Source organism: Miscanthus floridulus, chromosome 14, assembly GCF_019320115.1.
Source record: "Miscanthus floridulus cultivar M001 chromosome 14, ASM1932011v1, whole genome shotgun sequence".
NCBI lineage: Eukaryota > Viridiplantae > Streptophyta > Magnoliopsida > Poales > Poaceae > Miscanthus > Miscanthus floridulus.
The window spans coordinates 9,134,215-9,197,771 of record NC_089593.1 but is presented as its reverse complement, the minus strand read 5'-3'; the positions used below and the strand labels follow the sequence as shown (position 1 = coordinate 9,197,771).

At 48.0% G+C, this 63,557-nt stretch overlaps 5 protein-coding genes, 2 long non-coding RNA genes and 5 pseudogenes across 8 annotated transcripts; 6 read left to right on the top strand and 6 right to left on the bottom strand.

Moving 5' to 3' along the window:
* Nucleotides 1–916: 916 nt before the first annotated feature.
* On the bottom strand, nucleotides 917–3,604 carry LOC136505943 (pentatricopeptide repeat-containing protein At3g09040, mitochondrial-like). The gene has a single exon (XM_066501069.1). It carries the CDS (start codon nucleotides 3,559–3,561, stop codon nucleotides 1,129–1,131), a length of 2,433 nt encoding a protein of 810 aa, XP_066357166.1. The 5' UTR covers nucleotides 3,562–3,604; the 3' UTR covers nucleotides 917–1,128.
* A 13,837-nt stretch (nucleotides 3,605–17,441) lies between these two features.
* Nucleotides 17,442–19,224, top strand: LOC136502596 (uncharacterized). The gene has a single exon (XM_066497845.1). The coding sequence runs from the start codon at nucleotides 17,500–17,502 to the stop codon at nucleotides 19,222–19,224; it is 1,725 nt and encodes a 574-aa protein (XP_066353942.1). The 5' UTR covers nucleotides 17,442–17,499.
* A 2,817-nt stretch (nucleotides 19,225–22,041) lies between these two features.
* LOC136502663 (uncharacterized) lies at nucleotides 22,042–23,589 on the top strand. Its single transcript, XM_066497908.1, has one exon. It carries the CDS (start codon nucleotides 22,042–22,044, stop codon nucleotides 23,587–23,589), a length of 1,548 nt encoding a protein of 515 aa, XP_066354005.1.
* A 1,663-nt stretch (nucleotides 23,590–25,252) lies between these two features.
* LOC136506134 (putative pentatricopeptide repeat-containing protein At3g08820) lies at nucleotides 25,253–27,397 on the top strand (annotated as a pseudogene).
* A 109-nt stretch (nucleotides 27,398–27,506) lies between these two features.
* Nucleotides 27,507–28,816, bottom strand: LOC136502994 (probable inactive receptor kinase RLK902; annotated as a pseudogene).
* Nucleotides 28,817–29,894: 1,078 nt separating this feature from the next.
* On the bottom strand, nucleotides 29,895–33,161 carry LOC136504305 (uncharacterized). 2 transcript variants are annotated; one of them, XR_010770847.1, is made up of 4 exons: nucleotides 32,685–33,161; nucleotides 31,811–31,866; nucleotides 30,271–30,381; nucleotides 29,895–30,147 (listed from the first exon to the last, which is right to left on the bottom strand). It is a non-coding gene; the product is annotated as an uncharacterized lncRNA (long non-coding RNA). The 2 variants fall into 2 exon arrangements; XR_010770846.1 differs by having other exon boundaries at nucleotides 29,895–30,381.
* A 3,023-nt stretch (nucleotides 33,162–36,184) lies between these two features.
* On the top strand, nucleotides 36,185–39,404 carry LOC136504283 (probable aldo-keto reductase 2; annotated as a pseudogene).
* A 1,955-nt stretch (nucleotides 39,405–41,359) lies between these two features.
* Nucleotides 41,360–45,084, bottom strand: LOC136504282 (probable staphylococcal-like nuclease CAN2). The gene is made up of 9 exons (XM_066499151.1): nucleotides 44,739–45,084; nucleotides 43,921–43,976; nucleotides 43,469–43,583; nucleotides 42,838–42,954; nucleotides 42,566–42,753; nucleotides 42,228–42,284; nucleotides 41,984–42,143; nucleotides 41,825–41,893; nucleotides 41,360–41,608 (listed from the first exon to the last, which is right to left on the bottom strand). Exons 1-9 carry the CDS (start codon nucleotides 44,949–44,951, stop codon nucleotides 41,498–41,500), a joined length of 1,086 nt encoding a protein of 361 aa, XP_066355248.1. The 5' UTR covers nucleotides 44,952–45,084; the 3' UTR covers nucleotides 41,360–41,497.
* Nucleotides 45,085–46,646: 1,562 nt separating this feature from the next.
* On the bottom strand, nucleotides 46,647–54,112 carry LOC136502993 (cation/H(+) antiporter 15-like; annotated as a pseudogene).
* A 2,737-nt stretch (nucleotides 54,113–56,849) lies between these two features.
* Nucleotides 56,850–58,094, bottom strand: LOC136502992 (cation transporter HKT2;4-like; annotated as a pseudogene).
* Nucleotides 58,095–58,197: 103 nt separating this feature from the next.
* On the top strand, nucleotides 58,198–59,364 carry LOC136504303 (uncharacterized). The gene is made up of 3 exons (XR_010770844.1): nucleotides 58,198–58,371; nucleotides 58,449–58,550; nucleotides 59,177–59,364. It is a non-coding gene; the product is annotated as an uncharacterized lncRNA (long non-coding RNA).
* Nucleotides 59,365–59,621: 257 nt separating this feature from the next.
* Nucleotides 59,622–60,945, top strand: LOC136502991 (methionine--tRNA ligase, chloroplastic/mitochondrial-like). Its single transcript, XM_066498218.1, has 5 exons — nucleotides 59,622–59,667; nucleotides 59,781–59,857; nucleotides 60,032–60,212; nucleotides 60,433–60,491; nucleotides 60,805–60,945. Exons 1-5 carry the CDS (start codon nucleotides 59,622–59,624, stop codon nucleotides 60,943–60,945), a joined length of 504 nt encoding a protein of 167 aa, XP_066354315.1.
* The last annotated feature ends 2,612 nt before the right edge of the window (nucleotides 60,946–63,557 follow it).

Sequence of the window (63,557 nt, the reverse complement as noted above, 5' to 3'; positions counted from 1 at the left end):
TTTAGATGCTCTATAAAGACTTGAGTAGTTGAGTTAACACTGTCGGTCAGTTTAACTAGTTCTGCACTAGTGCCTGAGGGCGGAGGCATGATTGGCACAAGGAGTCAAGGATAATACCCATAGCAGCAAAGCCAACAACCAACAGTTTTGCACTAAAGGGTTTGACAAAATCAATGACAGAAATTGATAGAAACTATACTTTCAGACCTGCAAGCTACAATGCAAAAATTGATACAACCAAGGAACCTCATGGAAACCGTAATGTAAGAAGCACCTCACAGGGGTGAATTGGAGCAACCTAACTAGGAACCTAATTTTGAACAGCAAACTGTCTGAAACAGGAAGTCCAGAATGTAGGAGATACATTCATTGCTGGAGGCAAATGAGTCCACAGGAGATGTATGAGCACAAAACAAACTGTGGCCAATTGTAAGGGCCTTCCAATGTTAATAGTGTATTGACAGTTTGACACACGAATAAACTGGGCTTTAATTTCCAGTTTGGAGAGGGTCCTGCCATCCTGGGGTAAATAGATGCGAGCATGTGAACTGAGGTAGCTAGTTAGTGAAGATGTTTGGGGAATTTTCTGGAATCACACACTATCTCCTGAGTCTGATGAGTACATATATACATACACATATGGGCCTCTTGGGCCTAATCCAATAACTTACAACAAATACACAGCCCAACAGTTAGTTTGTGTAAGCCATCATTAGCCAATTGTATTCCTGATGTTATGTCAGTTTTTGCTGTGGTATGAGTGAGCGGTTCAGTTGCATGATCTGGTCGCTAGATGGTTGCTTATAATGTCCTTATTAGCTACCCATTAGTTGAAGTTCTCTCATCTCAAATTACGAATGCACACAAAACAGACACAACATCCTTTGCGCATTTGCAAGGACTGTACACCAAATGCCCAAACAACAGCTGATCTAACCTAATTTCAGTGTGCCTGTCTGTTATCAAGATGCTTGGAAAAATGTATTCACTATTCACATTCACTGCAATACAAAAGGCTGCTGCCCCTAACGTGGTTCCCTACATGCAACATCTCTGAATAGCTGCCCCTAAACCTAAAGTATTTCAACTACAACCCCTGGTACCCTATAGCAAAACATCTCTGAATGGCTAAATCTCAACACTGCTGTAACCTTGCGCCTTCTGCACTTGATTCTGAGCCATCTTCCTCCTGGTGTCCTCTGCAGACTGCCAATCTCCATCTTCAGCATAGACATGCGACAGCGACACATATGCGCCATCACTGTTTGGCACCATTCTCAGGATCTGTTCTGCTGCAAGCAGACTGAGTTCTTTGTTCCCATGGATCCGGCAACCGTTCATCAGTGACCTCCATACTGCAGGCCACGGTTGGAACGACATTGCCTCGATAACGCCTTTGGCTTCTTCGAGGAGCCCTTTTCGCGCTAGGAGGTCAATTAGGCATGCGTAATCGGCCCTTGTCGGATTCATGCCGTGCGCAGACAGCATGGAGCTGAACAGAAGCTTCCCCTGCTCGACTAGCCCAAGATGGCTGCAAGCTGAGATGACAGCAACGAACGTAGCTGGTGTTGGTGCCAATTGAAGCTGTGTCATATCTTGGTAGAGGCTGAGGACTTCATGGATCAGACCATGGTTGGCATAAGCTGTCAGCATGGTGTTGTACAGTATGGCGTCCTTGGTCACCGATGAAACTGCAGTGAAAGCACTTTTGGCAGCAGTTATATCACCGCATTTTGCATAGGCATCAACCAAGGCACTGGACACACAGAAGTGCTTGCTGTGCCCTGTCCTGACAACGAGCGAATGGATGCATCTGCACTGCCTAATCAACGCAGCGTTTGCACAGGCATTCAGGACGGTACCGAGGATGAACTCATCAGGCTTCTCTGGGCAGTCAGCTCTGAACAGGTTGAAAACAAAAAGGGCCTCTTTATCCAAGTCATGCTTCACGAATGCAGAGATGGTGACTCCCCATGACACTAAATCCATCTTGCCAGCGTCCTTGATGATTTTCAGTGGATCTAGAACTGAGCCAAGGGCTACTTTTGCTTTGATAAGTGAGGTCGACACGAACTGGCATGAAGCAAACCCCTGTTTCAGAACACTCGCGTGGATTTGCTCTTGGTTCCTTGCATCATGATCTTGTTGGAAGGCAGACAGAACAGCTGGAAAGGTGAACTCATCCGGTCTTGCTCCGAAGCAAACCAAGCTGCGGAAGAGCCTCATCGCATCTTCAGAACAGCCGTGCAGACCGTAGCCTGCAATCATCTCGTTCCATGTCACAACATTTCTGACACTGAGATTACAGAAGAAGCCATAAGCACAGCTGAGCAGCCCACACTGTGAGAGCATGTTGATGACTGCATTCACTACAAGAACATTGTCAGTGTAGCCATGGCGGTAGGCAAGTCCAAAGATCTGAAGACCGAGGGAGGCGCTCTCTTTAGCACCACTCAGCCTCAGCATGACAGAGAACGTAACTTGATTAGGTTTGCAGCCGTACCGTGACATGTCGACAAAGCAGTCCGCAGCTGCTCTCTCGTCCTCATCGTGTGTGAGGCCTGATATCATTATGTTCCAAGAAACAGTATCCTTGCACCGAATCTTACCAAAGATATCAACGGCAACTTCCTTCTGTCCTGCTTTGAAATACATATCCATGAGCGTGTTCATCACTGAGGTGTTGGACTGAATCACACTGTGGATGACAAGACCGTGAACCTGCCGCCCAAAATTCAAGTCGCAGGTGATCAAGGAAGCCTTCACAGCCGAAATGTAGGTGAACATGTCAGCTGTCATTCCAGAACGATGCATCAGAGCCACTGTCCTCATCGCATCATACCCACGGCCATTGGCGACGTAGCCCTCCAGCATCGCGTTCCAGCATGCGATGTCTCTGGAACCGGAAGCTATGCCTGCGAACACTCGCTCCACAGCAGCAACACGCCCGTGCTTGGCGTACACCAGCATCAGCGAGCTCCCCACGTACGGATTGCCATCCAGTCCAGCTTTGACGGCGAAGCCGTGAAGGGAGAGGGCGAGCTTCACATCAGCCACCACCACGGACTGGCAGCAAGCGCCGAGCGCGCTAGCCAGAGCAAACTCGTTGGGGCAGAACCCGCTCCTGACCATGGAGGAGAAGAGCGCGAGCCCCAGGTCAGGCGCGCCGCCGCGCGCCGCGGCGGACACCATGGCCGTCCAGGTGACGAGGTTGCGGCGCGGCGTTTCGTCGAACACGTCCAGCGCGCTGGCGAGAAGCCCGCGTCTGGCGTAGCAGATGAGGAGGTGGTTCGCGGTGAACGTGTCGGCGGACACGCCGAGCTTTATGGCGGACGCGTGGAGCCGCGTGCCAGTGGGCATTGACGGTGGCGCGGCGGCGGCGAGGGCGTCCGCGATGGCGAAGGGGTCCGTGGCGGCGGGAGCAACGGCCGCAGCGCGGCTGCCGCTGCCGCTGCCGAGTGCGAAGAAAGCGGTGGAGGCAATGGCGGGTTGGGGGAAGATCCATGCTGATGCTCCTGTACTTGCAGGTGGCATCAAGGAGGAAGCTTTTGCACGGAGCATCGTCCCCTGCCACTGGCACTAGTTGTGGTGGCGCCTGGCACCGCCGTGTATAAAATGTGAGGGAACGAGATAACCTCGTGGGTCTCTCGGCTGCGTGTTAATATAGGTGAGGAACCGCCCCTTACGTGTTTTATAAGATTAGATTACAATGAGTCAAGGTTGTTGCAACTAACCGGCTATACATGCTCTAACTTAACAACAACATGCTAACAACCTTGAGGATACACCATGTGTCTAGATACGCCTAGATACAAGGTAGCAACACAAGCCGAGTCAATCTACATCTTTAACACTTCCCCTCAATCTTAGCCACTAACAAGGCTAAGATTGCTTCTAAATTGCTTCAACTTGACAGCAGGTACTGCTTTGGTGAAACCATCAGCAAGTTGATCAGCAGAATTTATAAATCGAATATCTAGCAACTTGTTTGTCACCCGTTCACGAACAAAATGAAAATCAATCTCTGTATGTTTTGTTCGAGCATGAAAGATAGGGTTTGCTGACAAGTACTTTGCACCAAGGTTGTCGCACCATAATCTTGCTGCTGAAGGATGCTGAATCCGCAACTCTGTCAACAATTTTTGCACCCACATCATCTCAGCAGTTGCATTTGCTAATGTCTTGTACTCGGCCTCAGTGCTGGACCGTGAGACAGTCGCTTGCTTCCTTGCCATCCATGAGATGAGGTTGCCACCCAAGAAGACAGCAAAGCCGCTTGTAGACCGGCGGTCATCCACACACCCCGCCCAATCGGCATCAGAGAATGCACTGACCAGTGTAGAGTTGGAGCGCTTAATCTTGAGTCCAAGCTTAATGGTACCACTCACATACCGCAAGATTCTTTTGACAGCACTCCAATAAACTGTGGTCGGGGCATGAAGATATTGGCACACTTTATTGACAGCAAAGGAGATATCAGGCCGGGTAAGAGTGAGGTACTGCAAAGCACCAACCACACTTCTATACCATGTTGAATCATCAGGACCAAGTGGGTCACCAACAGTAAGGCTAAGCTTCTCTATAGAGGAAAGAGGCGTGTCGACTGCCTTAGCTTTATCCATACCTGAACGGGACAAAACATCAGCTGCATAGCGCCCTTGAGAGAGAACAAGTCCATCCGATACTTGCTTGACCTTAATTCCCAAAAAAATAGTGCAAATTGCCCAAGTCCTTGAGAGCAAAGTCTCGCTGCAGATCCTTGAGAAGCGCCTCGGTCGCTTGAGAAGAGGAGCTAGCAACAATAATATCGTCAACATAGACAAGAACAAACATAATGTATCCACCACGATTATAGAAAAATAGTGAGGTGTCCGCCTTGGATGCCACAAAACTAAGTGATTCCAATCTTTGACACAACCTAGCATACCAAGCTCGTGGAGCCTGTTTTAAACCATAGAGTGCTTTATCAAGTTTGCAAACATATGTAGGATGACTAGAATCTGCATACCCTAGGGGCTGTTGCATGTAGACTTCCTCCTCCAAGAGACCATGGAGGAAAGCATTTTGTACATCGAGTTGTCGAAGTGACCATCCCTTGGACACGGCAATAGAGAGGATAAGTCGAATGGTTGCAGCTTTGACAACTGGACTAAACGTCTCTTCATAGTCTATGCCATATTGTTGCTTGAACCCCTTTGCTACTAACCGTGCCTTGTAACGGTCAACAGTCCCATCTGCCTTGCGCTTGATCTTATAGACCCACTTGCAACCGACAATATTTTTCCCTTTGGAACGTGGTACAAGATGCCACGTTTTATTTTTCATCAATGCTTGGTATTCTGCATCCATAGCCGTGACCCAATGCTTGTGACTGAGTGCCTCATCTACATTTGTTGGTTCACCTGTTGGGACCTTGGCATGCATACACCATCGAACAGTTCCATCAGTACGTGATTTAGGTTTTGAAATACCTTGAGAAAGGCGTGTAGACGGACGCTCAGAAACGGTCTCAGGAGCAGCATCCGCAGTGGATCCCGTGGAGAGTGAAAGCATCTAGGCCCCTAGTTGGGTTTCGGTGATTAATGACAATACAAGATTACTATGACTAACGTGTGTTTTGCAGAGGCAATTGAGTTAAGTCATGGTAATGGAGATCAATTGGGCAATCAAGGATGTCATGCCCCTACAATGGAAATCATTTCGGTTTTCAAAGGATGGACGACAATGTTAAGGATGACTAGTTCTAAGTGTCGATTGGAGTTGGAGAGACACTTAGAGTAGTTTAGGACTTTATTTTTCCTTTGGCCGTACTATTAAGGGGAGTATGGACGGGTAGCTTGACCTAGATGAGTCTAATGAGTTAGGTGTGGTGCACACTTGTTAAAACTAGCACTAGGTAGCTCCACAACAGCCCTATGATCCTTTGGAGCAAACTTCATTCACATATGATCAAGAGTTGGAAGTGAATGGAGGGTCAAATACTGACCGAATGCTGGCCGCAGGGTCCGGTCAGTTCATTTGATCAAGAGACTGCGTTCGGTGCGACCGGACGTTGAGCGGTCAAGTGACCGAACGCTGAGAGGCAGCATCCGGTTGACTCCAGTAAGGTTCCAGAGAAGGGAATCCGTGACTGGACGCGTCCGGTCAATACTGACCGGACCCTGGGGGTTCAGCGTCCGGTCGAGTACAGTAAGCATCTAGTGAGGGAAATATGCGACCGGACACGTCCGGTCAGTGGTGATCGGACCCTGCCAGCGTTCGGTCAACACTTTAACACTGGTGTGCGGGTTGAACTGACCAGAGCGTCCGGTCAACCTGACCGGAGCGTCCGGTCACCCCGCAGAAGCACATAACGGTTCGTTTTTCAAGCTGTCTTATAAATAGAAGCTCCACTCGTGTGTGGAGTCACTTTTGCTCATTCCAACAGCTGAGAAACACATTTGTGAGTGCCAAGAAGAGTAAGGTCCTAGTGAGGTGATTGAGATTTGAGAATCCAAGAGAGTAGCCTCATTAGTGAATCAAGAGTAGCAAAGTGTGCATCCACTGTTCTCATTAGGCTTCGCGTGGTCAAGTGAGAGTTTGTGCTTGTTACTCTTGGTGATCGCCATCACCTAGACGGCTTAGTGATGATTGGGAGCTTGGTGATCACCCGGCGGAGCTTGTGGGTGACCCAACTCAAGTTGTGAGCGGTTGTGGGTGATTCACCGCGACGGAGTGTCGAATAATCAACCTGTAGAGAGCACTTGATCCTTGCGCGGATCAAAGGGGAGCTACACCCTTGCGCGGATGCTCCAACGAGGACTAGTGGGGAGTGGCGACTCTCCAATACCCCGGCAAAACATCGCCGCGTTCCTCTCTCTCTCTCTATTTACTTTGAGCATTTACTTTGAGCATTTACTTCGAGCAATTCAATACTTGTTGTTACATTCATAGAATTGTCATGCTAGAGTAAGTTTAGAACATAGGTTGTAAGTCCTTTGTGTGTTAGATTAATATAAATACTTTTCTAGACACAAGGGGTTAATTGGGCTAACCATAGGCTTTAATTATTGCAAGAAAATTTAGAATTAGCCCAATTCACCCTCTCTCTTGGGCATCTTGATCCTTTCAGAGAGGATCTCGGTCGGTGCAGCTGTCCCCCTGGTGGGATCCGTCTGTGGTTCGACATGTGGTAGTGGAGAGACACGTGGCGCGGAAGAAGTCGCAGACGATCCGAAGCCGCTTCCAGAGGACAGAGAATGCGACGGCGGTTCGTTCTCGAGGCGAGCGCTGACTCCTGCCGGGGAACACATGAAATGGCCCGGTAATATGGTGGTGATACGCTGCGTTTCTTCACCATTTGAGCCGGGATTTTCACCTGCAGATTCTGTAGCATCAAGAGAACTTGAAGATTTGTTAGTGGAGGCAGGAGAAGGCGTATGTTGGTGTAGCGAAGTTACGTTCCCGAGGCTAGTAGATGATGAAGAAAAAAGATCGGGTAAAAGCTCAATCTCTTTGCGGAGTCTTGCACCGGCATTAGGGTGAAGAGATGCAAAAGGGAAAACATGCTCATCAAACACCACATCGCGAGAGATGTACACACGCCCATCCTTGGGATCAAGGCATTTATAGCCTTTGTGAAGGGAACTATAGCCAATGAAGACACACTGCTTGGAATGAAAGGCTAATTTTCGAGAGTTGTAGGGCCTGAGATTCGGCCATACAGCACACCCAAAAGTGCGAAGAAAATTGTAGTCAGGTTTTTATTTGAACAACCTTGCAAAAGGAGATTCATCCTCAATAACCTTAGAGGGCAGTCTATTAATGAGATAGACTGCAGTGGAAATCGCCTCATCCCATAATTTTAGTGGCATAGACGAATGAGCAAGAAGAGTAAGGGCCATTTTGACTATGTGACGGTGTTTGCGCTCAGCAGAGCCGTTTTGTTGGTGAGCATGGGGGCAAGATACTTGGTGAGTGATGCCTACACGCTTGAAAAAGGAGTGCAAAGCTTGATACTCCCCACCCCAATCAGTTTGGATGGTTTGTATCTGGCGGCCAAATTGCCTTTCGACAAGGCTTTGAAATTCATGAAAAATAGAGAAAACTTCAGATTTGTGCCGCAATAAATAAAGCCAAGTAAATTTATATGGTCATCAATGAAACTAACATAGTATGAATATCGTCCAACAGAACTAGGAGCAGGCCCCCATACATCTGAAAAGACTAGGTCCATAGGACTAGCCGACACACTTTTGGACTTGGGATAAGGCAACTGATGACTCTTGCCTTGTTGGCAAGCGTCACACACTCTATCATTATTGGAATCATGAAAAAAAGACAGCCTATGGCGATCTAGGACTTGCTTGACAACGCGTGAAGAAGCATGACCCAAGCGATGATGCCACAGGGACACTGGGGACTTGGAGACGCCAAGAGCTTGTTTATTGGGTGGAGACGATGATGATGATTGCAACGGGTAGAGCCCTCCTCTACATCTGCCTCTGTGGAGGGTTCTCCTTGTCCCCTGTTCCTTAATCAAGAAATGATCCGGATGAAACTCAAGATATACATTATTGTCTTTGGCAAGGCGATTAACGGAACAAAGACTTTTATGCGCTTGAGGAACATGAAGGATATTATTAAGATGGAGAGATCTACTAGGGGAACATAAAATGCTATGACCAACATTAGCGATCTCCATACCTGTGACGTCGACAGCATGAATCTGGTCACCGCCGTGGTACTTGTTGCGCATAGTCAGGCGTTCCAGCTCGCCTGTAATATGATCAGTAGCGCCGGAGTCCATATACCAGTTCGTATCTACACCGTACGAACTGGAGGTAGCAGAGGACGCACTTTTCTGCGGTGGACCGTTGTAGTTGGAGTCGAACCGCTTGAAGCAGCGATGAGCAGGATGCCCCTCCTTGCCACAGATTTGGCAGTAGACGCCTGGCTGGAAGTTGCGGCCATGGCCGCTCCCCCATTGTTGTTGCCACCACGACCACGGCCTCCACTGCCACGGCCAAAACCCCCACGACCACCGCCACGGCCGCGGGAGTTGTTGAAGGAGGAACCGGGGCGGCCGTTCTTGGTGGCAGAGTTGGCGGAGTGGCCACCGGTCGTCGTGTTGAGCCCCTTGCGCTGCTCATGAGCAATGAGTTGCGCATAAAGCTCTGGGATGGTGATGGGTTCCACCCTGGTGGCGATGGACGCGACAACGTTCTCGAAGTCTTCATCGAGGCCGGTGAGGATGTAGGTGGCGAGGTCGTCATTGTCCACCTTCTTGCCCGCCGCAGCCATGTCGTCCGCCAGCCCTTTCATCTTGCCGAAGTACTCGGCGACGGAGGAGGCCCCTTGGATGCCATAGCAAGGGCCGTGCGGGTGGAGATGATCCGGGCGCGGGATTGGCTGGCATGGTGCTCCTGGATCGCCGCCCAAAGCTCGGAGGCGGTGGTGGCCGATGAGACTTGGGAGAACACCTCCTTGGACAGCGACGAGAAGAGGTAGCTGAGGACCTGCTGGTCCTGGGTGACCCACGTCTCGTACGCGGGATTGGGCTGGGGCTCGCCCTTCTTGCCGGAGGTGGCATCGACAGCGCCCTCAATGTACGCCACCGGGGAGCAGCATCAGGGCGGATGTACTTGCCAAACTGCGCGCCTTTGATGGTGGAGGAGACCTGGGTGAACCACATGTTGTAGTTGCCGCGGGTTAGCTTCTCAGAAACTGGAGGGAGGAAGCCGAAGGTGAAGGCCGGTGAGCCGGCGGTGGCAGCGCTGGAAGTGGCCATTTGGATCTACTCCGTGAGGAAAAAAACGCTCGATACCATATAAAATGTGAGGGAACGAGATAACCTTCTGGGTCTCTCGGCTACGTGTTAATATAGGTGAGGAACCGCCCCTCACGTGGCTTACAAGATTAGATTACAATGAGTCAAGGTTGTTGCAACTAACCGGCTATACATGCTCTAACTTAACAACAACATGCTAACAACCTTGAGGATACACCATGTGTCTAGATACGCCTAGATACAAGGTAGCAACACAAGCGAGTCAATCTACATCTTTAACACCGTGGTCATCGTACGGCGAGACGCGCGCCATTCGTGAAGCCGAAGCGATCGGCAATCTCTGTGGCGTGGACATTATTATATATATATATATATATATATTTTGCCGGAGTATGTTTTTTGGGAAACCTGATGCTCGTGCTATTTTAATTTGACATTACATCTATTTCAACTGCACCATGGAAATCTTTGCACCCTCACCAAACAGAATTCTGCAGTAACAAACAACAAACAAAATCCCAGGACTCTCTGTCAGTAGCCACCACTTCCATGTTTGAACATGACTGAAGAAAGCACACAGGACTCTCTCAGGTTGATTTTGATTGAACAACTAAAAAGTAGGTACGGAGTAGTAGCTTTGGACATTATTCATGTCACTTGTCACAGCAAGCCTCTTCGTGTATTGCCAAAAATCCCAGCTTCTTCATCTTCATTTATCTGTCAGTTCTTGGTCAAGGCAACCATGGTTCCCCCAAAGGTAAAGGGCAGCAGCCATATCGATCAGGAAATCGGCAACATGCGCAATGCCACGTAGTGTGGCGTTTGGGCCAGGTGCTTCTTTGATTGCATGCAACGTACACAATCTTCGAGCATGAGATCACTAACAGATTTACCGTTTTATTCCACTTCGCGCGTTTTTCGTCTGGTGATGTGTCTTCTAGGTCGATGAAGAATCTCTTATGTATGACAAACATCGCAGCCAACAGAGGCAATGGAACAGGTTTCTTCTTCGTGATGCCCACTCGTCTCTTCTCCAAGTACATACATGTATAAAAGAGAGACCAAGCAGAAAAGCATGGCCACAGAACGATACGAACATGCTCCATTTCATGTACAACTTTCGTTGTTGTTGCTTCCTCTGTTGTCCAGCATCCAGAAGACAAAAGGAATGAAGGTCCGCCCAGCCTGGAGCGCGCTCCACCCTCGCACTCCACACCCTCCCGGCTCGGCTTCATTTGACACTCTCGAGCTAGCCGAGCGGCGGATCCTCCGGCGCTTGTCCCTTCCGAGAATAACCGCAGAAACCGCCGCCGCTTGTTCATTCACCGTCGGTGGCTCGGCGCCGTGCGACCGGCAATGATCCCCACCCCGTGGCGCCGTCCTGTGGTCTCGTGGCTTGTCAGATCCGTCATGGCGATGCGATAGCAGGGGAGGATGACGATGGCGATGCGATAGCAGGGTGAGGCTCTAACTTCTGGTGCCTCCCATCCGATTTAATCAATATCTAATCCCCTATTTGTGTTGCTGCCTTTTCGAATCTGAATACAATAAAAAAATCCTCGATCCGTTCGCCGCCTCAGACTCGAACCAGGTGGGGATTCATCAATCCACCATCGGCAACGAACATCCTGGTGGATACTGGATCTGCTCATCATTTACCGGTGCATGGCGTTGCATTTGCTCATCATTCGAGCCAGTGGATACTGGATCCAAAGGTGAGCAACCGCTCAAATCCACCTGACTGACTAATGGCTGAATATGAGTCTTTCTTTCTATCCCCGTACATATGGATATGGCATTTGGCTATTTGCTCCCAGTTTCCTACTTTCAGCCTGATTCATTGGTGACATCCAACAAATATGTTTTTCACGGCTAATGCGCATCAGTTTTGTTTATTAAGTTAATTCCATATATCTGGTTTGTGGTCTGTCCATTGAACGAGGAGTCTGGAGTTCACGTTGTACTCATGTTTTCTGAAAATCAACCTTACCAGATTCCATAATTTTGGATCTCATTCAGATTCAGGTAGCTTTTAGTGCAGTCAGTGTTCATGGTTTCAGCGTCTTAGATAATAGTGACAAAATCAAAAGTCTAAATGATACCGTATTTTACAGCCAACACAATACATGCTCCTGTGCATGCTACTAATTATTGTAACTTTGTTTGTCGTAAATCAGAGACAAATTTACGATTTTTTTGTCTGAATCAGAGTCAGGAATTTATGAAGACCATGGATTTCTTATGGTAATTTTACCAGATAAGTTAGTTAACAGGTTACCTGAATCAGAGTATTTATTTTGTCAGCACGAAAACTCTTTAGAGCTAACATACTTTAGTTCTATTTAGTGTTTGGCACCTTTTTTCTCTCTCTTAATCCAGCCCCAGGTTGACAACATCACACCTCGGAATCGGATGCTACAATTGACCTTACACAGGGCATACTCTCCCAGAGTTTTGCCCTTAACTCAAGATGCAATATACTTTTCTAGCCTAGCATTTGTATATTTTCCAATATACTTTTTCATTTGTTTATAGGATTATTCTAAGGCTCAATTCATGTCATAGGTCAGTCGATGCAATTTTGTTGAGATCAGAAGATAGAAAAGGTCAACATTTATTTACATAGATCGGCCCGTTCGGCTTGCTGAATTGTGGCTGAAACTGACTGAAAACACTGTTCTGACTGAATTCTTGTGAGAGAAAAAAACACTGTTTCGGCTGAAAAAACGAGCTGAATAGTGCCGTTTTCTGGGTAAGCCGAACGGTGCTGAAACATTGCTGGTTTTTGGCATTAACTTTCAGAAACCTGTGGAGATTTCAGCTGCTTGATTAGGACTGCGTGGGTGACCCTCACAATTTTTTTGGGTGCACTGGTCAACCTGAGTGATTAGAACAGATCCGGCAATGGGCCAATGGGGCAATGCATATTACAAAGTTGGATATATGGCATCTGCAATCCATGGCCTATGGTCAATCTGTCTGTTGATGATCACCCTGAAAATTGCTGACATGAAGATTGGCATACAGATTTTTTTTTCTCAGTCTTCCTCTAGTTTGAAGCTGTATTTCTTCAACCTTTGAATGTACTAAGTTTGTTCTACTGGCAGTAGACTGGGCCACACCTATTGTTGTAATTATGCTACATTATCTTTTAATAAGTGGGACATCATTTTTTTAGTTGGTCACTTGTGGGAAATGCTTTTTGTAGTAAATTGATTATTATGCCATTATAGTAAGTGCACACCTTTTTTTCAGTGTAAAGTACATAATATTATCGTAAAGATTTCTTGCATCCATATAAATAAGTGCAACTCATGGGCTGCCCCAGTTATCGTAACTCACAACTATTTGTATCGTATCTATTCATAAAAATAATGGTAACTAGACACACAACGAACATGGATTATAGTAAATTGCAAAAGGTACTTTTATCAGAGTAAATCAACATAGACTATAGTAAACCGCAAAATGTATACCTTTATCAGAGTAAATCAAAGTATTCTTTCACAGATACAATAGTAAATTGAATATGCCATTGTCGTAAATGATAATGTGAGTTCTAGTAACTATTTAATGTTAAAACGTGTTCCTATTATAGTAATTTTTTCTCTTCAACGACTTGAGATGAAGTTGTAGTAACTCACGCCCTAATTACCACGTTGATTCATTTTAATTTTTGTACCTATTTCATTGTATATTTATCTCGTCATTATGGTAACCTGTTCTGATTTTGATAAATAGCTGTGCGGATAACCCCTCTCTGACAACAAGCCCAATATAATCCAATTGTTCTAAATCTCCTAACTAACTATCGTCACAACTCATCCAGATTATCGTAACCATTTTATAGTGAATTGATAACTATCCAATCTAATTATCGTATCAACCCAAGAATTATAGTAACTAATTTACAGCTATTTTCCTTTAATTACAGATTATAGATATATAGTATTCGATTGTTTTAATCATTTGTATTCTAGTAACAAACGGTTTGTATTTACGTGTAGTCTCAATCATAGCTCTTTTTTTTAACCGTAACATGCAGCCTGTACGGAAAGGAAGTAACTATGACCTGCATGCAAATCTGGCGTTGATTATGCATGCGTCTACTAATAATAGACGCAAGCCAAGCCTCCTGCTCCGTCGGCTCGGCTTGCTCGTTTACGAGAGCCTTATCAGCTGTGGGCCGGGGTGGGGTTTTGGTTCGGCCAGGTGCGCTCGTTGCGTGAACCCTTGTGCCTAAAGATGGCAACGGAGAATTTCCTGTCGGGGATCATTGCCACCTTTACTTGTGCGCCTGACCTGCCTACCGAATAAGTTATTCTCCAGTTAGCTACAGAGTATACTCTCCCTCGACAGCGATATTCTACATCCTAGGTTACTACAGGCCAAAACTGACCAGAAAAAATACTGAGTAGTATTGAACCGTGTCTAGTATACTACACCTAGTATCGCGAAATACCGAATAATACTGAAACGCGAGTACTGAACAGTACTAAATTTTATTTAGTATAACAGCTTGTTGTAGAATAGTATTCTACACCTAGAGTGTAGAATAGCGTGTGTGTGTATATATATATCATCAACGATATCAAACAAAAACACTGTCAAAATATATTTCATGGTGTATGTACATGTGCAGACGAAATGTTGTACGTAGAAACCAATAAAAGAGGCCACGGTAACACAAACTTCTGAATGATATAAGTATGTCACCAATTAATATTTATATATGTTACCTCTTCTTCTGTTATATATGTTTCTTCCACGTCGATAGCATCCACGGTCGATGAAGCGGAAACCCTTCACATTTAGGCCCGCAACAAATTAATCGGTGTGGTAAACTTTGCATGATTTCCTCTTTGTTCATTTTCTTACACGTTAGGTATGTAGTGTATAATAGATGAGCCTATGCGTAATCTCTATCAAATCGTGATACAAATTACTGATCTCTATGTGTTTTTCATCGATATCCACAATATATATTTAGTTATTTAAAACATTAGCTTAAAAACTACGGTGGCCGCTCTTGTTACGTTGCTGCCCATATTCTACGACACTATGAATCTAAATTTTAGATTTTGAAATTTTCATTTTATTATTAATTGAGAGGCACGTGTGTTTTGGGAAGCCAGAAAATAAACAAACTTAACTAAGCATCCATCAAGCATGCGTGAGATAAGAGATTGCTGTGGCAACGTACCTGTGTTCACTGTCGTCGAGGGCAACGTCGGCCTTGTTCATATGCGATTGTGGGTTCGAAGCGCCGTCCATGTCCATGGCCGGCCGGTGGAAGGATACACAGCACAGGGCAGAGCCGCAGAGGGCGACGGGCAGATCGGAATTGAACGTGTTGTGCCGGCTGCTGTGGAATCGGAATCGGACAGGTTCGACGATATATATATATATATATATATATATATATATATATATATATATATATATATATATATATATATATATATATATATAGAACTACTATCCTGTAGCTGGCTATAGAATAACTTATTCTGTAGCCACTTTGAGTTACGATAATTACTATGTTATTTTACGAGATTATAGTAACTCCTTACTAAGTGGTTTAATATAACGTTATGGTAAATATCCCCATGTGTTATAATATCCCCATGTGTTATAGTAACCCAACTATCGTAAATATGTATTTATATTATGGTAAATTAGTATATAAAATTATAGTAAATGGAGGTGGCTACAGAATAACTTATTTTGTAGCCGGCTACTGAATAGCCTCTCCCTATATATATATATATATATATATATATATATATATATATATACCCAGGCCGGTGGACGCACCAACTTGGAGCAACCAGCGCGTCCAAGCGAATATATGCATGCATGGAATTTTTTGTTGGTTCGAATCTTTGAAATAAATTTTCTCCTAAACCGTAACCTCGAGTGACAAACCGTTTGTTGCATCCGACTCAATAAAATATTCTGAGCAAAACTAGATCCAATATGGATATATTTTTTATCCTTTAAACGAGTTGCATGTCAATGTACTACCGATTGCAACTCTGTCTACCACATAGTTGCAACTAGTTATAACTCTGTGTATTATATGCATCTGGTCACTATAATCACGCCAAGTTGCAATTCTGAGTTGCAATCATATCTGAGTAGCAACTGTATTTGAAAAAAAACTTCATCAAATACAACCTTCATTGCAACCAGTGCTAAATACGCTACAGCCAAGTTGCAATTGTGTTATAGAAGTGCTTGCAACTCATAGTACAACATATTGCAATTACGTATTTGAAAAAAAAAAACTTCATCAAATACAGCCTTCATTGCAACCAGTGCTAAATACGCTACAACCAAGTTGCAATTGTGTTGTAGAAGTGCTTGCAACTCATAGTACAACATATTGCAATTACGTATTTGAAAAAAAAAAACTTCATCAAATACAGTCTTCATTGCAACTAGTGCTAAATACGCTACAGCCAAGTTGCAATTGTGTTGTAGAAGTGCTTGCAACTCATAGTACAACATATTGCAATTACGTATTTGAAAAAAAAAACTTCATCAAATACAACTGTCGGGTACCACGAGAAGGGGTCCCCTAAGCAACAACCGAAAAAATCGCTTAAACCCCGTCAAAACCAATGCCAAGAGACGAATCATTGGCTAACCCCCGGTCTCGTCCGAGGCCACCGGTTCTCCACCTCGTCCGAGGCCTCGCACGAAAGGCCTCGGATGGGAAACCGATTCTCCGTCTCATCCGAGGCCCCTTGTGTTGGATTTCTCTTGTGTTGGATTTCTTTCTCTTGTGTGGGAAACCATGCCTCTTGTGTTGGATTTCTTTCTCAAACGTTTGAGGTGTCACCCCATGTCTTGATCGTAGCGAGAGCATGACTTTTCCTCTCGTTCCCTTATTCTTATCCTTGAGCTTGAGCTTGTTTAGACACGATCTCACCATGTCATTCCCCCCAAAAATTTTAATTGTAGGTTGTGACATGAAAACACTAACTAAAACAACTGGTTTAATGATTTTTCTACAAATTTCCAAGATTTATTTAGTTGTTGTCAATTCAAAGAGTTAAAATTTGGTTTTATTAAATCTTGACAAGCTAATGAAAATGTGTTTGTTGCAGTCATGTCCTGTGTCTTTACATAAGTCTTATTATGTGAAAAATGAATTTCTAAAACCTTGGTTCAGCCACGAATTGGTGTTGTTCTGTATTTGAAAATAAAGCTTCAATACTTTATTTCAGAAAACGTGTTCTAAGTAGATACGTTTAAATTTGAATCTAAAAATTTTAAAGATTCAATTCAAAGTAGGCTCAAAAGTGTGTTTTAAAAGGAACAAATAAAGTAGTGACAGTGACGGTGACAGACCATTTGTGAAAGCATTTTTTCTTCATCCCAGAATAATGAACAAATAAAGTAACTGAGGAAGTTATATGCTCCAAGTTTCCTCATCCCATAGACAAAGTCAACTTTTTTTTTTTTGCAACGTGTTAAAACCTAACGAAGCTGCATCACCAAGTCCTGAACGGCAGGCGCTTCTTCAACCTGGAGAAGAACCCAAGATTGACCATTCTGGGCTGCTGGGTCAACTCTGGTCGTCCAGGGACCCATGAACTCACCGTCCCCTCTCATGTCTCATTCTCATCAGGGCAGAGGCCAGAGGCTCTCAACAAATTAAAACGCCAAGAAAAATATGCCAGCCCACGTTCTTGGTGCGTACGTACCACTTCCGTCGCGCCATGGCTGTGGCCGGCAGTGACGATGCTCCAACCACCGGAGGCCACCATGGCGCCAGCGTGCGCCTCCACAGCTACAGACTCCCCACGCCGGCACTCACCGAGCACCTCCTCCTCGACGGCAAGCCGCAGCGGAGCGCGCACTGCCTCGGAGAAGGAGAGCTCCCCTCCGTCTGGCGCCGCCGGAAGCCCAGCGGCGTCGACTGGGCCTCGGTCCGCGGGACGTGCACGGAGTGGATCGCGAACCCGATGAACATCGCGCTGGTGCTGTGGCTGCTCTGCGTCGGCGTCTCCGGCGGCATGTTCGTGCTCCTCCTCCTGGGTCTCCTGGACGGCGCGTTCCCGGCGGCGGCGGACAGGAACCGCTGGATCGAGATCAACAACCAGGTCCTCAACGCGCTCTTCACGCTCATGAGCCTGTACCAGCACCCGGCGCTCTGCCACCACCTCTTCCTGCTCTGCCGCTGGCGCCCCGCCGACGTCGCCGAGCTCCGCGCCGACTACTGCAAGCACGGAGCCGCCGCCGCCGCCGCCGCCGCGCCGCGCCCTGGGGACCGCGCGCACATCGCCGTCGTCGTCGTGCTGCTGCATGTCACCGTCGTCTCCCAGTACGTGCTCTGCGGCCTCTACTGGGGGTACACCAGGACCACGCGCCCGGAGCTCGCCGAGGACAGCTTCTTCGTGCTCGGCATCGTCGCGCCGGTCGCCGCCGCCGTGTACACCGTGTGCAGCCCCTTGGGCAAAGGCGACCGGTGCCACGAGCTCGCCTGCTCCGAACAAGCCTTGTCAGCGGCAACAAAGATGAATCCAACGTCAAGTGGCCACGTCGTGGTGGAGCCTGAGTGGGCCGGTGGCATGCTCGACTGCGGCGGCGAGGCGGCGGCGACCGGGTGCCTCTCGCTGTCGTGCACGTTCTGCGTGTTCGGGTGGAACATGGAGAGGCTGGGCTTCGGCAACGCGTGCGTGCACGCCGTCACGTTCGCGCTCCTCTGCTTCGCGCCGCTCTGGGTGTTCGGCGTCTCGGCGCTGCACATCCACAACGTCGTCATCGGCGACGCCGTGGGCGCCGCCGGCGTGCTGCTGTGCGTGGGCGGCCTGCTCTACGGCGGGTACTGGAGGATCCAGATGCGGAGACGGTTCGGGCTCCCCGGGAGCGCGGCGTGCTGCGGCTCCAAGTCGCTGACGGACTACGCGCGGTGGCTGTTCTGCTGGCCCTGCGCGCTGGCGCAGGAGGTCCGCACGGCGAGCATGTACCACGTCGACGGCGAGGTCTTCTACTCCAAGGTCGTTGACGATGATGATCACGTCGACAGCGGGCAGCCGTTGCTCGCGGTGTCCCCCAAGCATCGTGACGTTTTCAGTGCTGCGGACACGGTTTCAGTGTCACATGCGTCACCGGCAAATGATCATCTGGTTGTTGTTCATGACGAAACGACCATGGCACCACCTCTTCAGGTCGTGGTTGTGCAGGTGGAAGACGAGGGCAGTGTTGTTCGTCACGGGGAGGCGAGCAGTTCTTCTGTTTCGTCATCGGCGACGGCGACGGCGAGCGAGGAAGATGATGTATCGTTATTGGGGGCGAAGTCGAACCGAGAAATGGTGGAAGATGTTGATCATAGTATGTCGTCTGATGAGAGTTGGAGAGTGGAGAAGGTGAAGAGATTGATCAACATGGTCACCCTGGTGTCTCTGCTCATTCTTTTGTACACCAGGGGGATTGTTCTGTAGAGAAGCAGTGGAAATTGGGGATTTATGTTGTGCAGTAGATGCTTCTTTTCTCCACTTTGTTGGTGAAAATAGGATTGCAGGAAGTCGATTCTTTTCTTTATGGAGTTTATTGGTGTGTATATACAGGAACACATACTTGTCACAGAAGTGCACAAGATTTAGATGGAATTGTAGATTTTGTAATAGGGAGTAGTAAAGCCCAGCTGCAATGTGGAAAGTAAAGGCATTTTGTACAGCTTCTTCTGTCTGTATTCGTGTCACCGTGTTTCAAAAAAAGAACAAACTTTACAACAGCTCAATCATTCGCAAGCATATGAACTGTATTTCTGAAAACAGATGAAGGCCAACTAGACATATGTTTGTATAACTTTATCCGGACGTTTTGCAACAGCATTGAAATGGCAAGGAGTATAAGAGACGAAAATGATCGGGCCTGGGCACTATTCAGCTTATTTTTTCTTAGTTCCGTTCGGCTTATCTTAAAATCCGCACTATTCAGCTTGTTTTTCTAGTCGGAACAGTGTTTTTCTCTTACAACAATTCAGCCGAAACAGTATTTTTCAACCAATTCAACCAAGTTTCACCGAGCCGAACGGGGCCATGAACCTGAATTTTTCTTCTGCGCCTATTCATAATTCTGTAAAGAGCAGAGTAGAACACAATAGAGTTGAGTATGTCTACGAATTTATCAGACGCTGGTTTGGCACCTGTTTTTCTGAACTTCTGAAATCTGATTATCTCTATTCATGTTCTTTTTTTTTTTTGTCTAAATCTGAAGATCTACGGAGTAAATGCCACACTGAACTCTGCAACTCTCACATGGTGTGCTGAAAAGCATTTATTACATGTTTCCTCTTTTTTTTTTAGAGAGATTTCCTTATTTGACACAAATGACCCGTTTCTTTCTTGGCCCTCAAAAAATTTTCATTCCGATACAGAGTTCAACTTTCATTCCTTATACGACACTCCGTTGGATTTTCCATCCGTGAACCGTTAACTGCCATGTGAAAAGACGGTTTTGCCCCTGTGGGCCCCACCACCCTTCTCCCTATTCCCTCCTCTCCTCCCTTTCTCCCGACGTGTCCGCAGAGACACTGGAGCATGCCCCTTCCTTCCTCTTCCTCCCTCTCTCTCTTCTGTTCCTCTAGATCTAGCGGCGCAGCGGCCGGGCCCCCGTGACCGCCGCCCTTCGGTGCGGCCGGACCCGCCGGTGCCGGCAACCGCGGGCCCGCGGCCGCTATCCCGCCTCCCCTCTCCCCGCCGTGCGCGCATCTCTCTCTCTCTCTCCTCCCTCCCGACGTGGCCACCCACGCGGGAGGCGCGTCGGCGCAGGCATGGACCCTCTTGGGTGGCGCACCGACGCCGTAAGGGAAGCCCTCGACGCGTCTGGCCTTCGGAGCGGCAACCCTTGCACGGGCGGCCCGAGCGCGTCGGGCCCCTGCGCATGCGGCGCACTGCCGTGGGCGCCCCCCCAGAGCGGCAGCCTCCAGCACGGTCGCCTACGCCACCGCAGGTATGGTCACCGGGAGGAGCCGGTACGCGGCTCGCTACGCCTCCGCTGCTGGGCCCCTGCTCCTCTCTCACTGCGCTGTGTGCGCTGCTCGCTGCCGTAGCCCCTTTGCCATGCGTGGTCACCTCTTCCTCTTCCCCGCCTACGGCTCCGGTCCGTGGCTGGCCCTGTCGGTGGCGCGTCGCCTCTTCTTCTCCGTCGGCGGCGGCGGCGACGCACCTCGGCAGCCGGATCTGCCGGCAGCTCACCCTCTTCTCCTCCTCCTCGGCGGAGGAGGAGGGTGGCGCGGCTCGTCGGAGGAGGGAGGGGGCTCCGGCCGTAGCGGCGGGGACGGCCGGCGGGGGCCGCGACGCACCTACCTTCTCCACCGCCGGCGTGCTGCTTATACGGGCACGGACAGGAGGGAGAAGGGGAGGAGAGGAGGGAGAAAGGTGGTGGGGCCCACAGGGGCAAAATCGTCTTTTCACAGGGCAATTAACGGTTCACGGATAACAAATCCAACGGAGTGTCGTATAAGGAATGAAAGTTGAACTCGGTGTCAAATAGGGAACGGAAATTTTTTAAGGGCCAACAAAGGAACGGGTCATTTGTCCTGGTGTCAAATAAGAAATTCTCTCCTTTTTTTTCCAATGTCCTGATTACATGTTGTCAAACTTATTGTTTTGTTGGTGTACCAAGTCGATTCAAGTAGTCTAGATAGCATCCACACTAATCATGTACTTGGAAGAATGGTCTTTCTCGGTTTCTCCCATACATTTGGACGTAGCTTTGTCCAGTCTGAACGGCCGTAGCTTTCTCGGTTTCTCCCATACATTTGTTCTTCCTCGGTTTCTCCCATACATTTGGACGTAGCTTTGCCTCAACTGAACTTTGACAGCATGCCAAAGTTGATTCACTGATGATATGAATATTCTGCATCATCCAGTATCTTCCTGGAAGTCTGTTATGGCATCAGTAATGCAAGAGCTGCATATCTATGAACCTGAATGTATACACGTGCACTCGAGACTGAATTGAATTGGTCCATTCACTGTGCCTTCCCATCTTGACTTCCCAGTGCTATTCTCTGCTGAAATCTTCTGACTGTTTCAAGCACCAGCAACAAGACCAGGTTGAAGTTTCAGCAGAAACCTGCCAAATTTAACAGGGGTCATGGGTCAATACTGCACTCTTCTACCAGAAAGAATGCACACCAAGCTACTAATCCCTTTCGTTACAGTTAAAATAACCCTAACCAAATCATATCATGCACTGGGTATATATGTTGAACACCTGCAACTAACTAGTACAACTAGTAGCTTCAGATTATGGAAGCTGGAGGGATTACCCTCGCAGCTCTGATGGACAAGGAGAAGCTTGCAACCATGGAGTCACACGAGACATCAGGCAAGCAAGTCGAACCCCATGGCAAGGCGAAGATGGAGAGGTTCCTGGACTTCCTCAGGGCGGCGCCTTCCAAGGACCTATGGCTGCACCGCTTCGGGGTCAACGCTCCGCAAGCCGTGCTCCGACGCGTCGCCACCGTCAGCGCGCGCACTGCCGCCTACGCACCGGCAGCCTACGCCCGCCTCTTATCCCTCCGCGCGCCGGCGTTCGTGCGCACCGTGGACTGGCGCGCCCTGCGCGCCAGGTGCAAGGCCTGGGCGAGGCGCCCCACGAACGCGGCGCTGCTCGTGTGGCTCGCCTTCGTCGTCGCGGGCGTCGCGTTCGTGTTCCTGCTCATGACGGGGGCGCTCAACTCCGCGGTGCCCGACGCGTCCCGGCGGCGGCGGTGGACGGAGGTGGCCAACCAGGTGCTCAACGCGCTCTTCACCATCATGTGCGTGTACCAGCACCCGCGGCTCTTCCACCACCTCGCGCTCCTGCTCCGGTGGCGCGACGCCGACGCCGCCGAGCTACGCGGCGTCTACTGCAAGAACGCCGCCGCCGGCCCACGGCGGGAGCGTCTCCACGTCGCCGTCGTGCTGCTGCTGCTCCACGCCACGTGCTTCGCGCAGTACGCCTACTGCACGCTCTTCTGGGCGTTCAGCAGCGAGACGCGCCCCGACTGGGCCGTCAACTTCTGCATGGGGTTCGGGCTCGCCGCCCCCGTCGCCGCCGCGCTCTACATGGTGTACGGCCCGCTCGGCAGAAGGATCGTGCAGCTCCCGGAGGTGTCCACCGACAACGACGATGAGACCGTCGCGGTGAAAGACGCGGTGATGGCCAACGAGGAGGCACAGTGCAGCAGCGGTAGCAGAGTGGCGGTCGCCAGGCCGGAGTGGGCCGGCGGGCTGTTCGACCTCGCCGACGACCCGACGGTGGCGGCGCTGTCCCTGACCTGCGCGTTCTGCGTGTTCGGGTGGAACATGGAGCGCATGGGCATGGGCAACATGTACGTGCACGTCTTCACGTTCGCGCTCCTCTGCGCCGCGCCGGTGCTGGTGTTCGCCGTCGCCGCGCTCAACATCCAAGACCCCACGCTGGGGTACCTCGTCGGCGCCACGGGGGCGCTGCTCTCCGTGCTCGGCCTCACGTACGGGGGCTTCTGGCGCGCGCAGATGCGGAGGCGATTCGGGCTGCCGGCCGACCGGTCCATGTGCGGCGGCCGGCCGGCCGTGGCAGACTATGTCAAGTGGCTGTTCTGTGCGCCGTGCGCGCTGGCACAGGAGGTCAGGACGGGCAACCTGTACGACGTGGAGGATGGCAGCCTGTACCACGTGAGGTGCAGTGAGGAGGACGCGGCGGCGGCGGAGAAGCCGGCAATGGCGCCTCTGGAGAGGGAGGGGTGCGTCGCGCCATTGACGGTCGACAAGGCACACGATGGTATTGAGTGTGTAGTTACCGTTGACCCGCCGGCGCTGGTGAGGATTTAACAACAGAAGAAAAAGTGAACATGCACGGATGTACAAAAGGTGATGTAATGTGTTTTGGCTTGTACATGAATTTCTTTAGGAAAAATTTCAATTCAAGTGTTTTGCACACCAATCTAAGAGGCATATTTGGTAGAATCATAACCATAGAATACGACGCTAATCGAAATGCACACATTTGTCTCATACACTGTGGGAACGGTGAGAAGAGATATTTTACATCCTAGAGGGGAGTCGGCAACTGAAGGTGTGTGCAACAGTGAGGATGGCGGCAGCCCGCGAGACTTTTTCTCCATGGTATTTGTCGCCAACGTCCGATGGCTCGTGCTTGCCTCGTCATCGGCTATTTCGGTGCCGACAACGACTAGATTAGGTTGGATCTATGGTGCAAAGCCCCTTGGTGGTGCGTCCCCTGCAGGATTAGCCCGGATTTGCTTGGAGGCGAGCCCGGATTTGCTTGAGGGTGGCACCTAGGTGTTGTGGACCCTGCAGCGTGGTTTCGGAGGCAGGCTACGACGTGACTTGTGGTGCGACAACGTTATGGCTTGAAGACGGCGGTAGTGCAACGCTGCGATGGGTTCCCCTCGATGCTGGTGTCTTGCGTGCTGACGAGGCCTACCATGGCGTTCGAAGGTGGCTTAGCATTCAGTAGTGCGCGGGCGAGGATATGATGTCTACGAAGCTGCTGGGCTGGGACGCTCCATTTCATTTTGGAGCATCTCGCGGTGGTCGGCGATGGCTAGACTGGCAGTGGTCCTCGGCGACCAGCGCTACAGTGCGCAGTGCTATGTAGATGTTTCTGCACCTTGGTTCTCCATTATATTCTACGTTTGTGGCATCGGTAGATGTTGTTCCCCTCCTAAAGGATTCGCTGCGAAATCACCGCCATGTATTTGTTATGGTGGTTACGAGGTTTCGCCATGGATTTGAGGAAGAGATGGTGGAGGGCAACGGGAAAGAATGGCAGTGGGAGGAGTGACCGAGAGCCTGATCTTGTGTTCGCTTGCGTAGTCACCGCCGGGTGAGCAAGGAAACGAAAAAAAAAATGAAAAAAACTAGGGTTTCTAGAATGGGCTTTGCACTTTATACTGGGGAAGATATCATTGGGCTTTTGTACTCTATACTAGGCTAGAAATTTAAATTGGGCCGAAATTATTTGGCCAATTTGGTTTATCTCGGACCTCACCGAATTGGACGAAATTCGGTGAGATTCGGGGCCGTCACTTTCTTTGTGTGCGTATCAGATTTTTTTTTTTTTTGCTAAATAAAACAGATTTTCTTTTTATATATTTGTACGTTTTTTTCTCTATTTTGTATATATCTGGCGTGCTCTTATTGTTGGCTTTTGAAAAAAAAAAGTTTAAATAAGTGGACAACTAAGATTTATTTCGTGAAGAATTTGATTTTTTTTTTGATTATATAGATCCCCGCCGCAAGCCGTCTCGGCCCGCCTAGCCGGCTCTGTCTCCCTCTCCCTCTCCCTCTCCACTCTCGGCCGCTGCATCGCCGCGTGCCATCTCGGCGGCCCTCCCGCTCCGCTGCGAGGTCCGACGCCGACCTCGCCTCCCTGGCGAGATCCACCGTCCTCCTTTTCCACTCCCCGATCCCCACTATCCTCGAGGCGGACGAGGAAGAGCGCCAGCAGGACGACAAGGCGCCAGCGGGCCTCGGTCGCCTCCTCGATGGCCGCTACGGCAACAGCCACGGCGGCAGCTGGAGATGCTCTAACGAAAAAATCATTTCGTTTGGCGCTTTTATGTCGGCCGCCGTCGCCGACGAGGCCATCCGCCGTGTCCTCCTCACAGGCGTCAGCCCCAGCAGCCACCTCCCACCGCTCACCGTCAAGCTCATCCACGGCCGCCTCCTCCGCCTGGACCTCCTCCTCACCGACCTATCGCAGCTCCTTCTCCGCGCTGTTTCTTCCTGCGGCCTGCACCTCCACGCCCTCCGCCTCCACTCCCTCCTTCCCAACCCATCCCACCTCACCTTCCCCTTCGCGATCAAGGCCGCCTCCCGGCTCCCCGACCCACTCTCTGCCGGCGTGCAACTCCATGCCCGCTCCCTCAAGCTCCCCTCCCACTCCAACCCCCACGTCCTCACCTCCCTCCTCAACCTGTACGCGAAATGCGGCCGTTTGCTCGACGCCCAGAAGACGTTCGACGAAATGCCCCACCCCAGCACCGTCTCCTGGACCGCGCTCATCACCGCGTACATGGACGCGGGGCGCGCTCAGGAAGCCGTCGGAGTTGCAAGGAGGGCGTTCGCGAGTGGCATGCGCCCTGACAGCTTCACGGCAGTGCGGGTCCTAACCGCGTGCGCTCGGGTCGCTGATTTGGTGAATGGGGAGGCTGTGTGGAGGGTGGCAGAGCAGGAGGGGATTGCTGGGAACGTGTTTGTGGCAACTGCGGCGTTGGACTTGTATGTCAAGTGTGGGGAAATGGACAAGGCTAGGGAAGTGTTTGACAAGATGAAGAGCAAGGATGTGGTGGCTTGGGCCGCAATGGTTGGGGGATACGCCTCCAATAGGCATCCCCAGGAGGCTCTGGAACTGTTCTTTGCAATGCAGGTGGAGGGAATAAGACCAGATTGTTATACAGTGCTGGGGCGCTCTCAGCATGCACAAGGTTAGGTGCATTGGATTTGGAACGGAGAGTAGTTGGGATGCTGCACTGGGATGAGGTTCTTGACAACCCGTCCTGGGTACTGCACTGATTGATATGTATGCCAAGTGCGGGAACACAGGTGAGGCGTGGATGGTGTTCCAGCAGATGAGGAAGAGAGATATCATTGTTTGGAATGCAATGATCTTGGGGCTCGGCATGACTGGCCACGAGAAGATTGCCTTTGCGCTTGTTGGCCAGATGAAAAAGTCAGGCATGACACTGAATGATAATACCTTCATGGGATTGCTCTGCAGCTGTACACATAGTGGCCTTGTAAAAGATGGCAGCGCTATTTTCGTAACATGAGTCAGTTGTACCACATAAGCCCTAAGATTGAGCATTATGGTTGTATGGTTGACCTGCTCAGTCGTGCGGGGTTGCTGGAGGAGGCTCATCAGTTAATTGAAGACATGCCAATGGAGGCAAATGCTGTTGTATGGGGAGCACTCCTTGGTGGTTGCAAGATCCATCGGAACGCTGACCTTGCTGAACATGTGTTGAAGCAGCTCATTCGATTGGAGCCATGGAATTCTGGAAATTATGTCATGCTTTCTAACATATACTCTAACAGTGGAAGATGCTGCAAAGCTCAGGTTGGAAATGAAGGCAAAGGGGGTTGAGAAGGTCCCTGCATCTAGCTGGGTTGAACTTGATGGTAAGGTCCACGAGTTCCATGTTGGAGACAAATCACATCCCCTCTCAGATAAAATCTATGCAAAGCTCGATCAATTAGGCATGGAAATGAAGGCCATGGGTTATAAACCAACTACTGAGGTGGTGATGTTTGACATTGAAAATGAGGAGAAGGAACACACGCTTGTGCATCACAGTGAGAAAATTGCCAATGCATTCAGCCTCCTTACTACTGAACCAGGATAGACCATTAGGGTCACCAAAAACCTCCGAGTTTGCAGTGACTGCCACACTGCCATCAAGCTCATATCGAGGATAACCTGTCGCGAAATTATTGTTCGAGATAACAATCGATTTCATTGCTTTAGAGATGGCTATTGCTCTTGCAATGACTATTGGTAGTATACAGATGGTTTCTTTTTGCAATATTGGACAGTATCTAGAGTTGGAGCATCTGCATTTTCATCTGATGTAAAAGGGAAAATTGGTCTGGTAGCATTGAAAGATCGCCGTATTCGGAAAATACCATCGAAACTTTGCCGTTCCGTAAAATACCATCGAAAGAATGCAACGTCACCTGGATATAACATTCCGTCACATTTGGAGCAAACGCCGTCGCCTCCGTCAAGCTCCTCCCCTTCTCCTTCCTGAGGTGAGTGCGGCCGCAGCCTCGGCTCCAGGTAGGGGCCCTGTGGCGGCGAGCTCCGGCCTTGGGCTGCTGCGGGAAAAATCATGGGCTGGTCTGGCGCACGCCGTCGACGCCTCGATGCGCGCCACGATCTCGGGCATCGCCGGCCGCTGGTCCGGGGCGGGCTCAGTGCAGTCCATGGCCAGTCGCAGCATCTCCACCATCTCCTCCTCGGGTACCGGGTGCCTGAGCAGCTCCATGTCGAACACCTCGGACGTCCACTCCTTCACCACGGAGCGCGCCCACCACGGGAGGTCCACGCCTTCGTCGTGCAGCACCGCGTGCGTCGGCGCCTTCTCCGTCAGCAGCTCCAGGAGCAACATGCCGAAGTTGTCCACGTTGGCCTTCTGCGACACCCGGCGCGGGTCCGCCACAACTTCGGGCGCACGGTACGCTGGTACCCCGCGACGCGGGCCGTCGGCGCGCCCGCGGGGCCGACGAGGTGCGTGAGCCCATGTTCGGCCACGCGCGCGTCCACGGTGCGGTTGAGGAGGATGTTGGAGGACTTGATGTTGTCGTGCGTGGCCATGGAGCCCGTCGTGTGGATGTACTCAAGGCCAGCGCGATGTGCCTCCTCGACTCCTAGCTCAGCGGCGACCGGCTGGAGCCGTGGTTGCCTGCAATTAGGAACCCCGTCGGTCAACAAAACAGAGAGGGGTCGCAGTCGCAGGTCGCTTGACAAGAACAGAGCACGGACCGTGAAGCATGGAGGAAAGACTGCCCATGGCCACGAACTCGATCGTACACCATGAGCTTCTCTCGTCCTTGCTGAAGTAGTAGGCCTGCAGCCTGCAGGAGCACGACGTTGGGATGGTCGATCCCACCGATGGCCGCGACCTTGTCCCGGAACTCAGCGCTCCGGCAACGAAGTCTCCTTGAGGCGCTTCACCGCCATGACCGGCCCAGACTTGATCGCGGCCTTGTACGTGGTACCATACGTGCCCTTGCCAAGAACCTCGGCGGACGCGCGCAGCAGGTCCTCGAGGTCGTAGGGCTGAGGAATCCTACCGAAGCAGAAAAGCTTCTTCCGTCCCGCGGCTGCAGCCGTGACAGCTGGCCGGACTGAAGGCAGTGGCAGCGGTGGTTGCGCGTCTGAGACACGTAGAGTGTAGTCATTGGGGCTCATTGCCTCTTTGCTGTGCAGGGCCAGCTCCGCCACGGCTCGCCGAAGTCGCCTCCGCCCGAGCTGCACCGCACCAGCCCGCGATTCCGCCCGCAGCAGCCAGACGCCGGAGCTCGCTGCCATGGCCCCCCGCCTGGAGCAGAGGCAGCGGCCGCGCTCACCTCAGGAAGGAAAAGGGGACGAGCTTGACGGAGGCGACGGCGTTTGCTCCAAACGTGACGGAATGCTATATCCAGGTGACCTTGCATTCTTTCGATGGTATTTTACGGAGCGGCAAAATTTCGATGGTATTTTCTGGATACGGCGACCAATTTTCCCGATGTAAAACTGTAGTCAGCTAGAGCTGGGACTGGAGCATAGTTACTAGCACAATGCATGGCAGATTGGTATGTAGTTCCCTTTCCATTCATTTCGTTGAAAGGAATTGATAGTTTTCTGATTTCTGCTCTTGTATTTTATTTGTAATCTACTTCAGAAATTAAAATGGCCAAGATACTGCTTAATTTTATGCTTTCCCCTCTCTGTTTGTGTCAGATTGTGAATAAAGGGCTTAGGCATCGTAAATGGTTTTATATTAAATACATTTTATTTCTCAAGGGTGTTGCCACCCATTGAACTGCGATTTTTTAAAACTATATTGCCTGTTTTATATTCTTTTACTCTAAAACCGATGCCATTTCACATGTCAAGTTTCTACAATGTGTGTTGCTTTCAGATGCTGGTATTTCAGACATTTGGTTTCTATAGGGTTGGTTGTAATGGCATGTAGGAGCAAACCCTATAGACAGCATTTTCATCATGCACTATGCAGTTTACTGAGCAGGGTAAAAATGATTGGAACCCTATAGACAGCATTTTCATCATGCACTATGCATGATTCAAATAAACCATGTATACGAGTAGGATCACAATGGTGTAACTTTGGCCAGCATTTTCATCATATTATAGCTCTTCCTTTTTTTCTTTTTGGTTTGCAACAGTTCATTTAATGCGTAAACTGCATAGTGCATGATTCCAATCATTTTTTTAATTATGCTATTATTGTATTTTTTTGTGAATTAAGCTCCATCAGTAAACCTGAATGGTACTGTGTCTTGCATTTAATTCTGTAGTTTTTATGAGCTTATGATCTATAAAAAATTCGAAGGTAATCTACAATAGCAGTTCTAGTAGTATTTTATCCAACTTCTACTGAAATTTGAAACAAAATAAGTACTGTGCTAAATAAATTTATGATATATAAGGATTATCACGCTAGTTAGAGTACTTATATCCAGCTTTGTCAAGGCTTCTTTGAAGAGCATTAACTGTCTGATAATCCCTATCAGTGCGTGCTTGAGTTATTGCAATCACCATCTCATGCACTTCCGGTGGCACATCTGTGGACTCCCTTGGGTCTGCTGTGTCAACATAAGCAGTAAGCCATCACCATCTCCAATGCACTTGTTATGGACCTGGCAATAGTTGCAAGAGATGAGGCAATGATTAGCTAATGTTAATTCAAGGCATTGTTTAGAAACTTGGTGTTGCCAGTAAGCCTTTCTTTGTAGTGGTTAAACATATATATATTATCTGACCGGCAAAGTATTCAGCACAAACTGCACTCCCTCTGGTGGCGGCGTCGGGTGATGGTTTGAGTCTGGTACAGGGAGTGATGCGGTCGGTAGATTGTAAAATGAAAATATATCCTGAGGAGAAAACAGCATTACAGAAAAAATGAACATCTATAGCCATTGGTGAGAATAATAACTTTGCGATTTGAGGTGTCGGGAAAGAATTGCTTCTCGATAGAATGAGTTAAACATATATATGATGGAATGCTAAAGAAGCAAGCGCTGGTAAGGTTCCTGCCCCGACCAGCTTTCAGTGGTCTAATCTAGTTATACAGATAGATAGCTACCTCCAAATCTGCTCTCTGGATCCTGGTAAGAGCAGTTTCAGTTTGTGTTTTTGGTGGGGTTTTCATATCCAGGGACGAAGCTAGGAAAAAATTTAGGAGGGGCTAAACAACGGCAATTAGCAAGAAAAGAGGTTCAGCAAATCTCAGTCCTTCCTATCTGTACATCTACAGCTGAAATTTCAGAGAGCGGCTCTACGGGGCTTCGCTTGCTCGCGAGCGGTAGGGGGGGCTGGAGCCCCCCTAGCCCCACCGCTGGCTCCGTGCCTGTTCATATCCTTGTATGCCTCTGCCATGTCCTTGTACCTGTGTTTTTTGTGCAAATAGAGATATAATGCAATTCCTTTACTTTTTCAATTTGAAATAGAACTTGTATTGATTCTGCTTGTCTCAGAATCCATCTTATACATTAGAAAAGAAAGATGTTAATTATATGCTACACACATATGCTTTCTTACTTGACATACTAGAATGCGTGCTGTTAGCTTTGTTAGGTTGTCACCACAGAAGCAACAATATTTGGATACGTCACTTGAAAAGTGAAAACTATACCAGTTAGATTTCTTATCAAGTTTACTCTATGGTATATTATATTTTCAATAAGTTTGCTAGCATATAACTAGAAAAATCAACGTTCAAATACGTTACTAGAAACCTTGTTGATGTCCTACATCACAAGTAAAACTAAATCAAGGTAGTGCGCAGCTCAAATAAAACTAGTGCACATTTCAAAGAAGTTAATGTCTTGACAAAGCTGATGTATATTTGGACTCTCAGCTCTTAACAACATTAGTTAAGAACTGAAAGTATTTCTTCCGCCCATTGTTTGTTGGTACCTTTTTGTTAGAATTAAGCAAGCAAAAGCTTTGCTCATCTGTGTTATATTTGATAAGTTCGGAGGTTGCAAATCTTAAGAAATGCCAAAATTAAAGCATTTGAGTGATTCCCTTGAAACTTAAGTCAATTTGAAAACGACCCCCAACTTATAAAATCCAACTCCGTACTGGAACTCTTTTTTTTTGGTGCTATGGTAAAGACGACGATAACAACAACAACATAACCTTTCAGTCCCAAGCAAGTTATGGTAAAAACTAACTGTATCGAATAATTATGAGGGGAATGGAAGCACATTTGCTATCAGTACGTACACAGAATCAATGTGCAAATATTAGAAAAAACATCAGCCGCATATATAAGCTTTTCAAAAGTTCTCTCCCTACCATTTAATTTGTGCTTTCTTGGATGATGTGACATGCCGTTTGAGCCCTTCAGGAATCTGAAAAGATGACAGAGACAAAACAAAATTCCCTTTGTTATATGCAAGTCTTTCCCTTTGTTATGCAAATTAAATCTCATTTTAGGAAAAGAAGGGGGGGAATTGGGGGCAAAGGAAATTAATCTAATTGCCATGACATGGCATCAAAATCTTAAGATTTGCAACTGTTTCCATACAGTAATATTCTAGCAGTCACAATATCCCTACTGCTGCAGCATATTAGTAGATATTATTGATTCATTGGCTGCCATATACATCAGCACGTCAAAGAAAATAGAGATCAGAAATATGAAACTTGGCCTACAAAGATGCGAAAGCAAATTAAGATCCAATGTTTGGTTTACAACGTCTCCTCTGCAGAACTTACGCAGTCATGCACGTGCAACCGAAAACACTCAGTGAATAAAATGTAGCATGAAAAGTGCCCGTCTTAGCAACTTGAGATTTGCAGCTCATGTACATTAATTATGTTTAAAACAAAACAACCAAACTGTATCACGGCAAAGTTTACAGTGTAGAGCATTATGTATTTATGTTCATGTCTTTATTGTAAAGAGTAGAAAAGGCCAAATGTTCAGAGAAGTTGCAAGAGCGAGGTAAACTAGTCATGTTTGCATCCAAAAAAATTTAACACAAGCGCACATCACACAGTGCAGGAAACTAAACCTTCTCCTCCTAGCTAGCAGACCAAAATAATCCTAGATTAAAAAAAACTCAATTTTGCATAGGTTGGCATCCATTTCATTCATAATATCACTTGGAAAATTCACTAGTAATGTACTGAAAGCAGGTACAGGCGTAGTGGGTTGCATGTTTACCATGGGCGCGGATTCGATGTTGAGCTGCAGGTCGTGGGCCAGGGAGGCGGTGGCCGCCGGCGTGACGCTGACGCCTCCATGGATGGGACTTAGAGACTGCTGACGAGGCCGAGAGGCTTGTGCAGGCTCATCCTCCCACCTAGAGGCTGTACGGTAGTAGGGGTAGTAATCATCATCATCATCACCATGGCCATGGTCATGGTCTCTTCCCGTTAGGCACCTGATCGATGATGTTTCCCATGGAGACGATGGAGATGGATCCTTTCCCTTCGTTCCCCTGCCTTTCCTTCTTCGATTCCTGCCTTCCTTCTTCGATTCGAGCTCTCTCCTGTGGGGACTAGTCACTCGATCTCTGCAAAGCACCTGCTTCCTCCACTTCACTTCTAAAGCTGCCAGAGGTGAGGAGGAAGCTGCTGGTTGGACCGGCCTTGTATGAGCGGTAAGTGGTTGTTCTCTTTCTGTGTGTTTGGTTTAGGACTGTTGGGATGGATCCAACTCAATTTTTTTGATGGGATAAACCAATTTCGTGTTTGGTCTGAGGGTCGGAGCCGTTTCAGTTTTTTGTTTGGTACGTGGAATGGAGCAGATTTGGATGAATGGGACGGTTAACTCCGTTAGTTGCTACGTATATGGGACCCAGCTGTCAGCGGCTTGTCTCCTTCTTCCACCTCCCATCGCGACGCACGGCTCTGCCCGACTGGCGCGCTCCGTACCGCGCCGCCCCGCCCCGCTCTGGCGTCCACATCTGAGCTCCAACGGAGGAAGCCGCGCCATGGATAAGCTGCTTATCTCGCGGCCCCAACGGAGGAAGCAGCGCTGTCCCATGCACGCTCCCTGGACGGCGGCCCCCGGCCCCGATGGCCTAGCACCCGCGCTCGCTCCCAGACGACGACCCCGACGGAGGAAGCCGCGCCCTCGACGGCGGCCCCCGCCCGATGGAGGAGCGTCGCGCCCTCAACGATGGCCTTGCGCCGGAGGAAAGCCCTACTCGAGTCGACGGCGGCCGGCGATGGAGGAAAGCCGCACGGCCTAGCACCCGCGCCGCCTTGCGCTCGCGCGACCGAAGCAGACGGCGTCCACTCAGTTGGTCCCCTCGATTTGGAGGTACCCGCATCTTTGGGGAATACGCCAACTCGGGTCGATCTCGTTCCACACATCCCCCATCAACCTAGTGATTCTCACTTCTGAATATTTCTAATAGGAGTCAAAGAACAATTCCTGAGCTTAGGAAGATTTAAGCTAGTAAGTGGTAACCAAATCAGATTTTGGGGGGACGTTTGGTCGGGAAACCAGGCTTTGAAATTCCATTACCCAAATTTGTTCAATATCGTAAGACAGAAGAATGCAATGATCGCTGATGTACTGGGCTCAAACCCATTAAATGTTTCCTTTAAAAGAGCTTTAATGGAAAATAAGCTTACTGAGCGATTAAATCTAGCGGCTAGCGTTATGCATATCAATTTAAATGTGGGTATGGATACACTTGTCTGGGGCCCAGGGCCGGATTCAGGGGGGGCTGGGTGGGCTGCAGCCACCCTGGGCCACAAATACAAGGAGCAGGTCAGCCCAACTCGTCTTTAGCTTAACCCAAAAGTCCCATCAAAGCTCAGCTTGAAGTCTCCTTATGTTATTGAGTCTCTATTGGCCTAATTCTAGATCCGCCCCTGCTGGACCTAAACAAAAATGGTTCTTTCACTATAAGGTCAACGTACACCAAATTAATAATGGTATTAGGGTTACTCAGGAGATTTAGCATATGAATTGAAGGTCCCTTTAAAGGTAAAATTATTTATGTGGTATCTAAAGAAGGGATTCATCTTAACAAAAGAAAATCTAGCTAAGAGGAATTGGCAAGGTAGGAAAACTTGTGAATTTTGCTTCGAGTTGGAATCTATTCGTCATTTATTCTTTCAATGTCATTATGCTAAATTTCTTTGGCATGCCACTTTTATAGTTTTGGGTATTCTACAACCAATTTTGAAGATTTATTCAATAATTGGTCAAAACAAGGTGGTCCGAAACAAAACTCACGATTACTAATAGGTGTTGCAGTCATTTATTGGTCAATATGGCTCATTAGGAATTATTCGATTTTTAATAAACGGACACCAAAATCATTTGTGCCATTTTATTTAAGGCAACACATTGACTTTCGGTTTTGGGCTCAGTTGCAGCACACTGAGAGGCTATGACGCTGGCAGGTCATCTACTAGAGTGGAGGGCACTACACTTCTTCAACTCAGATGAATGGCCTTTTATTTGTGAGATCGATTCTTAAGCTTGGAACTTCTGGGTGTGCAAGTCGTTTTTTATTTTGTAATAATTAAATGTGGACTGGTGCCTCTCCTTTGAAGAGGGCTGACGGCTGAACCTTAATTCCATTATTATTAAAAAAATGAGCGGTAAGTGGTGGACAAGAAAAAGAAACAAGACTAGGAGGTCTTAAGACCTTCGATCAGTAAGGGTGGCTATTGACTTGATGACCATTATTCCTTGAGTCGTCTTGTGTTCTTTAGATTACATAGCCTTGCAATGACTATTATTAGTAGTATAACTATTGCAATTTTTGAGTAGCATGGAGAGTTAGAAGCATCTCCATGTAGAATCCAACTCCATCTGTTCTAATTTATATGTCATTTTGGCTTTTCGAGATACAACTTTTATTATATATCTAGACATATGGTATATCTAGGATTCTAGGTGCATAGCAAAAGCTATTTATCTAGGAAAGTCAAAATAACCTATAATTTGGAACAAAAGGTGATAGTTAGCTAGAGTTGTGATTGGAGCATAGGGGAGGCAGAGTATAAGCCATTAGATCGACACGTTGATATCATAGTATCACACACAGTTCTTCTCCCACACTCCATTTTCTGCTGAAATGAGGAGGTAGTGTCCTGTCTGTGTTGGTGCTTTTTTTTTTTTATTTATCTGTAATGGACTTCAGAATGAAAATAGCTAAATGCCGCTCAATTTTCCAGTTTACTCCATCCATTCAGATGTCATATTTGTTTTTTTTTTTTAAGTATCAGGACGGCATATTGAATTAGCTTTGTAGCTAAATTATTCTAAGAAAGTTGTGGCAAAGAGCTGAAGAATTTTTTTGTTCATAGCATAGGTGGTAGGAGCAAGTGAATATATAGGACGAGTAGAATAGAACGACGTGAGAAGGAAAAGGAAGAAGGAAAAGAAGAGTGGCTGGGGCTGGGAGACGGTGCCTGTCACACTCACACTCGAGCTAGCGCTGGCTCCATGAGGAGGAAGAGGAATCCATCATGATAGATCAACAGACGGACCGGAGCCCATTCTTCTCCAACACAGGTCGTCTGTGACGTAAGCTCTTACATGTGTATGCAATCGCACACTGACGTTGATTACTGCCACTTCAGGTTCAGGTTCAGGTTCCGGTTCCTCGATCCCAACACACCAGTATAAATTCTGGGACGAACAAGCTCGTGTCACCGAACATTCTGAAGCAGCAGCTGAAGCAGTAGAGAGAGCAGAAGAACCATACATACCATCTCGGCATCTCATCTCGCCATGGCTGCTGCTGCTCCGGTAGTGTCGCCGCCGGTGGTGGTGCCGCGCATGAAGCTGGGGTCGCAGGGGCTCGAGGTCTCGGCGCTGGGCCTGGGCTGCATGGGCATGTCCTTCGCCTACGGCCCGCCCAAGCCGGAGCCGGACATGGTGAGGATCATCCACCACGCCGTCGCCCCCGGCGTCACCTTCCTCGACACCTCCGACACACCAACGAGCTCCTCCTGGGCAAGGCGCTGCAGCTGCAGGCCGCCTCCGGCGCCGGCGGCGGGGTTATCAGGGACAAGGTGCAGCTCCTGGCCACCAAGTTCGGCATCTTGTACGTCGACGGCAAGCAGGAGGTCCACGGCGACCCGGCGTACGTACGTGCGGGCGGCGTGCGAGGGCAGCCTCCGGCGGCTCGGCGTCGACTGCATCGATCTCTACTACCAACACCGCGTCGACACCAGGGTACCCATTGAAGTCACGGTGTGTACTGTCCTCCTGCTCCTGTCTTTCGTTCGTTCTAACAAGAGAATACTAAACTTAGTTTTTGAATGCGTTGTTGCTAGATTTCTGAGCTCAAGAAGCTAGTTGAAGAAGGGAAGATAAAATACATAGGTTTATCTGAAGCCTCTGCTTCCACAATCAGAAGAGCTCACCGCGGTGCAGCTGGAGTGGTCAATATGGTCTATAGACGTGGAAGAAGATATAGTCCCTACTTGCAGGTATTTCCTTTTTTTTTTTTTTGAGAACACGCTTATGCGCGTATTTCATTAAGAAGCTAAGAGTTTCGAAAACAAGGTTATAGAAACTTGGTAACAAAAACGTTACCAAGCCACCTAGCACTACTGGATCCAAAGGTAAGACACTACATTGTTACAAAAGATAGCTACCAGCACAGCGGCGCTCAAGCTGAAGCACGCGCGAGCAGCCTGGAAAGGTGGGCGTTCCCGGCCGCACACCACCTCTCCGCTTCCTCCTTGATCAACATGGCCAGCCTTGGCGGCGAGGTTGCACCAGCCTGAAACGTTCTATGGTTCCGCTCCTTCCACAAGCTCCACCCAAGCAGTAAAACGAAGGAGTCGAACCCCCTGCGAAAGAACTTCAGGACGAGCTTTCTGTTGCCAATCCACCACTCCATGGCCCGAGCTCCCCAATAGCCATCCAGATTGATGTGTACTCTTGACAAGCAGATGAGCCACACTTCTCTACTAAAACAACAACCCAAAATGATATGGTCTAGGGTCTCAGGCTCTTGATCGCAGAAAATGCAAATGTTTGAATCTTGCAAACCATGGTGGAAGCGGCGATCCCCGGTCCAGCAGTGGTTGTGCATGGCTAGCCAGTAAAAGAAGCGAACTCTTGGCGGGGCAGGTGTTTTCCAGTTGAACTTTGCACCAAAGACCGTGGAGGATCCAAAGAACATTGCTCCATAAGCTGAGGCAGAAGAGTACCTTTGGTCCGGCGAGGGCGTCCAACAGAACGTGTCTGGCTCCAGCGATAGCTGCACCTCCTCCAGGAGGTCGCAGATACGTGATATGTCCAGCAGCATCTGCATAGAAGCTGGCCCCCGGATGTGACGCACCCAGGCATTGCCGGGCAGGGCCTCCGCCACCGTTGCCCGTCGACGCCTCCTCCCAACTGCAGCAAACGCAGTAGGTGCCTCGCGCTCCAGGCTGCTACCATTGAGCCAACGATCCGTCCAGAAGAACGTGGATCAGCCGTTCCCCAAGCGGTGCAGCGTTGCGGCCTGAAAGAGCGCCAGCACAGCATTTCATTTCATTTAATTCCGTGCTCATTTTACTACCATAATACTTGAATTAATCACCAGTGACAGTGACATTGCTAGTAGTAAGCTTATTTTCGATTGATTTATTTATTTATTTATGACGTTATTACCCTGATCATGTCATCAGAGAACTTGGAATCGGGATAGTGGCTTACAGTCCGCTGGGCAGAGGCTTCTTGTCTGGTGGGGCAAAGCTGATTGACTCGCTATCAGAACAGGATGTCCGGAAGGTGACGTCGCATTACTGCTACCTATATATACAACTTTGCTTGTAAATTCTCCTTTTGAGGTTGATTTGAGCTGGAAATTTCCTTAAGAGGCCGTTTGGATCCCTTCATTTTGGAAGAATTGAAATCTACTTAATGGATTAGGCTATTTGACTTAGATTTTGACATTTCATAACTTTTCCAAGCTCACAAATAAGCCTATCTCAAATTCAGATAGTAAGAGATAAAAATTGATTCTATAGATCACTATGCTATAATTCTACTCTTCAACTTATAGCAAACTCTTCAACTCACTTTCCTACAATAGAAATGCAACATATAAGTATGTCCCTTGTATGCCTAACAATAAATATACAAATATATTCCATATACAACTATATTAGCTTAATTAATCTATATCTAAATTGTAATTATTAGAATGAATTCAATTCCAATGATCCAAACGAGCCCTAATTGTATTATGATTGCAAGCTAACTAACCATAATCTCCAGAATAATTTATTCATCTTTTGATTTACATCAAGAGTAATTTTGGTGCAATTTAGGGTTTTTTTAGATTATCAATCATAATGGTAGGGTGGGTAATTTAGATGCAAATTTAGACGTTTACTTTAGATTGACTCATAATGGTAAAGGTGTGTAATTTAGACATAGATTTAGGGGTTAAATGGCAAATGAGGGTAATTTTGTTTAGGAAACAAAGTAGATCTTATTGCTCTTATTATCGAGTCCAACGTAGTGATGGCCAAATCTTGCTGTTGAATGATCTGTTGGAGGTCTCTAATTAGTAATAGTAATATGCATGATTAGTTGCATCTTTTCATTGAGAATTTTATTGTTCTGCAGATTTTCCTGAGATTTCAACCGGAGAATCTTGACAAGAATGCCCAAATATTTGAACGAGTTAATTCAATGGCGACAAGAAAAGGATGTACGCCATCACAACTTGCATTAGCTTGGGTTTGCCATCAAGGCAGCGATGTTTGTCCCATACCTGGCACAACAAAAGTCGAAAATTTCAACCAGAATATTGGAGCATTATCTGTGAAGCTCACACCAGAGGAAAAGAACGAACTCGAGTCATATGCTGCTGCTAGTAATGTCCAGGGAGACCGATATCTTCAGATGGGCAACACCTGGAAGTATTCTGAGACTCCTCCACTGTCGTCCTGGAAATCTGAGTAGCTTGATGTCCAACTTTTAGTATCTTCGTATACAAGCAATTTCTGGTATCTTCAACTATGTCTGATGTAATGGTTCCATATACTTTGCTTGCAGAAGGCACTGCTTAGAGGTTATCAGATTAACATAGCAATCATGTCCTTTAGATCCGCTTGGTGTTGTTACCTACACCAGCATGCATGCCTATGACTAGTACTCATCGTAGCAATAAATAAAGTTATGTAAGTAAGAGCAATATGTGTTGAATTGAAACTAGGGTAATAGTATTGTATGCATCACTCCTTTTGGTAGTGGCGTGCTCTTAAGAAATAATGTTTCTCTCCCAAATCCACCTTTTTTGTTCAAGAAAACACTTAGGTAATGAAAATTGATGGTTTCTTCTCTATTCATTTTATTTGCATAACATCCCAAAAATTAGGGCAGTTGTTAGCACCAAAAAAGGAAACATCATACCGCTCTATTCAGTTTGTTCCTTTTCAAACCATACTAGTTATTTCACACAAACTGTGGGTGCCTATGTGTAATTATGGAGAACTATCTATTTTATATGCATGGCAATGAGCAAAAGAGCTTTAAGGGTGTCAGTGTTTTTGACCTCTGACGATTAATCCAATGAATCACACGCCATAGGTCAGATGGGTTTCACACAACACACGAGTGCATACTGGTTTAGATACAGAGTACCCTACATCCAGTCTATGATGAAAGCTTTATTAAATTGCTTGTGTGTTGCGTGCATGGGTTTGCAGGGGCATTGGTGTTGTGTGTTCATGTTACCACACTCTCTACCCCTCTTTATATAATTCGGGAGCATAGGGTTACAAATTAGTTTCCATGATCGGATACAGATGTCGATGACAAGGAAATTTAGTCAGATAAGATTACATGCATGCATTGTTTTTATCTACATCTTGCATGCCTTGTTCGCTAAGTAAAATGAGGCACCCCAGGCCGTTTCCTCCGTTGATCGGTTGACCCAGTCCACACCTACTGGGGGGGGTTTCAGTTTAGGCCGTGATGAGGGTACTTGAGGCTCGTGTAGTCAACAGGGGAGGCCCATGTAGATAAAAAAATCACTTTTGCTACTTTTTATTTTTTTAATTTTCATGGCCATTACATTCTCAATTCATTGAGGACCAGCACAATCCAAAAAAGTTCAATCTAATCGAAAAGAGTGGACGATTCACTTATATTTCAACACTCTGTGGGTGTCTAACAATTGCGAAGTATAGGCTGACCCCCTAGTTGTTTAGAAATATCTATGAAGACTCCAGTGTCAAATTGAGTACCATTGTCAACCTTTAGTGCTTTAGGGAACTGAATGGCATATAACTTGTTGCGAGAACTATTTTTAATTGATATCGAGGTGATAGTTCACAATGCTTTGGCATCAATCCATTTGGTGAAATATTCTACCGCTACCATTACAGAGCGAAGGTCGCCGACCACTGTTTGGAGGGGTCCAACACCATGCCCCATCATTTCAAGGGCATGTGTGACAAATCAACATTGTATGATGCTCTAGGGATTGAAGTTGCATCTGCTATCATCTGGCAACCTTCACATGTTTGAACAATTTGCATAACATCTGCTATGGTTGTTGGCCAGTAAAATTCTTGCCTTCCTGACTAGTGCTCTAGGACAACTATGAGATCCACACGCTCCACTATGGATCTGGTAGATAAATACCTTCTTGATGAGCGATGCATTTGAGGAGTGGTGTGCAGACCCGTACCTCGTAAAGGTCTTTGACAATGAATCATATACCCTCTAGCTCTCTATTGCATATGCTTCGGTTGTGTAAATGATTAAAAGAGGCATACATTTTCCTGAGACCCGCGCGTGACCATTTATAGAGGTTGCTCCCAAAAATGCATGCCTCTATTAATCAGGGGACATGTCTCCTAAAATTATTTTTTTAGTAATGTTCAAAACAGAGATAAGAACACAAGAGCTCCAATATTGAACGCATGATACTAATTCACAATACTTTATCTTCCACATACATGTACAATACATCACTCTTGCTTTTGGTTTTTTGATACGCATTCATGTGTAGCAACTGTACAAAGTTGTAAACTCATGGTTCAGTTCGATCAGTAGACTGGAATGTTTGCATTGCGCTGGTCTCTTCTCCAGTCCCATGGCTTCTCAGGGTTCTCTGATGCAAAAAGCCCTCGATGTGCAGCTCTTGCCTCTCTCTCCCACTGCAAAATATCATAGTGCTAGTGAAAAACTTCTAGGAGCAGCAAATTTGGATTACTGCAAATAGCTATAGTTCAGATCAACACATGTGCCCTTAAAATTAAATGACAAATGACATAGCTCAAGGATGTTCACATCAAAAAGAATACTCTAGGCTTTCTGAGATTGCAATTTGGGATGTTTCATAAATGCACTTTAGGTACAATGGAATTTCTTACCTGCGCAAACTCTGGGCGCTTATCGTAAGTCTTGAAATGCCATACATGACCACTCTTTAGCATTTGCTCCTGAAAGACTCGAGAGTCCAGAGACACATTGATCATGTCATAATTGAAGCCATAAAACAATAGGTTGTGTGAACATAGTTTATTTTTCACCTGGATGAACACATTATCACAATATATGTCACCCACATAACGCCCAAACTGGTCCTGTCCATACACGTAAATTGTGACCCTTTTCCCTCCAATTAGCTTCACCAATGCATTCCTCGATTCCTTCCCACTAGCCATTTTAAGCTCTGGTGCATCGATGCCCCTTCAAGTCATGAAGAACATGCACTTGAGGACAATATTCCTAGTTATTATTGAATGCACAAGTTCAATTTGGAGAAACACTCACCTCATTCTGATTCTGTATTTCTTTGCAAGTATCTCTTCTCCTAAAATGGTTATTATCCTATTCATCAAAATTCTTAGTAAGTTTTGCTTTTGGTGATACCATAAAAAAGCAATTATATCAAAATTTATTTTCCCATGAGATATGTTAATGATATTTTCCCGATTACTTAACAAACTCCTGCATTGCTAAAACATCACAACATTTCCAAATTTTCAACTAATGAGATCTAGTTTATTATCCAAGTAACTGAGTATATCTAAACTTTAAATCATAAATATATTTCAAATAATATATGCATTTATGACATGTAAAGGATTGTGAAGGTTCAGTTTGAGTACTTATATCCTGCTTCATTGAGGCTCCTAAGAAGTGCATCGACCGTCTGGTAATCCTTATCAATGCGTGCTTGAGTCCTTTCAATCACCATCTCATGGACTTCTAGTGGCACATTCGCAGACTCCCTCGGGTCTGCTGTGTCAACATAGGCAGTAAATCCGTCGCCATCTCCAATGCACTTGTTGTGAACCTAATAGTAGTTGAGGTAACACTTTGTTCAAAATGTGACATCGTTGGTTAAGGGTTTTGTTTGCAATGGTTTATCATATCTGACCGGCAAAGTGTTCAGCACAAACTGTATGCCCTCTGGTAGTGAGGATGGTTGGTGGTCCGAGGATGTTGATGCTGAAGAGAATGATGGGATCGGGAGGTTGTAAAATGCAAGAATACCCTGAGAAGAAAACATTGTTTTTGGATAGGATGAGTTGAACATAACCATTAGTAATACTAATAGTGTAATGCAAATTGTAGTAAATTTCCTAGGGTTTCTAATCTTTGTCCAATGTTACTCCATTCTTTTATAAGGTATAGTCTCACTACGCAAAATCAATCTTTGGCTGTAATTTTCTTGTCATATTTTATTAGTAGTTATAAATAATAATCATTAGCAAGTGCTTGTAAATGCGAATCCAATTGTACGGATTTTATGGTATATAACTCATATACTACTGGACTAATTATTGGTCAAAGGTTAACTCAAACAGTTAAACTACGCCTTGTATGAATGAACTGAGGACTAGGATGCGCAGACAAACCTGCTTGCATCCATACTACTCTAGTTTATAAAATAGGTTTGTTAGTTTACATGTTCAAGCATTTTAAATATATATCATTGCTAATCTATACATTCGTCTTGTACGGTCCCTACAATTATTTAAGTAAAAAGGCAGGAAAAATAAGGTTACCTCCAAATTAGCTCTCTGAATCCTGCTTAGAGCTGCTGCAACTAGTCGGGCGGCCTCGGCTGGTGTTTTTGGTGGGGGACTAGAGTTCTTATATGCCTCCAAAATATTCCGGTACCTAGCATTGTGTAAATTAGAAGATCAAAATAGTCATAAGTTTTGTTTGTCTAAAAGACATTCAAGTTCTTCAATGGGTTTGTTATGCTTATTTTACTTCTCCATGTCGAAGCATGGCTTGTTCTATGTTTGGATAAGTATGGACAAACAACATTTCATTGAGGGCCCCTTTTCCTTTTGTACTACTCCTACAGTCCTACTGTCATATGCCTTTAGTCCTTGACTCTATTGAACTAGGGGAGGAATTAAAGCAACATTGACATCATTAGGTACACCAAATGTACTGATTATTAAAAAAAAATCATCAAGTGTACAAGTTTTTTGAAAGTGCTCCCTACCATTTAACCTGGGCTTTCTTGGACGATGTAACATTATTTCTGAGCGCTTCAGGTACCTGAAAGTGTAACAAATAAAATTTATTTATTGTATCTCATCACTGCAAAACATGTCGCGGAATTTTGGGAAAAGAAGGCTGTGAAACTGACATGATAAATCATCACAATCTTATTAATATCTGCAAGTGTTTTCATAAAATATGCTAGTAGTTGCAATGTCGCTTTACTGCTGCTGTTCAGCATTGCTAATGTACATGTCCATCCAAGTGCTAAAAGAATCAGAGATCAAATGGGTCGTTGGAGGTAAGTTGATTAGCAATTAATTTGTTCCTACCAAAAAAAACCCCCCCGCATCATGCGAATGAAGCTGAATACAGCGATGCAAGTGAAGATAAATCTTGAACTAGTGAACTCAGTAAAAAACATATTTGTCCAGGAGAGGCTTTATAGAGCACAAGCATATTTCATCGAGGCATAATTTAATTGCTTATAGTACAGAGCTTTATCTCCTTTTGTTTCATTTGGCGAAATATAACACATGCTCAACTTGTCAGAAGATGATTATGCATGCGCGCTGATAGAGATTGCATTGCTATACTTACTCTCACGGATATACTAGTTAATTAACCTTAGATCTTCAGAAGCTGAACTTTTAATGGATAAATGTGAATTTTGCTTGTGCAATTATTCATAGGTTGTCAGGGACTTTCTACAAAAGAAATTACTGTCAAGGACTTACAGTAACTGAATAGATGGCAAAATGAAGACAAACAAGCAGACACAAGGGAATCAGCGACGGAAGGGAGAGGATAGCAGTTTACCATGGATGTGGATTCGAAGTTGAGGAGGTCCTGAACCAAGGAGGCGACGCCGCCATGGGGACCTAGCTGGTGATGATCAGGCTGGAAACGAGGCGGAGAGCCCCAGCCGCCCTGTAGTATGATGCCGGGCTCGGAGGTTGGATGATAGTGGGGACGATAGTGATCATCACCATGGTTGTCTCCCCCCGTTAAGCACCTGAGGATGTTTCCCATGGATCCCTGCCTTCTTCAACCTCTCTCCGATCCTCTTCTTCGTGGTCACTCTCTGCAAATCTGCTGCTGCTGCTGCTTCGTCCACTTCACTTCTAAAGTTAAAGCTGGCTGAGGCGAGGGAAGGTGAAGAGGAAGTTGGTGTGGTGGCCGGTGGGACCGGCATAGTACAAGACTACAAGTGGACAAGAAAAAGAAGCAAGACTAGGCCGTAGACCATCATCTAGGAGAGTGACCGGATTGACTTGAGAGTTGAGACGACCATTCAGTCTTGTGTGCTTTTTTCAGGAAACACTCCGTCATTATGTTGTATATACTTGTATCCAGAGAAACAATTTGGATGCCCATGCCCTAAATAAGAAAAAATGCTTTACGTGGTATATGCAACTGCAATAGTCACTGCAAGGTGGGAACATGATGCATGTTCATCTTCCTCGTGTTTGATTGTAGGATTTAGAAATGGGTCAGGGACGATAGTGGCAGGCATTAGTGAGACATCTGGTTGTGCCAACACCGAGTTGGCGGAGGACGACTTGGGTCGGTGATGCCAGGATGGAGGCAAGGCCCTTAAAATAAAATTTGAGAGTTTATATAAAACACAGCTCTAACATGGTTCCTACTAGTGTGCACACGCGCGGGAAATCATGTTCCACACCTCCGCATCCAACTCGTGTTGTCTCCTATGTCACCCCTAGCGTGGCTCCCTTCCCTAGCGACCTCCCTCCCCCCTCCTCACGGCGCCCTCTGGCGTGGCTCCCCTGACACGGCCCCTTGGGTTGGCAATGGCTCCTCTCTCCCCAACCCCTCTTCTCTCGACAAACCCATCCTCGGTGAAGCCCTCATCCCTGGCAAACCCCTTCTCCATGAGACCCTCCACACTGGCGCAGCTCCCCTCCCTGTTCCTTCTCCGACGACCGGCCATAGCTCACGAGATTGGGCGACTGTGAATATGGGTTGTTGGAAGAGAATGACAAGTGGCCTGGGTCCAGTGTGTCATTGTCTACAGGAATACATTTGAGGGTTGCTAACGCTGGAGTAGATGAAAAATAATTAGACCCTTAAAAATAGGAGGAGTCCTCAAATAAAAAAATAGAGGCCATGATTTGAGCGTTCTTGCTGGAGTTACTCTCAATGCGGATAGCGCTCCATCGACATGATATTCCATAGCCTTAATAAGAAACATTATACAATAAATCTAAGAGCACAAATTTGTGTGTTTGAATCTGTGTATAAAAAATTAAGTACTGATGATTAAGGTAAACGAGGAATTTACCACAACGATCATACATGAATTTATATATACTTGTGAGTGCCCTGCTTAGATAAATTTAACATTATTATTTTTATCCAACCAGTAGATGTTCAAATTAGTAGCATTCTACACTTTTGTATGTAGACGGCTAAAACGTGTTTGGTACCGAGCCAACATGGCGTGAATCTCAAGTGGAAAGAAAGTTTAGCCGCAGCACAGTCAATCAAGCAAGCCACACTGAGAGTGACAAACAAAACAAAGAAGTGTGCAACTTGTTGGCGCCAAGCAGAGTTGTTCGACGAGTGCCGCGCGCTAACGTGTTCTTCGTTGTGCTTTGTTTTGCCTTAAAAGCATCAGGAAACTAATCCCTCCTAGCTGACGACCTAACTACAAGAGAATGCTTGACAAAATTAAATTAACAAAAAATCAGCCATGGATGGATCCTTCTAATCAGTGACGGAGCTTCCGGCGGCGACGGTTTTCTTGGGTGGCTGCTGCTGGATGACGAGGATGGAGACCTTGGACGCGAACTCCGCGGAGGCGAGCATGTCCCCCAGCACGCCCAGCTCCGGGAACTCGCTCCACTCTGACAGCCCGCTGGTGAGCTCCGTCGACCCCTCCGGGTCGCCTTCGCTCTCCCCGCCGCGGCGCCCCACGATGAGCAGGTCGAACTTCTCACTCATGGCGCACATGTTAGCCAAATTGTTGCACAACAGTATGTAATTTTTCGTTCTGATTTGAGTCATGCATCAGCTAGCTTAGGGGCAGGGCGTGGTCGATGACGTGCTTGATCACGACTTGGTCCGGTTCAGTTCGGTCAGTCCACGCCATGACGTGCTCAGCGCACGCAGCGCGCGTCACAGCGAAACGGCGTGGCACACTTTGTGCGGCATGGCGCGGGGGAGGCTTGGTTGTTGCAAGCCCGAGATTGTAGCATGCATTTGTGTATAAAAGCATCAATAACATACCGAAGGCATCACGTTGGAGAGCGCCAAAAATCCTCTTTTCTCGCGTGAGTTTGTTGCGCGTGTTTCCATCTGCTCGCGTTCTCGCCGTGGTCACCGCGCCGTCCCCGGCGTTCACGATCCAAGCTCACTGTGGTGTTTGGTTCCATCAAGTGGTATTAGAGCCTTAAGCTGCCGGAGTTGGGGGTGTCCGGAGGCGGAGAGAGGTTGTAGAGGAAGCAGGGTGATTTGGTCCACCATATCCGAGGAAGTGAAGGCGTGAACCCTAACGTCGCCGACATGGGTGATGCCAGTGGCAAGGACAAGGACGTGATGGAGCGGGCGTGGAACCATGCAGCCGGAAATTTGGTATGGCCTATGTTAACCCGCACCAATTACCAGGAGTGGTCCGCGCTTGTGCAATGCAATCTCGAAGGCATGTATCTGTGGATGCAATCGAGTCCGACAAGGTGGAGCGGCGCCGGGATCGGCTCGCTCTAGGCGCCATGATCCGTGGCGTGCCCCAGGATATGCACTCCATGCTCTTGAACAAGAAGTCGGTGAAGGAGGCTTGGGAGGCAATCAAGTCGATGCGTCTCGGTGCAGAACGTGTGAAGGAGGTGAATGCACAAAGGCTGCTGGCGGAGTTTGAGTCGATCGCGTTCAAGGCGGGCGAGACGATCGATGATTTCGCCGTGCGCATCACCAGACTCGCCACTGACCTGCATGGTCTTGGCGAGGAAAGCATGGATGACACACGCGTTGTGAAGAAGTTTCTCTAGGTCGTGCCGCCGCGCTACAACCAAGTGGTGATGACGATCGAGATGTTTTGCGACATCAAGAAACTCTCCATCGAGGAGCTTGTGGGCCGTCTACGGGCGGCGGAAGATTGTTTCGAGCCGTCGGTGGAGCAAGTGACGGATAAGACTGGCCGACTCTTGTTGACGGAGGAGGAGTGGGCGGCCAGGAACAAGAGCCACATCGTGCTGGACACGTCCTCGTCATCTGGCAGAAAGGGCGGTGGGCGCTATATCAAGAAGGGGAGATCCGGAGCGTGCGGCGGTGGCGAAGCGCGTGACTCTTGCGTGAAACTCACGTCGATGGGCACTCCGCGACGGAAAGGCAAGTGCCGCAAATGTGGCATCTACGGGCACTTGCGAAGGAGTGCAAGACGAAGGAGTTGAAAGAGGAGCGGTAGGAGGCCGCTCACCATGCGAACGCCGACATCGAACAGCCGGCGCTTATGGTGGCGCAGGTCTGCAATGTTGTGCGGACCACGAACTCCACCGCACAACGGGTGTTCCTGAACCAGGAACGCGTGTCCCCGTCAAAGTATGATGAAGGCGCATGGGTCCTCAACACCGTCGCCACGAATCATATGACTAGGTGCCGGGCGTCGCTGGCAACCATAGACGAGACGGTGCGCGGCGCGGTGCGGTTTGGAGATGGATCCACGGTGGAGATCTACGGGATCGGGGCTATGACGATCGCCGGCAGGAATCAGGACCATCGTGTGCTCACTGAGGTATACTACATCCCATCCCTCAAATACAATATCGTGAGTCTTGGCCAATTGGAAGAAGGGGGGTGTCGCATCGAGATCGATGACGACGTCCTAAAGGTGTTTGAGCGCCGCCAAGCTATGAACTAGGAGAGGGGCGTTATGATCCAAGCAGAGAGGAGGAATCGCCTGTACATCATGAAGGTGAACCTGACCTCACCCGTGTGCCTGATGACCAAGATGGATGAGCAGGCGTGGCTCTGGCATGCATGGTATGGACACTTGAATTTCAGGTCTCTACGTGAGCTGGGTGCCAAGGAGATGGTGGAGGGTATACCCCTGATCCGGCGTGCAGAGCAGGTGTGCGATGGCTGCGCACTGGGCAAGCAGCACCGCACACCCTTCCCTAGGCCTCGACGTACCGCGCGACAGTGGGGGCTTGAACTGGTGCACGGTGATCTGTGTGGGCACATTACGCCGCCCACACCCGGTGGGAAGTCATTCTTCTTGCTCATCGTCGACGATCACAGCCGCTATATGTGGCTTGAGCTACTGGCGTCCAAGGATGAGGCGCTAGTGTATTTCAAAAGGTTCAAGGCAGCGGCCGAGGTGGAGTCGGGTCATCACCTGAAGGCGTTCAGGACGGACCGTGGTGGCGAATTCAACTCAGGTGCGTTCGTGGCTTTTTGTAACGACCACGGCATCAAGCACAGCACCACCACGCCATATTCCCCACAACAGAATGGAGTAGTAGAATGACAAAATCAGACCATCGTGGAGATGGCTCGTTGCCTGCTCAAGAGCATGCGAGTACCTGCTCGGTTTTGGGGTGAAGCAGTCAAGGTGGCGGTGTACCTGTTGAACCGATCACCGACGAAAAGCCTGAACGGGAAGACCCCATTTGAAGGTTGGTTTGGGAAAAAGCCAGGGGTCAAGCATCTGTGTATGTTTGGTTGTGTTGCTTATGCCAAGCATGTTGGCCCCGGCATAAACAAGCTGGCGGACAGATCAGTTCCAGGTGTGTTCTTCGGCTATGAACCGAGGACGAAGGGATTCCGTGTGTATGATCCCGTGAAGGACAAGTTGATGGTGACCAGAGATGTGATATTCAACGAGAAGAAGGCATGGAATTGGGAGGGGAATGATAGTAGGCTGAGCAATGACGCAGCAGTCCCTGATACTTTTACGGTTTAGTGTTTTGACACTGTTCCTGGTCCGACAATAGGGCCTGACGCTGATTCTAAAAGGAGCACCGCCTCTAAACCTAATGATGGTGAACCGGCCTCACCTGCTGCATCAATTCCATTCATGGGGGGTGCATCTAATACACCACCACACATCCCAAGTGCCAGCCCTGGTACACCAGGTCAGATGATCTAATGGGCAACGCCGCCCACCAATGCCTCTGAAGATTCTGATGGTGCTCCACTGCGATTTAGAACCATTCCCAATTTGCTTGAAACAACCGAGGAAATGCAGGGGTTCGAGTACAGTGGGCTTTGCCTAGTAGTAGTAGAAGAACCAAGGACGGTGGATGAGGCTCTGTTTGGAAACTGCTGGAGGTAGGCTATGCAATCGAAAATGCAGGCAATTGAAGAAAACCACACCTGGAATGTCAGTGATCTGCCAGCCAAGCAAAAGGCTATAGGCCTAAAGTGGGTTTTAAAGTCAAGAAAGATCCAGATGGAAATGTTGTCAAGTATAAAGCAAGGTTAGTGCCCAAGGGGTATGCTCAGCGCCAAGGAGTAGACTTTGATGAAGTATTTGCTCCAGTTGCCAGGATTGAGACTGTAAGGGTGCTGTTGGCACTAGCAGCACAAGGTGGATGGGAGGTACACCATATGGATGTGAAATCTGCTTTTTTGAATGGTGACTTAACTAAAACAGTGTTTGTGCAGCAACCTCTAGGTTTCATCATTGGTAATGGAGACAAGGTGCTTAAATTGAGAAAGGCACTCTATGGCCTTAGGTAGGCACCCAGAGCATGGAATGCTAAACTTGATGAAGAGCTAGTTGCTCTCGGTTTTGTGAGAAGCAAGCTAGAACATGTTGTATACAGAAGGAGCTGCAAGAACTCATTTCTACTTGTGGGGGTGTATGTTGATGATTTGATCATCTCTGGACCAAATATCAGTGACATTAAACAGTTTAAGTCAGAGATGAGGAAGAAATTCAGCATGAGTGATCTAGGTCTCTTGAGCTACTACTTAGGGATAGAGGTGAAGCTGGGAGATGGGAGAATTACATTGAGTCAGAGCTCTTTGTAGAGATACTTGAGGGGGCAGGCATGAAAAACTGCAACCCTTGTGATACACCCATGGAGTGTCGGCTCAAGCTCTACAAGAAGGAGGGAGAAGCCGTAGATCCTACTGCATATAGAAGCATAATTGGTTGCCTCAGATACATCGTCAACACCAGGCCAGATCTTGCATATGCGGTAGGTGTTGTTAGCAAGTACATGGAGGCACCAGGGAGAGAGCACTAGGATGTTGTTAAACATATCTTGAGATACTTGAAGAGAACAGTAGGGTATGGCTGCAGATATGAGAAGGGAACTGAACTGAAACCCATCTTGCTCGGGTACAGTGACAGTGACTTTGCAGGAGATGTTGAGGATATGAAGAGCACCACGGGTGTTGTATATTTCCTTGGCAATAGCCTGGTAACATGGGCATCACAGAAGCAGAAGATTGTTGCTTTGTCTTCATGTGAAGCCGAGTATGTGGCGGCGGCAGCAGCAGCGTGCCAAGGCGTTTGGTTAAGCCGGTTGATAGCAGATATGATGGGAACGAAGGAGGCGACCGTGAAGCTACTCATGGACAATATGTCTGCCATCACTCTTAGCAGGAACCCAGTGCACCATGATCGCAGCAAGCATATTGATACTAAGTATCACTTTATTCGTGAGTGCATTGAAGAAGGCAAGCTAGAGGTGGATCATGTTGGGACTGCGGGGCAGCTCGCCGACATCTTCACCAAGTCGCTGGGGCGAGTCAAGTTCGTGGAACTGAGGAGTGCTCTCGGCATCGTCGATGTGCAACAAGTTTGGGGGTGATTTGTTAGCCAAATTGTTGCACAACAATATGTAATTTTTTGTTCTGATTTGAGTCATGCATCAGCTAGCTTAGGGGCAGGGCATGGTCGATGGCGTGCTTGATCACGACTTGGTCCGGTTCGGTTCGGTCAGTCCGCGCCATGACGTGCTCAGCGCACGCAGCGCGTGCCGTAGCGAAACGGCGTGGCGCACTTTGTGCGGCATGGCGCGGGGAGGCTTGGTTGTTGCAAGTCCGAGATTGTAGCATGCATTTGTGTATAAAAGCATCAATAACAGACGGAAGGCGTCACGTTGGAGAGCGCCGAAAATCCTCTTTTCTCGCGTGAGTTTGTTGCGCGTGTTTCCATCTGCTCGCGTTCTCGCCGCGGTCACCGCGCCGTCCCCGGCGTTCACGATCCAAGCTCGCTGTGGTGTTTGGTCCCATCAGCGCACCACCGACGCGGTGCCCTCCGCGTCCTCCACCGTCTTCTCCACGTACACCATGCGCTCGTTGTCCCTGTGCCTGGCCCAGAACTCCTGTAGCAGCTCCTCGTCCCGCGCCTCGTCTTGCCCGCCCATCCCGACCCAGTTCCGGAGCTTGAACCGCACCACCGTCAGCGACATGGTCCCGGCCTCGGGCATCCGCGCCGCGTACGCCAGCGCCTCGCGGTGGTCGGCGCCGCCCAGGAAGTAGGGCGCCGCCCGCTGGAGCAGGCTGTTGGCGGCGGTGGCGCACGCCGACCCTGACGCGAGGCCATGGTTCACGAGGATGGCGACGGAGTAGGGCGCGTACTGCAGCACGCTCCGGTTGATGGAGCGGATGGCGTTGTTCGCCGTGCTGCGCGCGCCGTCGGAGGACTTGTGGAAGGGGAGCAGGATGAGGTTGGCCTTCCGGCTGTGCGCCAGTGAGCACACGTCAGTGGTGCATCGAGCTGAAGGGCGCCTGCGCCACGTACGGGCTCACCGTCACCTCCCCCGGCGCCGCCTGCTGCTTGAAGTATCGGAACGCGTTCACGATGCGGTCCGACGGCGTCGGGTTGCCGCCGCTGTTGGACGACCTCGTGCTCTTCTGGTGGGGCTTCAGCACGGACGCGGCTCGACCGATGAGCTCCGTGAGGTGGAGCATGATGAGCGACATGGGCGAGTCGCGGGACGAACCTGACGCCTCCAGCAGGTCGATCAGCAGCGCCGCGTGGTCCTCGCTGTAGAGGCAGGTGAGCACGCGGAGGTCGGCGCTCAGCTGCGCGTGCTCCAGCGATCGCCGCTTCGCCCGCGCGAACTGCCCCGATGGGTCGTACAGCATCTTGATCAGCGGCGTGGACATGGCGGTGATGAGCACCATGGACATGGTCAGCGTCGAGTAGTGCTCCGCCGTGGCCTTCATGGTGTCGCCCCAGTTGTTGATGGCGGCCACCTCCACGATGCCCTGGATGTTGAGCATGAGCGCCAGCACGATGGCGTCCCGGAATGGCATGGTGAAGAAGAGCCCCGCGGCGACGCAGCCGACGAGCTTGCCCAACACGCAGAGCGCCACGAACAGCTCCAGCGCGCACCACTTTTCCGACGCCTCGGACTTGGTGAACTCGGTGAGGTCGGTGCGGTAGCCGGAGAGCGCCATGTAGACGGGCAGGAAGAGCGCGATGAAGAAGGAGTCGAGGCGCTCCGTCATGGTGGCGCCGATGGGCATGCCGCCGGGGAGCGCCAGCCCCAGCATCATGGGCCCGATCATGTACTTGAACCCGATGGCGTCCGTCACCAGCGCCGACAGCAGCGCGGCGATGACCACCACCACGAAGGAGCCCTCGGAGAGGAGCGCCCACGTCGGGGTGCGCTTGTACGCGATGTACCGGCCGGCGGGGCGCGCCACGAAGCCGACGAAGAGCACGAACGTGACGAAGGAGGCGAGGATCTTGGCCGTGAAGGCTGGCGACCTGGCATCGCCGATGAGGATGACCGCCGCGGTGCAGGCGCGGATGAACCAGGAGGTGACGTCGGTGATGAGCGACTCCGTGAGCGCGATGCGGCCGAGGTCGGTGTTGAGGAGGTCGAGGTCGGAGAGCGCGTCGGCGATGACGGGGAAGGAGGAGAGGGAGAGGCGGACGGCGAGCTCGGTGACGAGCGAGGAGCCCCACAGGTCCTCTGGCAGCGTGGGCTGGAGCGCGTGGAAGACGGGCAGGGTGACGGCGAGCGGCACGACGGCGCCCATGATGCCGCCGGCGACGGCGCGGCCGCTGGGCCGGCGGAGGAGGCTGAGGTCGGTCTTGACTGCTTCTCCATTAAAGAACGTCACTAGCTGCTGGTTATCAGTCAGGAAGACAGAGTTTTGTATGTCCATCCCAGCGACCACGGAAGCCGCTAACGCCATGGCCGCTGCTTCAGCCACTAGAACAGAGGTGGTGTTGGCCATGGATGCTTTGATGTAGATCGCAGAACGGTGACGGGGGTTGACCTGCACGCTGGGGGACCTGTTGGGGCCGATCCGGTTATGTTGATGCGTCTGTGTAGCATCTTGTGCCAGGCAACAGCGCTCTGTACAGAGGCGGGCCAGGCATTGCCGAACACAACAGAGGGTGACCTTCAGCAGCATTGTGGCCAGTGGCTTCACTTGGTGGTCCTGCAATGGGGAGACTGTTACCTGGCATGGACGAATCATCATTTTGTTCTTCATTCTCATGCACCTGTTCTTCATTTCGGCCATTGGAGAGCGAGGTGTTGTTGATGTTCGCAGCCACCGCGTTATGTACCTGCCAAACAGTCCAAGTTTTCCTTTGGAAGCAATGGTCGTTCTTGGCTTTCCAAATGTACCAGAGGGTGGTTAACATCTTTTCAATCTGTTCATCCTATGTGTTATGGTTGATAACATGGGCAAGAATATCCTGTATTCCATCATGTTCAAGAGTGTCATGGTCCGAAGGGACCCCCCTCAGAGCGGGCCGGCGGGAGCCCGCAACCCGGCGACAGCGAGGGCCGCTGGGCGCGCGCGAGGCCAGGAGGAGCCACGGCAGGGGTGTGTGTGGTGGTGGGGTGGGTGGGGGGGGGGGGGGGGGGGGGGGGGCTCCACCTCCCAATTACCCCAAGATTTAGGTAGTTTAGGAAAATAAAAGATATCTAGGAAAAATAAATAGATAATTGTTTAGGGAAATAGAGTCAAGATTTGTTAGGAAAGTAGAAAGTTTGTTTTAGGAAAGGTAAATCCAAACTTATAAGGATTACCTCTAGATTGCTTGGTGTGCAAGTTCCGTAGGACTGTAAAAGTGAAAACAGTTTTGTCGCGTGATGAGACTCAAATTTAAAAAAATAGAAAACCCTTCAATACGATGTCGGATGAAGATCATTTTTATATGTAAATTGTAGACCTCGATGAGATCTACAACTTTATAGTTTTAATTTGTTTCATTTGAGGACAGTAAGATGCTCGAAAAAATAATATAAAATTTCAGCACCATATTTTGTCATGTGATGAGACTCAAATTTCAAAAAATAGAAAACCCTTCGATACGTTGTCGGATGAAGATAATTTTTATATGTAAATTGTAGACCTCAATGAGATCTACAACTTTGTAGTTTTGAGTTTTTTCATTTGAGGACGTTAAGATGCTCAAAAAAATAATTTAAAATTTCGGCGCCTCCCAAAAATAGAAAACCGCTTTTCAAACCGGCCGAGGACCAAATTCGTCCGGTTTTGATAGTTGGAGGGTGTTTCTTGACCGGTTTCAGAGTTGAAGGTTGAAAATCGAACTTTGGTGCAAGTTGAGGGTTGTAAAGTGTACTTTACCCTATATGTTATAATGTAGCGTGAAGAGATAAGAGTTAAGGATTATTTAGAACATTTGGTTGCAAGTTTGAAGTGCTGGAGCGGGGTGAATTGGGGACATGTAAAGTGTGACATCATGAGCTGCCCGTGCAGAGAAGTCTGCCTTTGATGTTCAGCTAGACAGCTGCTCTTTTCATCATGGCAGCTTCTTGGACCCCAAAAAAGTTACGTGTATTTCATTTAACAAATACATAAGGATGGCACTCTATTCCCACCAGGCACCAACTAAATGTTTTACTTCTATATTTTCTTTTGGAAAATAACTACCAGGATAAATGCGCATTCAGATCAGGACATAATTGAGGCGCACTACATCATTCTCTTATGAGTTAAATGCACCAGAGATCCATTAACCTGTGAGGAAGTTTCAGTTGAGTCCATCAACTTCCAAAGTGGCTTTTTGGGTCCATAAACTTTTAAAATGGTTCACTGCAGTCCATACCTATTTATTTAACCTTAAATTCAAAGCACATTTATAGAAAACCCCTTCCCTAACGCATGCAGGTGCATGCATGGCCGGGTTTAGTGCTTTACTGTAGCTGGCGAGGAAGGGAATCAGCGCCGCGCTCTTCTCGGTGTCCACCACCATCTCGTCCTTCACCAACGGCGGCCTGCTCCCGATGAACGAGAGCATGGCGGTGTTTGCCGCGAACCGTGGCCTGCTCCTGCTGCTGGCGGCACAGATCCTCGCCGGCAGCACGCTGCTCCCGGTGTTCCTCAGGCTGGCGGTCAGCGCCACGAGAGGGCTAGCGAGGGTGTTGTTCTTGTTCACCGGGCGAGGAGGACCCGTCGAGGAGCTCGTACCCATGGACATGGAGAACAGCGCCGCGGCGGCGGGCTTCGGCCACCTGCTGCCGAGCGACACGCGGGCGGCGTCCCTCGCCGCCACGGTGGTCGCCGTCGCGGTCGCCGCAGCGGCGCTCCTCTGCTGCCTGAACTGGAACTCCGCGGTGTTCGCTGGGCTCACCGCCGGCGAGAAGGTTACCAACGCGGTGTTCATGGCCGTGAACGTGCGGCAGGCCGGGGAGAACTCCGTCGACTGCTCCCTCGTCGCGCCGGCGGTGCTGGTGCTGTTCCTCGCCATGATGTCAGTCATGCTCCTCCGCGCGAAATTGAAGCATACGCGACAGCATATTGTTCGATCATTGACAGATTTTGCATGCCAACCGACGACTTTCAGGTGCATCCCCGCGTCGGCGACATTGTTGTCGGTGCACGACAACGGCGGCGAAAAGAAAAGGAGCGGCGCTGGAGAGCCGGAACGCAAGGATGGAGAGAAGAAGAGGAGACTGTCGCTGAACAGCACGCTGCTGTCACCGCTGGCCTGCAACGCCGCAGCGGTAATGCTCGCCTGCATCACCCCTGGTCGCTCCACCACCCGGAGAAGCTGTACGGTTGTCATGGCAGGTGGCGGTCGCCTCCGCTGCCGGCAGCAGCCTCGAGCAGCTGTAGCCAGTGGACAGACCCACGTTCCCATAAGCACTGCATCCATGCAGGAATCCATATGTCAGTTTCAGAAGCTCCAAAATCCATATATGGGCTGTGAACTGTGATGTTCGTCGATCGTGCATGTGCACCTCATCTAATCACCTCGAAGATCACGTTGAACGTGGAGAAGTTGAGCGGGTCGCCGGAGATCGATCGCCTCTCGGTGATGCAGGCGAGCATTACCACTGCAGCGTTGCAGGCCAGCGGTGACAGCAGCATGCTGTTCAGCGACAGTCTCCTCTTCTTCTCTCCATCCTTGCCCTGCGAACACCGCGGAGTTCCAGTTCAGGCAGCAGAGGAGCGCCGCGGCGGCGAGGGACGCCGCCCGCGTGTCGCTCGGCAGTAGGTGGCCGAAGCCCGCCGCTGCGGCGCTGTTCTCCATGTCCATGGGTACGAGCTCCTCGACGGGTCCTCCTCGCCCAGTGAACAAGAACAACACCCTCGCTAGCCCTCTCGTGGCGCTGACCGCCAGCCTGAGGAACACCGGGAGCAGCGTGCTGCCGGCGAGGATCTGTGCCGCCAGCAGCAGAAGCAGGCCACGGTTCGCGACGAACACCGCCATGCTCTCGGTCGTCGGGAGCAGGCCGCCGTTGGTGAAGGACGAGACGGTGGTGGACACCGAGAAGAGCGCGGCGCTGATTCCCTTCCTCGCCAGCTACAGTAAAAGCACTGAACCCGGCCATGCATGCACCAGCATGCGTTAGGGAAGGGGTTTTCTACAAATATGCTTTGAATTTAAGGTTAAATAAATAGGTATGTACTGCACTGAACCATTTTAAAAGTTTATGGACCCAAAAAGCCACTTTGGAAGTTGATGGACTCAACTGAAACTTCCTCACAAGTTAATGCATCTCTGATGCATTTAACTCTTCTCTTATTATATGCTAGCTGCTTGCACTTAGAAGCTCGCAGATGTGTGTAGAATAAATAAATTATCAACCGTGTGTTTCTATGTTATTGGAATATCGGTATGTTTCAGTGCACTTTTGATGAAAATTCATCTTATGCTCTATTTTCAGGTCTCGTCCATTCTGATTTGCTTAAACCTGCACACAATGCTTCAATAGTTGATGGACCAACACCTGTAGTTAGGTCTGTCTCTATGAGAGACATGGGAACAGAAATGACTCCAATTGCCAGCCAGGAGCCTTCTCGGACCGCGACTCCTATAATTGCATCTAGTCCAACTTCCTCTCGGACACCAACTCCGCAACGATCGCAACAGCCAGTGTTGCGGTTGACAGAACATATAGCCGCTGTTAAAGCAATAGCGTGGTCACCACATCAGCAAGGACTCCTGGTATCAGGAGGTGGAACAGCTGATAGATGCATCAGGTTTTGGAACACGGCTAATGAAAATGTTCTGAACTCAATTGACACAGGCAGCCAGGCAAGTAGTAGTTCTGACCACTAATGATCTCTCTGTTGTGTGGTGCTGCTATCCTCATCTTTTGCTTTCTGTTGCAGGTTTGCAACCTTGCGTGGTGTAAAAATGTGAATGAGCTTGTGAGCACACATGGGTATTCCCAAAATCAAATCATGGTGTGGAAATATCCATCCATGTCAAAGGTGAGCTTATATGTTGTGGATCTAAGTACTTAGCATCTCCTGATACATCAGTAGGCCAGCCGTACACTGCATCCTTTGGATACAGTTATAGAATGACTTCCAATCTGCGCAACACAGTCTTTCTCGGCTTGCTTCTGAAATATAATAATTCCTTTCTATGGGATGATACATTGAATTAAGGAATGCTTAAACCAACAGTGAACCTTAAAGCAAGCAATGAAAACCATTTGCTGTATAATACCATTGATAGCATGCTTAGTTTCACATCAGTTGATCAGTAAGAACATTGTCATATAATTGTGCCCTTTTGGTATGAAGCATCAAAAGCCCTCCATGGTGTGACTCCATATGCAAGTTATTAATTAGAGTCGTCTTGGATTCCACGCCAAAGATGTAATTTTGTTTCTGTGGGTTGAGACATTGACTTACGAGCGGCTGAAAACACAATAGAAATGTAAACTAGGCAATGAAAACCACTTGCTGTGCACCGTACACTGGTTATGTGCTTCTTAATAAACAGTTTTTGTAGTGATGTCATTTGTATGGCGTAACTTATATAGTTTACCAGGGGCCATTTCTTTTTAACCTAATTTCACTGACTATTGGATTATTTGGGGGGCAGACAGGTTGCAACTCTAACCGAACATACAATGCGTGTGCTTTACCTTGCGTCGTCGCCTGATGGACAGGTAAACCCGAATGCAGTTAGTTTGTACATTGTTTTAATGATGAACCCAGAAACTACTATCTATCTCGTTGAGGAGAGCAGCTAAGATGGTGAGATGTAATTTGCAGACCATAGTAACAGGAGCAGGCGACGAAACTCTACGGTTCTAGAACATATTTCCATCAGTTAAAACACAGGTAGGCTATAATTTCTTAAGGTTGAGAATGAATTAATGGGAGTTGTGAAAGCAACATTCCCGACCTGGCTGTCCTCAGTCCTCCCATGGCCCCCGCCGGACCGCGTAGCCTGGCATACCGCCTCCGCCGCGACGCGGTACACCAACAGTGGACACCATGGTGCTTATCTCTCTTTGATCCCATCTTCTACTAACGAATGCCTCACTCATGGATGCTTTACACCGCGTGCTCAATGATTTGCCTGTACAACAATGTTTGTTGCTAACCAAATAACCATGCCCACCTTTCTGCATGAACAGAGATGCAGAGGCACATATCTACATGACTTTTTGTGCGTGTCTCAGGACATATTACGGTTTCATGCAGTTTATTGGCCAGCCATGTTAATGTCAGCAGGTTTAAGTGTTCCTGATACAGTTTTTGGTCATGGATTCTTGACAAAGGTGATCTTACTTATTTACAATTGTACTTGTTTCCACTTATAGAGCCCTGATGACAGTATAGCACTCTACCATAAGTACAAAAAAAGTATCTAGATTCTCAGTCACCTTTCATGTTTTATCTCAGCAAGTCACTTTTATTTCATGCACCAATGGCTTCTATTTTGAAAATCCTAGGATGGCATGAAGATGGGTAAGTCATTAGGCAACACACTTGAACCAAAAGATCTGGTAGAAAGATATGGGGCTGATGCTGTTAGGTACTTCTTCTTGCGGGAAGTAGAATTCGGCAATGATGGGGACTATTCAGCAGAACGCTTTATCAATATAGTCAATGGTCATCTTGCTAATACAATTGGTATTTCTACTTAAATTACCTTTGTTTCTGAAACATGTATATACTTTTCATGTGTGCTGAAATTGTTATGTCATTTGCCTTCTTTCTTCACTTGGTGCTCCTTGTTTGTGTTACCTATGCATCTTTACGTGTTAATAATGATCTCACTTACTCACTCGAACTGGAAACCTCCTTAGTCGTACACTTGGGCTACTAAAAAAGAATTGTAAATCCAAACTAGCTTTTGATTCACTTGCTGCTACAGATGGAAGTTTGTTCAGAGATAACATAGAAAACCTGGTAAGCAGGTTTTCATGGTACCTTTTAAACTGAGGAGTGGAGGATAAATGATTTAATTATAAACCGCGAGTTTGTGATTGAACCGGTAGTCTAGTATGTATATAACCAACTGTATAAAGATTTAAAGACTTAGAAAATATAAGACCTACAACAGTGAATTTGTTTTTTACTCTATCAACAAGTGTCGCCGATGATGTCGTGGGTCCATCTGTAGTTTGCACTCATGAAACGATGATGGTCTGTCTAAGAAGTACCACGCATTCACATGCCCTGTTGTGTCTCTATTCGAATCACCGTGAATTTGTTTTTACAGGTGGACAATGCACAACACCAGTACAAAAATCTTTTGCTGTCATCAACATGTGAAACTGTTCTAGAGATTGGTAACCTTGGAAACTTGTACGTCGATGAGCAAGCACATGGTCCTGTTTCAAGCAAGGGAAGCCACAAGTAATAATCTCTTCAGTTGTGGGCTCCAAATAGCAGATTTGGGTATAGAAAATATCTGGCCGGTGATAGTTTTTTTTGGTTGATTGGACATCAATTGGATTTTCATATGGTTGCTTATGAGAAACTGACTAATATATCTGCTATTTTGGCTGTATTCAGATTGATCTTGCAATGTCTCCTTTAAGTAGCAACTCTTTGTTTGTCGACTATCATCGGAACCCTTTCCCAACATATTTCTTAAGAGGTTTTACCGTGTCTCTTTCAACTGACGACCCTTAACAAATTGACTCGACAAAGGAGCCTTTGGTTGAAGAACACAGTATTGCTGTTTCAGTAATGTCCAGCCATCCATGCCTCTATTTCCGTTATTTTTTCCCACTTAGATGTTTCTTAGTTTCGATTGGTTGTTGCTCTTGGCAGCTTTGGAAACTGAGCTCAGGTGATTTGTATGAAATCGTTTGAAATCTTGTCTACCAGTCCGCTTTCTCTCGCAGGCTCAAGGTGCAAACTACTGATTTCTATGGCCATTTCTTCGCCTTCTCAATGTGGACGAATTCACCATCTTTTTTTCCCCGTGCTCTAACATTTTCTGTTTTAGTTTCAACAGATCGGGAGAAACTACTACATAAGGGGTCCAGATGACATTCTCCACGAAATCCTTATATAGATTCATTAGTGATAGAGGGGTAGCTAGCAGGGTGGCTGGCTATGTTTGGAAAGGATAGATTCCCTTGAAAATCAAGTTCTTTTTATGGCAGATCTTTAATAACAGGTTACAGGTTGCCCAAAGTCTCATCAAAAGGGGTTCAAAAGAGACTGCTAATTGTTGCCTCTGTGGTTTAGCGGAATCTGTGGATCATATTTTCTTCCAGTGCCACATTGCCAAATTCATTTGGAGTGTGATTGCTCAAGTTTTCAAGCTACAAAATGTTCCTCGTTCACTGAAGGAGTTTAGTTGCACTTGGTTACAGGGCAAGGGGCCCCTACCAATCAGATTGCTTATGTTTGCTTTTGCAGGTTTTGTTTGGGCTATGTGGACCATCAGGGATAAGATGGCGATAGAGAAAAAAATTCCTAAATCTCCAACTGACGTGCTCTACATTGTTGTATCCTTGATGTAGAGGTGGAAGATTTTGCTTAAGGAGATAAGAAGCCTTTCGACATATGTAGGATGCAGTCATGGGTTGGCTCAAGAACTTTTAGCCTAGTTCTGTTATGCTGTCAGATGTAGCTGAAATCTGAATTCTGTAATAGAATAGGTGTTGCTGCTCTTTGCTGTAGCTGGTAACCCCAGCAGACTTATGTACTTGTTGCTTTCTGAAAAGCAGAGGTAAAACTCGTTTAAGAAAAAAGATGGCAATGACATCCACCAGACAAATATTCCTCACACGACCTTCAAAAAAAATATTCCTCACACCAGGGTTGAATTTCTGACACATTGTATTTATCCCTGTATTCAAGTGGTGTATCTTCATGTGCTTAAGTTAGCTTGTATCTGTTTATGATCTTCTCCTTACTCTAGACTGCGGATCTAGAAAGAAGAAATGGAGGAGTTGATACATTTTGAAAACATAAATTTTATAAACTACCAGAAGAATTGTGATGCTGTGGCAGTAAAGTGTATGCAGCCTGCCAGTGGCTGGGAGATGAAAAGGTGTAAACATGATCCTGCTTTTCGATTAATCTCTTAGTTGTAGAGGTATAAAATGTTTTTTTGGACGAAACTGGAGGGGCTTGCCAGCCCCTACAGGCAATTTATTAAAAATAAGCAAGGAACAAAAGAGTACAAACAAATAGCCAGAGGCTTAAGAGGCAGAAAGAAAAGAAGAAAATAAGGGATACAAAGGAAGTTACTACAGATTCTGGATCCATAAATCAAAAGTTAAAGCGTGCCTAGACCTTATCCTTAGGGATAAGATCCCCATTTCTTTTTCAAACACCATCTTAAATGTTAAAGTGCAGCATGTCCGAACTTTATTTAGTTATTACTAACAAGGAACTCACATGGATACCCAGCACTGATACTATGCTAGCTACGTAAAAACTTAACCACAATGACAATTGCAGAGGACCTCGCATCACAATATAGCTGGTATAGGAATTGTGCCGCTATTTCTTTGGTGAATGTAAGAAATAACATAATCATACGTAGCCAAGTTGTGGACAGGCCCTATGCCATCGAAATTTGAATAAATCCGCGAAACTTGAATATTTATTCAACTCTTCTTATTTCAACAACTATCTCAGGGCCTCTCGTAGGGTAGCGGGCGCATTACAAGGATATACAATATGATTGATGCCACCATAGTAGGAATTAGGATACCAAAGATGGTCATGGTGAGCTCATCTTCATCTAAGCACATCTTGAAAGTGTCAGCTTCTTGCTTCTGACAATGTACTCCGGCTCCTACTTGATGTTTTCTTCGATAGTCTCCAGCTTGCAGCGCTTCTCTCAAGCTTTTTCTTAAAATATTGAAATAGGTTGGCATTTGAATAGGGGGCTTATGCGGGTGATTAGCGTTGAGTGTGGAGTGTCTTGTTGTGAAGGAGGATACAGGCGATTGATGGCAGGTTTAGAGGGTGGGTGCGCGCCATTATCGGCGGCACTAAGTAGCA

Excerpts from the sequence above, each read along its gene's own strand:
- LOC136505943 (XM_066501069.1), bottom strand. The coding sequence starts at position 3,561 with ATGCTCCGTGCAAAAGCTTCCTCCTTGATGCCACCTGCAAGTACAGGA.
- LOC136502596 (XM_066497845.1), top strand. The coding sequence starts at position 17,500 with ATGGCTGTGGCCGGCAGTGACGATGCTCCAACCACCGGAGGCCACCAT.
- LOC136502663 (XM_066497908.1), top strand. The coding sequence starts at position 22,042 with ATGGAAGCTGGAGGGATTACCCTCGCAGCTCTGATGGACAAGGAGAAG.
- LOC136504282 (XM_066499151.1), bottom strand. The coding sequence starts at position 44,951 with ATGGGAAACATCCTCAGGTGCTTAACGGGGGGAGACAACCATGGTGAT. Across the intron at positions 43,977-44,738 it reads ACTTCGAATCCACATCCATG|GTACCTGAAGCGCTCAGAAA; the intron begins GTAAACTGCTAT and ends TTACACTTTCAG. Across the intron at positions 41,894-41,983 it reads GTGATAATGTGTTCATCCAG|GAGCAAATGCTAAAGAGTGG; the intron begins GTGAAAAATAAA and ends CGAGTCTTTCAG.
- LOC136502991 (XM_066498218.1), top strand. The coding sequence starts at position 59,622 with ATGGATGCTTTACACCGCGTGCTCAATGATTTGCCTGTACAACAAT. Across the intron at positions 59,858-60,031 it reads GTCATGGATTCTTGACAAAG|GATGGCATGAAGATGGGTAA; the intron begins GTGATCTTACTT and ends TGAAAATCCTAG. Across the intron at positions 60,492-60,804 it reads GAGATAACATAGAAAACCTG|GTGGACAATGCACAACACCA; the intron begins GTAAGCAGGTTT and ends TTGTTTTTACAG.